Below are 72089 nucleotides of genomic sequence, written 5' to 3' on the forward strand. Positions count from 1 at the left end.
AGACGTCTTTCCAGAAGAGCTTCCAGGAATGCCTCCGCACCGGCCAGTTGAATTCGTCATCGATCTTGAGCCTGGCACGGAACCTGTTTGCAAACGCCCTTACAAGCTCGGACCTGAAGAGTTGAAGGAGCTGAAGAAGCAACTCGATATTCAAGAACGAATGGGTCTCATCCGACCTAGTTCTTCTCTGTGGGGTTGTGGAGTTCTTTTTGTGAAGAAGAAGGATGGAACGGACCGACTTTGTGTTGACTACCGTCCATTGAACAAGAAGACTATCACGAACAAGTACCCACTTCCCAACATCAATGAGCTGTTCGAACAACTCAAAGGTGATCAAGTACTCTCCATGCTTGATCTCCGTATGGGCTATCACCAGATTCGAATCCGTGAGCAAGATATTCCCAAGACGGCTTTCAGAACAAGCTATGGTTCATATGAATACACTGTCATGTCTTTTGGCCTCGTCAACGCTCCTTCGACTTTCTCTCGCATGATGAATTTCGTCTTCAACGCCTAGACAAATGACTTTGTTTTGGTCTATCTCAACGACATTCTGGTCTTTTCGATGAACAAGGAAGATCATGCCCAGCACTTGCGTTTGGTGCTCGATAAGCCCAGGGAACATCAGTTCTACGCCAAGTTCTCAAAGTGCGAGTTTTGGCTCGATGAGGTTCTCTATCTTGGGCATATCATCTCTGCCAAGGGCATTGCGGTGAATCCTGAGAAGGTGTCTGCAATTGTGAATTGGGAACCACCTGAGAACGTGAAGCAACTCCGTAGCTTCCTTGGTCTCGCAAGCTACTGTTGAAGGTTCGTTGAGAACTTTTCAAAGATCGCGAAGCCCCTTTCAAACCTTCTCCAGAAGCACGTCAAGTATGTTTGGTCTCAGGAATGTGACATCGCTTTCAACACTTTGAAAGAGAAATTGGTCACTGCTCCAGTTCTGACTCCTCCTGATGAATCCAAACTGTTCGAGGTCTTCTACGATGCCTCCCTTCAAGGTCTTGGTGCAGTGTTGATGCAAGAGAAGGAAGTTGTGGCTTATACGTCTCGCCAGTTGAAGCCCAACGAGAAGAACTACCCCACTCATGACCTCAAGTTCGTGGCAGTTGTGCATGCTCTTTTGACTAGGAAACATCTCTTATTGGGAAGAAAAGTGGACAACTTCACTGACCACAAGAGTCTCAAGTACATCTTCACTCAGCCTAATCTCAACCTCAGGCAGACTCGTTGGGTCGAAATGATTCAAGAGTATAATCCGAGTATCGAGTATACTCTAGGCAAGGCCAATGTGATTGCTGACGCTTTGAGCAGGAAGGCTTACTGCAACAGTCTGATTCTCAAGCCTTATCAACCCGAGCTTTGTGAAGCTTTCCGCAAACTCAATTTGCAAGTTGTTCCTCAAGGTTTCCTCGCCAAACTTCAAATCTCTCCTACTTTGGAAGATCAGATTCGCAAGGCTCAACTTCTTGATGTTATGGTGAAGAAGGTGAAGATTGGGATTGCCAAGAGTCAACCCAAGTACAAGTGCTACCGCCTCGATGACAAGGATACTCTCTTCTTCGAGGATTGTATTGTTGTGCCCAAGGGTGACCTTCGTAAAGTTTTCATGAATGAGTCTCACAATTCACTCCTCTCCATCCACCCTGGGAGTACGAAGATGTATCAGGACCTCAAGAAGGCTTATTGGTGGACTCGAATGAAGCGCGAGATTGCTCAGTTCGTGAATGAATGTGATGTCTGCAGAAGAGTGAAGGAAGAACACCAACGACCAGCTGGTCTCCTCCAACCTCTTGCCATTCCAGAATGGAAGTTTGACCACATTGAGATGGACTTCATGACTGGGTTTCCAAAGTCCAAGCGTGGCAATGATGCTATATTCATTGTCATCGACAAACTCATAAAGTGGCTCATTTTCTGCCTATCAAAGAGTCTGTCACTGCAGCTCAATTGGCGGAGCTTTATACCTCTCGGATTTTCTCTCTGCACGGCATTCCACAGGTGATCTCTTCAGACCGTGGCAGCATCTTTACCTCAAAGTTTTGGGATTCTTTTCAAAAGGCCATGGGCACCAACATCCGCTTCAGCAGAGCTTTCCATCCTCAAACTAGCGGTCAAGTCGAGCGTGTCAATCAGATTCTCGAAGATATGCTCGGGGCTTGTGTGATCTCCTTCGGTATGAAGTGGGAAGATTGTCTTCCATACGCCGAATTCTCCTGCAACAACAGTTTTCAAGCCAGTTCGGGCAAGGCCCCATTCGAAATTCTGTATGGTAGGAAGTGCCGTACTCCTCTTAACTGGTCAGAAACCAGTGAACGTCAACTTCTGGGAAATGACTTAATCGCAGAGGCAGAGGAGATGTGCAAAGTCATTCGTGATAACCTCAAAGCAGCACAATCGCGCCAGAAGAGCTACTATGGTAGTAAGCACCGTGATTTGGCTTTCGAGATCGGAGACCATGTTTACCTCCGCATCTCTCCAATGAAAGGTACTCGTTGCTTCGGTATCAAAGGGAAGCTTGCCCCTAGATACGTGGGTCCTTTCAAGATCGTCAGCAAGAGAGGGGATCTCGCCTATCAACTCGAGCTTCCTTCAAACTTTGCAAATGTGCACGACGTGTTCCATGTCTCTCAGCTCCGCAAGTGCTTCAAGACTCCTGACCGCACCGTCAACTTCAAAGACATTGATCTCCAAGAAGACCTTTCCTATCGTGAGCACCCCGTTGCTATTCTTGAAGAGACTGAACGCAAGACTCGCAATAAGTCAATCAAATTCCTCAAAGTCAAGTGGTCACACCATTCCGACCGTGAAGCCACCTGGGAACGCGAGGATCACCCCCGTTCTGAGTACCCGGCGTTTTTCCAGTCCTAGATCTCGGGACGAGATCCTTTCGTAGTGGTGGAGTGTAGTAACACCCCGGATGTAATTTACCTTATATGTACTCCAACTCTTGCCGTTTCCGGCACTAAGTTATTTTATTTCCTCGGGTTCGGGTTTCTGTCTCTGTGTGTTGTTGTCGTTGTCATGCATCTCATATCATGTCATCATGTGCATTGCATTTGCATACGTGTTCGTTTCATGCATCCAAGCATTTTCCCCGTTGTCCGTTTTGGATTCCGGCGCTCCTATCTCCTCCGGTGGTCCTTTCTACCTTCTTTTCATGTGTGGGGGTTAAACAATTCCGGATTGGACCGAGACTTGCCAAGCGGCCTTGGTTTACTACCGGTAGACCGCCTGTCAAGTTTCGTACCATTTGGAGTTTGTTTGATGCTCCAACGGTTAACCGAGGGACCGAGAAGGCCTCATGTGTGTTGCAGCCCAACACCCTTCCATTTGACCCAAAACCCACCTAAACCCTCTCCATCATCTAGAGAATTCGATCACGATCGCGTGGCCGAAAACCGCACCTCATTTGGACTCTCCTAGCTCCTTCTATGCCTATATATAGACCCCCCCCTCCGAAATTCCCGGATCCCCTCCTTCCTAAACCCTAAAAATCGCCCCGCCGCTGCCGGACATGTCCGCCGCCTAACCGGACACATCTCCGCCGCCGCCCGCAGCCAACCGGGGGCCTCCACGTGGCGCACCACCACCCGCAGCCATGCCGGCCCGCGCGGCCCGCTGCGAGCCCCCGTGGCCCGAAGGAGCATCGCCGCCCGCGCATGCCTCTTCTCCGCCCGAGCCGGCAAGCTCCTCGCCGCGCCGCCGTCTTCGCCTCGCCGCTCGCCGTGCCGACACCGCCCTGCCTCCTCGTCGGCGGTGCCCACCTCGCCGTCCGGTCCCTCGCCGGACAGCGCCGCCGCCCCTCCGCGCGCCTCCACTCCGGCAAGTTCTCCTCCGGCCGGCGCCCTCCTCGCCGCCCTCCTCGACGAATGCGGGCCGCCGCGTCCACTGTCCCCGGCGATCCTCGGGACCCGTTCCGGCCGGATCCAGATCTGGATTTGAAATCCGAAGGGTTGACTTTCCCCAAAACCCTAATTTATTTGCGTTTTTCATCATGCTATAACTCCGCATCCGTAACTCCGTTTTGCGCATGTAGCATATCAAAATGTTCGTCTCAGAGAGTAAATCATTTCATATCATTGCATAATTTTCATTTGAGCTCATCTTGATGCCTGAAATTCTGTTGGAAGAGAGCTATTTGAGATATTTGTCAAATCTGCTGCACCAAATAGCTATGTGTCATTTTTGCCATGATTAATGTGTGCATGATATGCTCCTGAGTTCTACATGTGTTTTGTTATATGCCATGCCATCTTTACAGAGGTGCTTAGCATGTATTTTTGTGATATGTGTGGTGACTAGCACAAGCTTGCAACGTAGCGCATTCGTTAATGCTGATTTCAGGGACTTAGAATTTCTCTAGTCCTTGATCTGATTTTATCAATATGCCATATGTTCATGTTGTTTCCTAGTGATCCATGCCTCTTTTGAGGATGATCATTAAGGATGATTTGTTAACATTGTGGTGCTCTATCCATCCATGTCTTTGTTTTCAATTATGGAGCACCCTAGCTTGAGTCAATCGAGCTCTACTTTTGCTATTTCGTGAATCCTGGCAGATTGTTTACTTGTTAGCGATTTTGCCGAGGATGTTGTTGTTGATCCATGCATGCTATGTTGTTGTTCTTGCCATGTCTAGCTTCTATGATATGTATTCTTGATGGCTGTATGCTTAGTTTGTCATGCCTTGCTTTGTAGTGAGTGCATCGAGCTCATAAACATGCCTACTCATTAACAGATTTGCATGCTCCAGTTTTTCACTAAGTCTGTAATCTGATTTTGTTTTTGCCATATTCACATGCTTGCAATTGTATTTTATGATCGCTTTTGACTCAAGGTCACTAAGGGACTTTTGTTAAGTGCTTTGAGTAGCTTCATGTCATGCCATACTTTTCCATGTTAAGTTCCTGTAGCATATAGTTTCATGCTCCAAAGTGTGCTACCTGATCTGAAATTCCAGACTTGTATTAATTTCACTAAGTCTGAAACCTGTTACCATTTTCATTTTGGCCATGCTTGTTTGAACCTGTTAATGGATGAATTGGCCGTAGCTTAGTGTTCATCTTTTGTCAAGCATTATGAGTGGATCCCTTACATGTATTTTTTTGCCATGTTTGAGTGCTGTAGCATAATTATCTTGATGCATTTAGATGGCCACTTGCTGTTTATCGCAGACCGGTGCCATATTTGTTTTGCTTGCCATTTCCAAACCGTGTGTCCGATTCCGGTGATATTTATATCGATTTCAACCAAAATCACCTCACCTTTCCAGTGGCATTCTTGGATTTCCAATTTGAGGCCAGGTTCAATCATTCCTTGTCAAATCTTGCATATGCATCACATATCGCATCCCGCATAGCATACCATGTTTGCATCATGTTGTTCGAGCATTGCACGTGGTTGATTGTGTTCCTTTGCTTGTTTGTCTTGTTTGGGTAGAGCCGGGAGACGAGTTCTCAAACGAGGAGCCCATTGAGTTTGCTTACGAGGATCAAGTCAACTCTGACAACTTTGCAGGCAAGATGATCATACCATCGAAATCACTTCTATCTTTGCTTGCTAGATGCTCGCTCTTTTGCTATGCCTATGCTATGATGCCTACCACTTGCTTATCATGCCTCCCAAATTGCCATGCCAAACCTCTAACCCACCATGTCCTAGCAAACCATTGATTGGCTATGTTACCGCTTTGCTCAACCCCTCTTATAGCGTTGCTAGTTGAAGGTGAAGATTGGAGATCGTTCCTTGTTGGCACATTGTTTATTGTTGGGATATCATTATATTATCTTGTTATCTTAATGCATCTATATACTAGTAAAGGGTGGAAGGCTCGGCCTTTTGCCTAGTGTTTTGTTCCACTCTTGCCGCCTTAGTTTCCGTCATATCGGTGTTATGTTCCCAGATTTTGCGTTCCTTACGCGGTTGGGTAATAATGGGAACCCCTTGACAGTTCGCCTCGAATAAAACTATTCCAGCAATGCCCAACTTTGGTTTTACCATTTGCCACCTAGCCTTTTTCCCTTGGGTCTCGCGAACTCAAGGGTCATCTTTATTTTAACCCCCAGGCCAGTGCTTCTCTAAGTGTTGGTCCAACCGAGCGATGTTCGGGGCTACCAGGGGCAACTCAGGGCTGGCCTACCCGACGTCTTGCTCATCCGGTGTGCCCTGAGAACGAGATATGTGCAGCTGCTATCGAGATTTGTCGGCACATCTGGGTGGTGTTGCTGGTTTAGTTTTACCCTTGTCGAGGATGTCTTGTAGAACCGGGATACCGAGTCTGATCGAAATGTCTCGGGAGAAGGTTTATCCTTCGTTGACCGTGAGAGCTTGTGATGGGCTAAGTTGGGACTCCCCTGCAGGGATTTGAACTTTCGAAAGCCGTGCCCGCGGTTATGGGCAGATGGGAATTTGTTAATATCCAGTTGTAGATAACATGAACCTTAACTTAATTAAAATGAATCAACCACGTGTGTTACCGTGATGGTTTCTTCTCGGCGGAGTCCGAGAAGTGAACACGGTGTTGGAGTAATGCTTGCCGTAGGTTGTTCTACAGTTCTTCGTTCGTGCTTCGCCTTCTCTTCTCGCTCTCTTTTGGGAACAGGTTAGCCACCATATATGCTAGTCGCTTGCTGCAGCTCCACATATTACCTTGCCTTACCCATAAGCTTAAATAGTCTTGATTGCGAGGGTGCGAGATTGCTAAGTCCCCGTGGCTCACAGATTACGTCAAAACCAGATGCAGGGCCCGATGACTTCATTCCAGATGATGCGCTTGAGCTCAAGTGGGAGTTCGATGAAGCCTCCCATCGTTACTATGTGTCTTTCCCAGATGATCAGTAGTGGTGCCCAGTTGGGGCGATCGGGACCATGTCGCTTGTTGGGGTTGATCTTTTATTTTGGTACCGTAGTCGGACCATGAGTGTATTGGATGATTGTAATGCTATTTATGTACTTGTGTGACGTGGCGAGTGTAAGCCAACTATGTACCTTTTCCCCTATTATCTATTTACATGGGTTGTTGTGAAGATTACCTTACTTGCGACATTGCTTTCAATGCGGTTATGCCTCTAAGTCGTGCTTCGACACGTAGGAGATATAGCCGCATCGAGGGCATTACACTCATCGTCGGTGCCGAGCTTGCCCTAGGTGATGGTGCGGGGGAGCGAGCTGCAAAGGGGGCCGGCTGCTTAGGTGCTGAGGAGCACATGTCGAGCGGTGATCCAGGGGCGTTGTCCTCGGGAGCTTGCGACGCCCCTCCTGAGGCGCCAGTCGTTGATGAGATGTGGCATGCGGCTCCCGAGGCTGAGGCTTCAGGAGCCTCGGGAGTTCGCAGCGAGAGAGAGCCGGGCTGTTCACCGCAGCCGGGCTCCCCTGAAGCCGTCCCTCTTGGTTATTCTTCGGCTCTGCCGCGCTCCGGCCGTCACGTCCAGGAGCTCCACAAAAGGAAGCGATCCCCAAGAGGAGCTCCACAAGAGGAAGGGATCCCCTAGCGGTGGTAGCATCTTCGGACCGTTGAAGCGACGGAAGTACATCGCCATTGACGAGTAAGTACCTCACCTTGGTGATCTTCTATGTGCCGCCTTACTTTCCTGATGATTGTCCCTTCAGGTCCCCTTCTGGTAAGGCCGCGAAATCTCCAGAGAAGTAGCTCCCTCTCGTCCCATTGCGCCCGCCAAGTTCCAGTGCTTCAGGCTCGGATGTTGTCCACGGCGTGGGGTCAGCCAGGGGAGTTGGTCCGTTATCAACGCGCCCCGAGCTTGCGGCTTCGTCGTCCTTCCTTCGCGGCCTTGCTCGGAGCGCAGCAAGCGTGCCAATGGCTCCTCCCCTGGTCACGGTTGGTAGCTGGCTAGCCTCGATCCTGAAGTCTTCTTCAAGCAGCTGGCCTTGTTTGGTTCGGGCCCCTCGCGAGGGTCAGCTAGCGCCTGGGGCCGTGCCAGCCCCCAGCCCCCAACCGGGAAGTGGCACGCCACTTGATGCTCCACCCGCAGCCCCCGAGGCGGAGGACGAGATGGGGCGAGCGTTCGAGCTCGAGCGCGGGCGCAGCATGGTCTGCCACGAGCTCTTCCAGGAGGCGATGGGTGTGATGAACCGCCTTGGTGAAGAAATTGCTGGCGTCGACTCGCGTCTTGAGGCTGAAGGTCTTCGGTTGGTGGAGGAGCGGCGCAAGCTGCGAGTGGCCATCAACCTTGGACGTTATCATCGCGACCTCGAGAACGCGAAGGCTGGGGCGTCCCTCAAGATTGCTAATAAGGCCCGCTCGCGAGCTTTGGAAGAAGCTCATGAGGCCGATCGCTACCGCGAGGCTGTGGAGGAGCGCGCGTGGGAGCTCCAGGCCTGGAGTGCGTCCCTTGAGCAGCAGGTCGAGGCACGCGAGGCGGCCCTTGCATCGATGAGGGGGTATCCTGCGGAGGAAGAGGAGGTTTGGCCATGCGAGGAGACGCTGGCCCTGGAAGCCGTGGAGCGCAGCCTCGAGCTCGAGCGACTGGAGATGAGGGAGAGTCAAGTCGCTCAAGCTGAGGATGCCGTCGGGGCTCGCGAGGCCAGAGTCGAGGAGGAGATCAACCGTCGGGTGGCCGCGGTTCACGCAGATCTAGAAGGCAGGTACGACTTGAAGCTGAAGCTCGCCGGTCAGGATGGTTCGGGCAGGGCCGCCGCCCTCAGGCCCAGGTTGGACGAGGCCGAGAGGCGTGCGGAGGCCACAGCCACCGCCTTGGTTACGGCGTAGGCAGACTTGGCCTCCACCCGCGCCCAGCTGCTTTCCCTCCGGAGACGTGTTGACGACGCCGAGGCCGTCGCTCGACAAAATAGGGAGGAAGTGCTTCAACGCCTAACGCTGGAGCGTGAGCACGCTCCTATGCTTCAAGATCTTCGGAACAGGGCCAACACCGCCCTGGGCTATATCTGCGACGAGAAAGCCCCGACCCCTCACTCAAGTGACTATGCCAGCCACCTGACCTTCTTTGCTGAGGTGGTGATGCGTCTGGAGGTTCAATCTGCCAGAGCTCGGCAGCTTGTGGAGGAGAGGGATTGTGGCCTGCTTCAGCGCGCCTTCTCCCGTGTATTCAGCCACCTTCTGAACGTCGACCCCAACTTCGACTTTGATTCCGCCATTGCCCCTGTACCCATGGCCGGCTGGGGCGACTTGGCGCGTTGGGTAGAGGATTATGTCGACGTGTTGGTAAGGGCCTTCACCTTGGAGAACGACGAGGTGATGGTCATCGCAGGCGAGGGCGACGTGGTTGACGACGGCGATGGGGGCGTCGCCAACGATGGCGATGATTCCGACAAAGATGATGGCTATGTGAGTGACGCGTCCATGGACAATGCAGCGAGCGATATCTCTGGCTGATCCCATATTCTCCTGTTGTCTTATTCTGCATGCAAAACTCGGGCGTGGCCCTTGGAAAACTTGTGAGAGCATGTTGAGAGGGGGATCCCCTCGTGTAAGCAAATCGCAGTTTTTTACTTTCCTATGTGATGTGAGTATGTGTCCTCGTGAGCTCGTGAAGCTGGGGGTGAGTTTCCCGACGTGAAATACCTTAGTCAGCGCCTGCTTAGGGCTGGGTCGTGAGGCGACGAGTTCCTGAGAATCCTGCAGAGCTTATCGCCCCGTTTGAAGGGGCCCCACAAGGGGGTGAGCACCAGGCGTAGTGCTAGCGCGTGCTTTGCGCGGTCCGACTCGCGAGGAGCTTTGCGAGGGAGAGGCGACGGACATGAGTCCCAAACCAAACAAGATCCAGAAGGCGAGAAACGACTCGAACGAGAAAAGGCACCCCCCGCGTGCATCGATAAAAATTCAGCTTCAACTTAAGTCCAGAATCAGAAAGCAAAGCGACAGAAAGAAAGATCCAAAGCAAAAGGCCGCGTCCGGCACCTAGTCTAGTCTTCGGGTCTTCAAGTCTTCTCACCAGTGTGGAGCTAAGTGCTGTCCACTAGGCGTGGGAGGGAGTCCCAGGGCCTGAGGCCGGCGCTCCTGAGACTCTGGGGCGTGTACAGCTCCAACTCATTATTACGTGAGAGTGTCACGGGCGGTGAGCTTCACAGGCACTAGGCCTTCTTCACAGGTATTGGCCTTGCTTCATATCGCCAGACGAGGGCCCCGCCTTGTGCCACCCTTGACCTCCTTTGAGCCGACCGGAGACCAGGACGACACAAAGGAGGGAAAGAGGACGCCAGCGGTTCCCTCGGCGACCACGGGTCCTCTGTCGGGGGAAAGGTTGTTGAAGCCACCCCGGTAGAGGGCCTACCTCCGGGTGTCCCTTGGTTTCGCGTGCCTTGGGGAGGGGCCTTGCTCCTGGCTTCCTCCCGGCGACCCCTAGCGTGTCTCCCTTGTTGGAACGGGTGCCGCAGCACCAGGGTCGCCCATCGACGCTGCAACCTGATTCATCTGCAGCCCATGGTTAGCATAAGCTTGTTCCTAAGAGGTTAGCGGTACCCTATAGTTGCCGTCGTCGGCGCGGTCGTTGTGGTTCTCCACTGGCTCTTGGAAAGCTTCGACTCCTAGCGCCCCTTCTCCCCAATCTTCTCCAATGAATGAGCCGATGTCGTCCTCTGGTACGTACCCTTGGTCCATCATGCGGGGCACGTCGGGGCCGTCACCCCAAACACCTCGTTGTGGTGCCCCACGCTCCATGTTGCCCCGCCCATGATAGCGTCCTGGGGATGATAATATGGCGTCCGGCCGGGACCATGGGGGGCGACGCCTGCGCCCGTGCTTGTCGAGGGCGGCATGGGGGGGGGGGTTGGAGCCCCCTACGCCGCCGGCCATGCTGATGTTGACGAAGCCCCCGAGCGTAGTTGATGGCGTGTAGGCGTGGTGGGGGTCGCCGCGCGACCTTGCCGTGGTCTGGGAAGGGAGTCGATAGTAGAAGGGTGGCGCTCCCGACGCCGCTATGTATAGCAGCTCAGCAACACGCTCAAGCAGCGTGTCCCGGCCGCTCTCCATCAGTCTGCATCGTAGCAGCTCCCTTGCCACTGTGAGTGCCGCCCGCATGTTCGCCTGCTCCCGCCATGAGTGCGGCGCTATTGCCACGGCGTGACTCGCTCCTCTCGCCGCGGCTCGTACTTGTCGCAGGGTGAGGGTGGATGATGCTTGGTCGCACTGTCCATGCCCGGTGGAGCTTGGTGGCACCCGGGCCGCTTGGGGTGCGGGGTCGAGACCTTCATGGGCAGGTGGCACCGTCCGGGACGGCCAAGCTGCCCAGCGGCCGGATCCGGCCCTTGGGTCGCCAGACATCATAGCCGGTGAACGTCGGAGAGCTGATTGGCAGAGAAGAAGCTCCGGTGGACCCCTACCTGGCGCACCAAATGTCGGATGTGGGGTTCCAGCTAACCCTTAAGGTTAGAACACAGGGGTGCGCGGAGTCTTTCCCTTCCTACCAATCTACACTCTAACTCGCTAAGATCTTGCAGACGAACCCATAGAACTCGCAACACATGAAGACATAGGCTTTATACTGGTTCGGGCCACCGTTGTGGTGTAATACCCTACTCTAGTGTGGTGGTGGTGGATTGCCTCTTGGGCTGATGATGAACAGTACAAGGGAAGGACTGCCTCCTGAGGTTGAGGTGTTCTTGTGCGTATGAACTTGTGTGTGTGTCTCTCTCTTGGTTCGATCCGTCCCTCTAAGCTCCGATCCTCGATCCACTTTTCTCTATGGTGGCTAGTCCTATTTATAGAGGCCCTGGTCCTCTTCCCAAATATCGAGCGGGAAGGGAGCCAACAATGGTGGGCTAATTTGAAGGGGGGCGGCTAGTACGAGCTATCCTGACAGAAGTAGTGTTCGCCTGCACAAAGCTCTGGTGGTGACACCGTCTTGGGCTCCACGATGACCTCCGTCTTGCAGTCCATGGTCTTGGTCTTGTTGCACTGAAATGGCAACCTTTGCCTGAGGCCTCGGTACCCCGCGACTCCGCTTTCCCCCTTTGCACCAAAGAGGAAACAAGGACGCTGCGCGCGCTGGCGCCTGCCTAGCATCGATCGTCATGGCTCACGTCACGAGACCCTCGCGAGGTTTGCCCCGCCTTGATATCTCCGCTCCTCATGATCCTGCCCGCCTAGGCCGCTCCAGAGGAGGTCTTGCACCGTCCGCCTCGGGAGGCTTGGCCCTTCGTGAGGGTCTTGGATGCTTCTTGATGAAGATGGTCTGTACGGCCTGCTGGCTCCGCCACGCCGCGGGCTGCAAGCAGGCAAGTCTGGGGACTCCCGTTCCTAGAATGCCGACAAAGGTGTCAAGCCGGTGACGATGGTGATCATGACGGTGCTTTGGAGATGGAGATCAAAGGCACAAGCTGATGATGGCCATATCATATCACTTATATTGATTGCATGTGATGTTTATCCTTTATGCATCTTATTTTTCTTAGTTTGGTGGTAGCATTATAAGATGATCTCTCACTAAATTTCAAGGTATAAGTGTTCTCCCAGAGTATGCACCGTTGCTACAGTTCGTCATGCCGAGACACCACGTGATGATCGGGTGTGATAAGCTCTACATTCACATAAAATGGGTGCAAGCCAGTTTTGCACACGCGGAATACTCGGGTTAAACTTGACGAGCCTAGCATATGCAGATATGGCCTTGGAACACTAAGACCGAAAGGTCGAGCGTGAATCATATAGTAGATATGATCAATATAGTGATGTTCACCATTGAAAACTACTCCATCTCATGTGATGGTCGGACATGGATTAGTTGATATGGATCACGTGATCACTTAGATGATTAGAGGGATGTCTATCTAAGTGGGAGTTCTTAAGTAATATGATTAACTAAACTTTAATTTATCATGAACTTAGTACCTGATAGTATTTTGCATGTCTATGTTGTTGTAGATAGATGGCCCGTGCTGTTGTTCCGTTGAATTTTAATGCGTTCCTAGAGAAATATAAGTTGAAAGATGATGGTAGAAATTACAGGGACTGGGTCCGCAACTTGAGGATTATCCTCATTGCTGCACAGAAGAATTACTTCCTGGAAGCACCGCTAGGTGATAAACCCGCTGCAGGAGCAACGCCAGATGTTATGAACGTCCGACAGAGCAAAGCTGATGACTACTCGATAGTTCAATGTGCCATGCTTTACGGCTTAGAAACGGGACTTCAATGACGTTTTGAACGTCATGGAGCATATGAGATGTTCCAGGAGTTGAAGTTGATATTTCAAGCAAATGCTCGGATTGAGAGATATGAAGTCTCCAATAAGTTCTATAGCTGCAAAATGGAGGAGAATAGTTCTGTCAGTGAACATATACTCAGAATGTCTAGGTACCACAACCACTTCACTCAGCTGGGAGTTAATCTTCCTGATGATAGTGTCATTGACAGAGTTCTCCAATCACTACCACCAAGCTATAAGAGCTTCGTGATGAACTATAATATGCAAGGGATGGATAAGACAATTCTTGAGCTCTTCGCAATGCTAAAGGCTACGGAGGTAGAAATCAAGAAGGAGCATCAAGTGTTGATGGTCAATAAGACCACCAGTTTTCAAGAAAAAGGGTAAAGGAAAGAAGGGGAACTTCAAGAAGAATGGCAAGCAAGTTGCTGCTCAAGTGAAGAAGCCCAAGTCTAGACCTAAGCCTGAGACTGAGTGCTTCTACTTCAAAGGGACTGGTCACTAGAAGCAGAACTGCCCCAAGTATTTGTTGGAGAAGAAGGATGGCAAAGTGAAAGGTATATTTGATATACATGTTATTGATGTGTACCTTACTAATGCTCGCAGTAGCGCCTGGGTATTTGATACTGGTTCTGTTGCTAATATTTGCAACTCGAAACAGGGGCTACAGATTAAGCGAAGATTGGCTAAGGACAAGGTGACGATGCACGTGGGAAATGCTTCCAAAGTAGATGTGATCCCCGTCGGCACGCTACCTCTACATCTACTTCGGGATTAGTATTAGACCTGAATAATTGTTATTTGGTGCGAGCGTTAAGCATGAACATTATATCTGGATCTTGTTTAATGCAAGACGGTTATTCATTTAAATCAGAGAATAATGGTTGTTCTATTTATATGAGTAATATCTTTTATGGTCATGCACCCTTGATGAGTGGTCTATTTTTTACTAAATCTCGATAATAGTGATACACATATTCATAGTATTGAAGCCACAAGATATAAGTTTAATAATGATAGTGCAAATTATTTGTGGCACTACCGTTTAGGTCATATTGGTGTAAAGCGCATGAAGAAACTCCATGTTGATGGACTTTTGGAATCACTTGATTATGAATCACTTGATGCTAGCGAACCATGAATCATTGGCAAGATGACTAAGACTCCGTTCTTCGGAACAATGAAACGAGCAACAGACTTATTATAAATAATACATACTGATGTATGCTGTCTGATGAGTGTTGATGCTTGTGGTGGGTATCGTTATTTTCTGACCTTCACGGATGATTTGAGCAGATATGCGTATATCTACTTGATGAAACATAAGTCTGAAACATTTGAAAATTTCAAAAAAATTCAGAGTGAAGTGGAAAATTATCGTAACAAGAAAATTTAAGTTTCTACGATCTAATCATGGAGAATATTTGAGTTACGAGTTTGGTCTTCATTTGAAACAATGCAGAATAGTTTCGCAACTCACGCCACCTGGAACACCATAGTGTAATGGTGTGTCTGAACGTCGTAACCACACTTGATTAGATATGGTGCGATCTATGATGTCTCTTACTGATTTACTGCTATCATTTTAGGGTTACGCTTTAGAGACGACTGCATTCACATTAAATAGGGCACCATCGAAATCCGTTAAGACGACACCTTATGAACTGTGGTTTGGCAAGAAACCCAAGTTGTCGTTTCTTAATGTTTGGGGCTGCGATGCTTATGTGAAAAAGCTTCAACCTGATAAGCTCGAACCCAAATTGGAGAAATCTGTCTTCGTAGGATACCCAAAGGAAACTGATGGGTACACCTTCTATCACAGATCCGAAGGCAAGATATTTGTTGCTAAGAATGGATCCTTTCTAGAGAAGGAGTTTCTCTCGAAAGAAGTGAGTGGGAGGAAAGTAGAACTTGACGAGGTAATTGTACCTACTCCCTTATTGGAAAGTAGTTCATCACAGAAATCGGTTCCAGTGATTCCTACACCAGTAAGTGAGGAAGCTAATGATGATGATCATGAAAATTCTGATCAAGTTACTACCGAACATCGTAGGTCAACTAGAGTAAGATCCGCACCAGAGTGGTATGGTAATCCTGTTCTGAAGTCATGCTACTTGACCATGATGAACCTACGAACTATGAGGAAGCGATAATGAGCCCAGATTCTGCAAAATGGCTTGAGGCCATGAAATCTGAGATGGGATCCATGTATGAGAACAAAGTGTGGACTTTGGTTGACTTGCCCGATGATCGGCAAGCCATAGAGAATAAATGGATCTTCAAGAATAAGACTGGTGTTGGCGATAATGTTACTGTCTACAAAGCTCGACTTGTTGCAAAAGGTTTTCGACAAGTTCAACGAGTTGACTACGATGAGACCTTCTCACCCGTAGCGATGCTTAAGTCCGTCCAAATCATGTTAGCAATTGCCGCATTTTATGATTATGAAATTTGGCAAATGGATGTCAAAACTGCATTCCTTAATGGACATCTTAAAGAAGAGTTGTATATGACGCAACCAGAAGGTTTTGCCGATCCAAAAGGGGCTAAAAAAGTGTGCAAGCTCTAGCGATCCATTCATGGACTGGTGCAAGTCTCTCAGAGTTCGAATATACTCTTTGGTAGTGTGATCAAAGCATATGGTTTTATAGAGTCTTTTGGAGAAGCCTATATTTACAAGAAAGTGAGTGGGATCTCTGTAGCATTTCTGATATTATATGTGGATGACATATTGCTTATCGGAAATGATACTGAACTTCTGATTAGCATAAAAGGATACTTGAATAAGAATTTTTCAATGAAAGACCTCGGTGAAGCTGCTTATATATTGGGCATCAAGTGAAGGAAATATGCCCTAGAGGCAATAATAAAGTTATTATTTATTTCCCTATATCATGATAAATGTTTAATATTCATGCTAGAATTGTATTAACTAGAAACTTGATACATGTGTGAATACATAGACAAATAGAGTGTCACTAGTATGCCTCTACTTGACTAGCTCGTTGAATCAAAGATGGTTAAGTTTCCTAGCCATAGACATGAGTTGTCATTTGATTAACGATATCACATCATTAGAGAATGATGTGATTGACTTGACCCATTCCGTTAGCTTAGCACTTGATCGTTTAGTATGTTGCTATTGCTTTCTTCATGACTTATACATGTTCCTATGGCTATGAGATTATGCAACTCCCGTTTATCGGAGGAACACTTTGTGAGCTACCAAACATCACAACGTAACTGGGTGATTATAAAGGTGCTCTACAGGTTTCTCCGAAGGTACTTGTTGAGTTGGCGTATTTCGAGATTAGGATTTGTCGCTCTGATTGTCGGAGAGGTATCTCTGGGCCCACTCGGTAATGCACATCACTATAAGCCTTGCAAGCATTGCAACTATGAGTTAGTTGCGGGATGATGTATTACGGAACGAGTAAAGAGACTTGCTGATAACGAGATTGAACTAGGTATTGAGATACCGACGATCCAACCTCGGGCAAGTAACATACCGATGACAAAGGGAACAACGTATGTTGTTATGCGGTTTGACCGATAAAGATCTTCGTAGAATATGTGGGAGCCAATATGAGCATCCAGGTTGTGCTATTGGTTATTGAACGGAGATGTGTCTCGGTCATGACTACGTAGTTCTCAAACCCGTAGGGTCCACACGCTTAAAGTTCGGTGACAATCGGTATTATGAGTTTATGTGATTTGATGTACCGAAGGTAGTTCGGACCCCCGGATGAGATCGGGGACATGACGAGGAGTCTCTAAATTGTTGAGACATCAAGATCGATATATTGGAATTCTATATCCGGACATCGGAAAGGTTCTGAGTGATTCAGGTATATTTCGCATTACCGGGGAGTTACGGGAATTCGTCTGGGGAGTCAATGGGCCTTAATGGGAAGGAGAGGCAGCAGCCAGGAGGTGGCGCGCACCCCTCCCAAGCCCAGTCCGAATTGGATAAGGGGTTTGTGCCACGGCCCCCCTCTCCCTTCCTTCTCCACTACCCCTCCTTTCCCCCTTCTCCTAGTTGGACTAGGAAAGGAGAAAACCTACTCCTACTAGGAGTAGGAATCCTACTCCCTTGGCGTGCCCCTCCTAGGGTCGGCCTCCTCCTCCCTCCCTCCTTTATATACGGGGGCAAGGGGGCACCCCAAGACACAACAATTGATCATTGATCTTTTAGCCGTGTACGGTGCCCCCCTCCACCATAATCCAACTCGGTCATATCGTAGCGGTGCTTAGGCGAAGCCCTGTGTCGGTAGCATCATCATCACTATCATCACACCGTCGTGCTGACGGAACTCTCCCTCGAAGCTCTGCTGGATCGGAGTTGGTGGGACGTCATCGAGCTAAATGTGTGCTGAACTTGGAGGTGCCGTGCGTTCGGTACTTGGATCGGTCGGATCGTGAAGACATACGACTACATCAACCGCGTTGTGCTAACTCTTCCGCTTTCGGTTTACGAGGGTACGTGGACACACTCTCCCCTCTCGTTGCTATGCATCACCATGATCTTGCATGTGCGTAGGAATTTTTTTGAAATTACTACGTTGCCCAACAGTTGCATCCGAGCCAGGTTTATGTGTAGATGTTATATGCACGAGTAGAACACAAGTGAGTTGTGGGCGATACAAGTCATATTGCTTACCAGTATGTCATACTTTGGTTCAGCGGTATTGTTGGATGAAGCGGCCCGGACTGACATTACACGTATGCTTACGTGAGACTGGTTCTATCGACGTGCTTTGCACACAGGTGGCTAGCGGGTGTCAGTTTCTCCAACTTTAGTTGAACCGAGTGTGCCTACGCCCGGTCCTTGAGAAGGTTAAAACAACACTAACTTGACAAACTATCGTTGTGGTTTTTTATGCATAGGTAAGAACAGTTCTTGCTCAGCTCATAGCAGCCACGTAAAACTTGCAACAACAAAGTAGAGGATGTCTAACTTGTTTTTGCAGGGCATGTTGTGATGTGATATGGTCAAGACATGATGCTATAAGTTATTGTATGAGATGATCATGTTTTGTAACAAAGTTATCGGCAACTGACAGAAGCCTTATGGTTGTCTCTTTATTGCATAAGATGCAAGCGCCAAATAATTGCTTTACTTTATCGCTATGCGATAGCAATAGTTGCAAGAGCAATAGTTGCAAGAGCAATAGTTGGCGAGATGAACATGTGACGACACATTGATATAGATCAAGATGATGGAGATCATGGTGTCATGCCGGTGACGATGGAGATCATGACGATGCTTTGGAGATGGAGATCATAAGGACAAGATGATGATGGCCATATCATGTCACATATTTTGATTTCATGTGATGTTTATCTTTTATGCATCTTATTTTGCTTAGTTCGATGGTAGCTTTATAAGATGATCCCTTACTAAAATTTCAAGGTATAAGTGTTCTCCCTGAGTATGCACCGTTGCCAAAGTTCGTCATGCCGAGACACCACGTGATGATCGGGTGTTATAAGCTCTACGTTCATCTACAACGGGTGTAAGCCATTTTTACACACGCAGAATACTCGGGTTAAACTTGACGAGCCTAGCATATGAAGATATGGCCTCGGAACACTGGAGACCGAAAGGTTGAGCGTGAATCATATAGTAGATATGATCAACATAGTGATGTTCACCATTGAAAACTACTCCATCTCACATGATGATCAGACATGGTTTAGTTGATTTGGATCACGTGATCATTTAGATGACTAGAGGGATGTCTATCTAAGTGGTAGTTCTTAAGTAATATGATTAATTGAACTTTAATTTATCATGAACTTAGTCTTGATAGTATTTGCATAACTATGTTGTAGATCAATATCTCGCAATGTTGCTCCCCGTGTATTTTGATATGTTCCTAGAGAAAAACTATGTTGAAAAATGTTAGTAGCAATGATGCAGACTAGCTCCGTAATCTGAGGTTTATCCTCATTGCTGCACAGAATAATTATGACCTTGATGCACCGCTAGGTGACATACAGATTGCAGGAGCAAAAGCAGACGTTATGAACGTTTGGCAAGCTCGATATGATGACTACTTGATAGTTTAGTGCACCATGCTTTACGGCTTAGAATCAAGGATTCAAAGACGTTTTGAACGCCACAGAGCATATGAGATGTTCCAAGAGTTGAAATTAGTATTTCAGACTCATGCCCATATCGAAAGGTATGAGACCTTTGACAAGAACTTTGCCTACAAGATGGAGGAGAATAGCTCAGCTAGTGAGCATGTGCTCAGAATGTCTAAGTACTACAATCACCTGAATCAAGTGGGAGTTAAAAACTTCCAGATAAGATAGTGATTGGTAGAGTTCTCTAGTCACTATCACCAAGTTACTGGAACTTCGTGACAAACTATAATATGCAACGGATAATGGAAACGGTTCCCAAGCTCTTCGTGATGCTGAAATCGACGGAGGAAGAAATCAAGAAAAGCATCAAGTGTTGATGGTTGACAAGACCACTAGTTTCAAGAAAATGGCAAAGGGAAGAAGGGGAACTGTCGTGGGTTTGTAACGGCAGATGTCCTTGTGAAAGGACTTAGTCGTGGAGCCCGCTACCGGTTAGCTTAAAGGGGTTAAACCGGACAAGGGGACACGTGAAGTTTTATACTAGTTTGGCCCCTTAAAGGAAGGTAAAAGCCTATGTCTAGTTGTGATTGGTATTGCTAGGGTTTCGAAGGCCAGGGAGCGAATCCTCTTTTTCTGGCTCTCGAGTTGTTATCTGTCCCTAAACCACTGCCGGGTCGTCCCTTTATATACATAGGCTGACGCCCGCCGGGCTACAGAGTCCCGAAGCTGGATCATAAACGTGTCCGGTTCGGTTTCTATCCTTCCTATCTTACAATACAAGTTACATGACTAGGTCGGTCTACATTTGCAGGCTTTAACACGCCTTTGGGCCTTGGGCTTCCATGAAGCGCCATCATCCTTGCATCTTCATGGGCTTCTAATCTTCAAGGAGTCAACCCGGCTACATAAGGCCGGTTTACCTCGAGTAGTAATATCCCCAACATTAGGCCCCAGATTGCTTTGAACTTGTTCATGTCAATCTTCTACACTTAGAAAAATTCCTCCCTCATATCTTCACCTTGATCTTGTAAACCGCCGTGACGTCATACATAAAGATTATGATAAACCACCCTGACGTCATCCGTCCGTTGATGTTGAAGATTACCTTCTTTTAATGTGTATTCAGTCACCGAGGCGACACCCTTATTAACTTATCCATTTTTGGGCTCCTCGGTTCTCGCACTTGCCGTTTCATCGCTTCATCTTATAAATAGGGGCAGAGGACCCCTTTATTTTCTTTCCGCTCTCCTTTCCTCCCTTCTTCTTTCTCGTGACGTGTTCGCACCTGAGCGCCGCCGTCATCGCCAAGCTTCGCCTCTGCTTCACCATCGGCTGCTGCATCAACCTGTTCGCACCAAAGTTCCGCAACACACCTCTGCTGCTTCCGCGGCCGCAGTAAGTCCTTCCCCCTTCCTTTCTAGATCCATTAGGATTTCCCTGTTCTTCGCAGTTCTTGAAGCTCATCGGAGCTTTTGATGCTGTTCTTCCTTGGCCTGTAGATGAATGCTTCGCATTTATCATATCCCTTGCCGTGGCTAATCTTCTGTTACCACCATAGATCCTTATGCGCAAAAGCTGATGTAGTCCTTCATAAGCTGTTTCGGGTATTTACCCTTTTTAGGTCGAAATATTTTGCTTTTCTGTCTTACCTTAGATCCGAAATTTTCATATGTCTCTGTGAAATCTGTTTCTCCTGACGCCAACATAGGCAGTTTAACCTTGTATAAGCAATCTATACCATTAGCCCTCTGCTAAACCAGATGAGCCTTTTACCTTCATAGCTATACTCCGGTTTAATAGTGTCTGAGTATTCCTGTCCTGGTATTACCTTTCACTCCTTATTACATTGGTTTCCGGTTTATGCCATTTCGCATATCAGTATGTTTCTTACTCCATTATATCTTGCATATCATCATGAGTGATTTATAAACCGGCCTTTCATTTTCAGCTTGTTCGTTTCACAATGGCCAAACAATTCACTGCTTGCAACTGGGCTCGTTCCCGGGTCACCGAAGATTAGTTGAACGATATGGTAAGCATCGGCTCCTTGCCTAAAAAGACTGAAATTAAAGGGCGAGTTCCAGGAACAGAAAATCCTCCGACCTCAAGGCAGGGTGAGGTGGTGGCCTTTGTCGACCACATAGGCCGTGGCTTCAAACCGCCAGGATCGAAGTTTTACCGGGATGTTCTTGCCAATTTCCAACTCCATCCCCAAGATATTGGGCCAAATTCAGTATCCGACCTATGCAACTTCCAGGTCTTCTGTGAAGCATACTTACAGGAAGAACCAACTGCAGAATTGTTTCAGGATTTCTTTCACTTAAACCGGCGCACAGAGTTTGTAAATGGCCCGAACACAGAACTTGGTGGTGTCTCGATTCAAAAGCGGAAAGAAGTTGAGTTTCCTCATGCCAAACATCACAGCCACCCAAAGGAATGGAACCAAACTTGGTTTTATTGCAGAGACACTTCACCTGAAAATGAAAATCCCCTTCCAGTCTTTCGCGAACACCGGTTTTCCAACACCCATCCGATGCCGCAATGCCTAAGCTCCTCAGAAAGGGCAAAATATGCCCCTCAGCTCGCCAAACTCCGAGCCTTTATGGCCAATGGTTTGACAGGTGTGGATTTCGTGCGCTGCTGGATATCTTGGAGTATCTTGCCTCTAAGCCGGCGTTCCGGTTTAATGTGTGAGTATACCAGTGAGGTTGACGACCCTCAACGCCATTGCAACCTTCAACTATCTGAGGAGGAAGTCACTCAAGGTGTAAAGAAGATTCTGAATGAATCGGAACTAGCCTGTAGCCAAACCGGTTTGAGTCCCTTCTATGCCAAGAACAAACCGCCTGCTATAAGCATTATACTTCCTTTTCACTTCTAATATTTTTAGCTTTGAGCAACCTGTAATCCTTCTTCTGTGTATGTATGTATAGGGTGATGACCCCTTCTGGAAACAGAAAACAGTAGAAAAAGCGGTAAAACCAACTGGGGACAAAGCGGTCAAACCATCTCGCCCCAAAACTAAAGCCCTCAAACGGACGTCAAAGTGGAAAACGGCTGACCGGATCAACATGGATCTTGATGATGACACTGAGGATCCAGAAGTTGAGGTAGAACTTGACTCACTTGGCTCTCTTTTCATGCATCTCATTAACAATGATATTCCTTAGGAGGATGTAGAAGGCAGTCAAGCTGATGATGTAGAGGTAATTACCCTTTCCTCCGGTTCAGACTCTATGCCAACACAAAAAATCTGCCAAGCAGTCCGGAAAGTAAGCTTTTCTCATCCTCTTGCTCACTTGGATCCAACATTTATTTTGAAGACTCAACAGCATGAAGCCTGCCGGACAACCCGGCACAGTGGCCAACAGGTCACTTTAGCCGGTTTACCTGATACTCCGGTTCGGCAGCGCCAATCTGAGGTCTCCCCTACTTTTGACCATTCTTACCCCAAGGCAGGTTATTTCAGACAACCTCTTAATCTATCCGATTCAAATAATCAGGTGACACCTCCCTCATCATTTGGCGAGTCGACAACAACTCAACTCCCTCCTCTGAAAACTGTGGCCGGGTACGTTGTAAAACCTTTTTCTTCAATGCATCACAGAACTTGAATAAGATGTTAATCCTTTATATTTTGTTTTCAGGGCCAAAGCCAGACCCATCAAGAAAGATCGGGTCACCAATCCGCCCGAAGACCCGGCCACTTTTGATGAAGAACCCAGAGGTGAACCGGAACAAACTTATGAACCGGAGGGCCCTCATCCTGAAGCCACTTCTGATGAACCGCCCCTTCAGGACCAAAACACCGGTGTACCAGCAGACGCTGAACCTGCCGCACCTGATACTGGAGTGGCAGAGCCAAACTGGGCTAGTCCGGTGAGAAATACTGAACCATTGTCACCAGCCAAACACACTGAAGGCCAAGGGGATGATGTTATTATTACTGGAATGGGCCACATCTCTCCTGGCCATCCCGTCATTTTGTCTCAACACAGTGCCAAAGAAGAGCAAGCTGCTAGGGAAAAAGGCAAATGGAGCAGCGATTTATCAAGCTATGCTCATCTTAACGCTGATGAGCTTCACTCTGGCTTCTTGAACCATCTGCACTCAAACCGGGATTATGAAGCCGGTTTGGTGAACTTGATGAAAGAGCGATATGAGGTAAATTCCTCTCCCTTTGTTTATTGATTTATGGCTGAAATAGTATCCCAAGTAGCCCCCAAGGGTCGTTTTATGATGTTAATCATAAACCGGGTCTTTGTAACATTTTAAGTTTCTCATCATTGATCCTTGCAATGGCAGGTCTCTAATAAGAGATAAGACTCATCTTGAAATAATTAGATAACTTTCTGCAGCATAGCCCCCAAAGGCCGGTTTAACTTGGCAAGTTAATTTGGGTTTTAATCCACACATCCGTTTTAGAACAGACGCACATTAGCCCCCAAGTGTCAAGGACAATGCTTGCATTGTTCTGGAGACTTGTATAAAATGTAGTACATTAGAGCAAATAGGCATTAGCCCCCAAGTATGAAGTGCATAACTTGTTATACGCTTTGTACTTAGCACACATATATGTTGTTTGTTTAATATACCTTCAACGTTGTAGGCTGAACTGAGAAGCAAAGATGCCCGAAATTCTGACTTGTAAGAGAATGTGAAGTCACAACAAGCCGAGGCTGCAAAAGCCAGAGAGGAGCTGACCCAGGCCCTGGCCGTAATGGAAAAGCTAAAAGAATCTTTCAACAAAGATCGCGCTGACTGGGAAACCGAGAAATCCGGTTTAACCAAAAGAGCTGTAGACGCCGAGGCAGCCCTGAAGCCAGTGGTAGATGAACTAGCCGGTTTGAAACGCCAAATCAATGCTATGAACTCTTCTATATTTGGTAAGTGCCTGCTTATGTGTGTTGCGCAAGTCGATGAACCTTATCACTGACCAAAATGTTGATAAAACCTTTGGCAGGCACTCAGATCGCTCATCTTGGTACGGATATGCGGATGAAGCTCAAAGCGACATACACATTGGTTGAACAGCTGTACTCTGGGTCTCAGCGGGCTATTTGCACGGCAGCTTATAACAAACCGGCCCCAACTTTGATTAAAGAAACTCTTGAGAAGTTGGCCATGTTACCAGCCCGTATTGCCGAGTTGAAGAAAGCAGCTGCCAAAGCCGGAGCTTTAACTGCACTTATTCGAGCCAAAGCCTGGATTCCAGACCTTGTAGCGGAGGATATTATTAAAGGATACCCAGGTGTAAAGGAAGACGGTTCAAACTTCGACAATGATGACCTCCGGCGGCTGACCAAACAGATGCAGCCAGTAGCCAGCTTGTTGGCCGATGATACAGATTTGTCCCATTTTCAACCGTTTTACGATGCAGAGGGGAAAAGACAGCCGACCGACATCCATGAAGTTGAAGAACTTGTGCCTCCGATTCGTAAGCACACTTATGCTCCTGATATTAACCCCTCCAATCTTATCCATGAAGAAGCAGTGTTTCAAGCTTTAACTGGGATCGATTGGTCAACGGTTGATTTCTAGCGTCTGGGGAGGGATGAAGAAGTGCCTACACCAACTGACCCTCAACCATCAAACCGTCCAGATGAAGAGTCCTGATCCAGTCGCCGGTTTACATGGCTGCTGTGAAAAACAATGATACCATTGGAGCCGCTTTGAAATCTTCTTGTAATAGGATAGCTAAAACTCCGTTATCTGCCATGCCATCGAGCATGTTTCATAATACTTCGTGACAATCTTGTGCCACTTTTTGGGATATATTTATGCATAACCCATGATGAATTGTGTTCCTGGGTACAACAACTTAAAAGTGTCTAGCGGTTTACTGCTAGACGGGTCATAATGTCCAGGAAGTATACAATACATAGATGAAATAATCAAAGTGTTTGTACAAAAAGCAATATACATAAATACCTCATTGGTTGACCAACAGTGTATACGGCAAAGGTGTTAATACAAATCCGGAACGTTGATAACCCCATCTTTGAAATACCGGTCTATATATTAAACCGGACCGGGATAACTACCGGTTTTTTTATAACACTGGTGATTTAGTCAAACCAGACCAGGTCAATAAACACCGGTTTATAGTTGACGATGTGCCGACAACTTGTAGTTGAAAAGCAAGCCGGGTCAAGGACGCCGGTTTATCAAAAAATACTTATGAACTTCAACAAATAAAACTCAAAAAGGAAAATATGCAAGGCTTTTTACGAGCTGCCAGGCTCCAAATCGAGGCTTTTCATGGGCTGCCAGGCCTCTGAGTTAAACCATTTAACAAAGGCTTTTAAGACGGGCCTCCAATTAACCAATCATCATTTTAACTTTGACAAGTTCAAGGTCTATAAAAGATTGACATGTCAAACGTTCGATGGGTCATACCAGGATTACCTGGACAAGAGTGGCTTACTTGATGAAGGCAGATTAACCCGGGTTTTTAGGTGAATACACCAGGCTTCCAAGTCGTGGCTTGATAGCCAATTACAAGGGTCCTTTCAAACTCTTTGCTGCTTTGCAAAAAAGAGCCCCCAAGCAACTTTGTGAGTTGTGCTCTGTGTGTGCCCATGTTTGAGTCTGTGCTTTATGCAACACTCTCTTTGGCTCCACATATTTTTATTTTGTGGCTTAAATGCCTACCAAGAGGTGTAGCTATGGTGTGATAACAACCAAGCCCCCTAGTGATATCCCTTTGGGTTTCAAAACCAATCAAGAGGTGTAGCTGTAGGTCAAATATGACCAGGCCCCCTAGTGATATTCTGCATACCTGTGTAGCTGCTAACACCAGATTAATAAAAAAATTTGCTTTGTCAGTAAACCCTTATAAGCACACACAAGATGTAAAAAGAACAGATACCCCGCTTATAACGGAGGCTCCAGTTTATTATATGTTATATACACTGTCATAAATATGTACAGATGAAGAGCCTATGGCTTCAAGTATAGTAAGGCTGAAGGAGAGCTATGTTCCATGGCCACTTGGTCTCCTCCTCCGATTGACGTGAGTCTTTATGCTCTCGAACATCAATGAGGTAGTAAGACCCGTTGTGCAGATTTTTGCTGACCACAAAGGGTCCTTCCCAAGGTGGGGATAACTTGTGCATATCCATGTGATCCTGGATGAGCCAGAGCACCAAATCGCCTTCTTGAAAGGTTCTGGTTTTAACCCGTTGGCTGTGATAACGTCGGATATATTGTTGATAAATCGCCGATCATGCTGCTGCAAGATCACGCTCTTCATCCAACAGGTCCAGAGAATCCTGACGTGCCTTCTCATTATCAGCTTCAATATAAGCCGTCACGCGGGGCGAGTCGTGACGGATGTCACTAGGAAGAACAGCCTCCGCTCCATAGACCATGAAGAAAGGTGTGTAACTCGTAGACCTATTGGGTGTGGAGTTGATGCTCCATAACATAGAAGGTAGCTCCTCAACCCAACAACCCGGTGTCCGCTTTAAGGGAACCATAAGCCTGGGTTTGATGCCCCGTAGAATTTCTTGATTTTCCCTCTCTGCTTGACCATTAGACTGGGGGTGAGCCACTGACGCTAGATCGAGCCGGATGTGCTCACATTGACAAAATTCTTCCATCTCCCCCTTTGACAGGTTAGTACCATTATCTCTTATAATGCTGTGTGGAAAACCAAACCGGAATATCACCTTTTTGATGAATTGAACCGCCGTGGCTGCATCACACTTGCTGACTGGCTCTGCTTCCACCTATTTGGTGAATTTATCAACTGCTACTAACAGGTGGGTCTTTTTGTCTTTAGATCGCTTGAAGGGTCCAACCATATCAAGCCCCCAAGTTGCAAACGGCCATGTAATTGGAATCATCCGCAACTCTTGAGTCGGAACGTGCGCACGGCGGGCGAATTTTTGACACCCGTCACATCTCTTGACTAAATCTTCCGCATCAGCATGCGCCGTCAACTAGTAAAAACCGTGGCGAAAAGCTTTAGCAACCAAAGACTTTGAACCAGCGTGGTGACCGCAGTCCCCTTCATGGATTTCTCGCAAAATCTCACAACCTTCTTGAGGAGAAACGCAACGCTGAATTGCTCCTGAAACGCTGTAGCGATGTAACTCCCCGTTGAGTATGGTCATGGACTTGGAACACCGGATTATCTGTCGGGCCAATGTTTCATCGTCTGGTACCTCGCCCCGGTTCATGTAAGCCAAATATGGGATTGTCCAATCCGGTATGGCATGCAGAGCTGCCACCAACTGAGCCTCCGGATCAGGAATAGCCAAATCTTCTTCGGTTGGCACCTTGACTGACGGATTATGCAATACATCAAGAAAGACATTGGGCGGGACTGGTTTACGCTGGGAACCAAGACGACTTAAAGCGTCCGCCGCTTCATTCTTCCGCCGGTCTATATGGTCCACCTAATAACCCTTAAAGTGACCAGCCACTGTGTCCACCTCTCGCCGATATGCAGCCATGAGTGGGTCTTTAGAATCCCAAGTGCCAGACACCTGCTGAGCCACTAGATCTGAATCACCAAAGCACTTAACCTGGCTCAAATTCATCTCCTTAGCCATCCGAAGACCGTGGAGCAAAGCCTCATATTCAGCTGCATTGTTAGTACAAGGGAACAATAAACGGAGGACATAACAAAACTTGTCACCTCGTGGGGAAGTTAGTATGATTCCAGCCCTCGAGCCCTCCAACTGTCTGGACCCATCAAAATGAATAGTCCAATATGTATTATCTGGTTTCTCTTCAGGTGCCTATAACTCCGTCCAATCAATGATGAAGTCCACGAGTGCCTGGGATTTGATCGCTGTGCGGGGTATATATTTGAGCCCATGAGGTCCAAGCTCAATAGCCCACTTGGCAATCCGGCCAGTTGCTTCTTTGTTTTGAATGATATCGCCCAGAGGGGCTGAACTGACCACTTGATGGGATGACCCTAAAAATAATGTTTAATCTTCCGGCATGCCATAAACACTCCATACACCAACTTCTGCCAATGCGGATACCTCTGCTTTGACTCAATGAGCACCTCACTGATATAATAAACCGACCGTTGAACCGGATATTCTTTGCCAAGATCCTTGCGCTCTACCACAATAGCTACGCTAACAGCCTGGGCATTAGCAGCCACATATAGCAATAACAGCTCTTTATCAATTGGTGTTGCAAGTACGGGCGGTTCAGCTAACTGCCTCTTTAGATCCTCGAACGCCTTATCAGCTGCCTCGCTCCAGACAAAGTTATCTGTTTTCTTGAGCATCTGATATAAAGGGATTGCCTTCTCCCCAAGGCGACCGATAAACCGGCTCAAGGCTGTAATCCGGCCGGCTAGACGTTGAATGTCATTGATACACGCCGGTTTAGCCAAAGATGTAATTGCTGAAACCTTTTCCGGATTAGCCTCAATGCCTCTGCTTTGACACCAGAAAACCCAAGAGCTTGCCTGCCGGGACACCAAATACACACTTCTCCGGATTGAGCATCATCTTGTAAACCCGGAGGTTGTCAAAGGTTACTCTCAGATCATCTATCAATGTTTCCTCCTTTCTAGATTTTATCACAATGTCATCCACATATGCATGAACATTGCGCCCAATTTGTTTATGTAGGCAATTCTGAACACATCGCTGATAGGTTGCCTGGGCACTCTTGAGCCCAAAGGGCATGGAGACATAGCAGAAGGCTCCAAAGGGAGTTATGAAAGCTATCTTCTCCTAGTCCTTAACCGCCATTTTGATCTGATGATAACCAGAGTAAGCATCTAGAAACCGCAAATGGTCACAACCTACCGTAGCATCAATTATCTGATCAATGCAAGGGAGAGCAAAGGGGTCTACAGGGCAAGCCTTGTTTAAATCTGTGTAATCCACACACATACGCCAAGTGCCGTTTTTCATAAGAACCAGCATCGGATTAGCCAACCACTCTGGATGAAAGACCTCTACAATAAACCCTGCGGCCAACGGACGGACTACCTCTTCACCAATAGCCTTACATCTTTCTTCATTGAAGTGGCAGAGGAACTGCCGGACCGGTTTAAACTTAGGATCAATGTTGAGTGTGTGCTCAGCGAGTTCCCTCGGTACACCTGGCATGTCAGAAGATTTCCATGCAAAGATGTCCCGATTCTCACGGATGAACTCGATGAGCGCGCTTTCCTATTTGGGATCCAGGTTAGCGCTGATGCTGAACTGTTTGGATGCATCGCTAGGAACAAAGTCAACCATCTTAGTATCTGTGGCCGATTTGAACTTCAATGCCGGATCACGTTCCGTAGTCGGCTTTTTCAAAGAGGTCATATCTGCCGGATCAACTTGCTCCTTATATAATTTCAATTCTTCCATGGCACAAACTGACTCGGCATAAGCCGCATCACCTTCCTCACACTCCAAAGCAATCTTTCTGCTTCCATGTACTATGATAGTCCCCTTATGACCTGGCATTTTGAGCTGTAGATAAACATAACATGGCCTCGCCATGATTTTAGCATAAGTCGGCCGCCCAAACAAGGCGTGGTACGGACTTTTGATCTTTACCACATCAAATGTCAATGTTTCTGACCTTGAATCATAGTCATCTCCAAAACCTACCTCTAAGGCTATCTTGCCAACAGGATATGCAGACTTACCAGGCACCACACCATGAAAGACCGTATTTAACGGTTTAAGATTCCTATCTGTCAACCCCATATGGCGGAATGTATCATAATATAAAATATTGATACTACTTCCCCCATCCATGAGCACTTTAGTAAACTTTATCCCCCAACTTGAGGGGCTACCACCAGGGCCAAGTGACCTGGATTATCAACCTGGGGTGGGTGATCCTCTCTACTCCACAAAATAGGTTGCTCAGACCAGCGTAAATACTGAGGTACTGCCGGTTCAACAGAGTTTACTGCCCTCTTGTGAAGCTTCTGATCACGCTTACACAAACTAGTAGTGAAGACATGATATTGCCCACTATTTAGCTGCTTGGGATTGCTCTGATAACCCGACTGCTGCTGCTGCTGCTGATTCCCCTGATGGTTGTAACCTCCCTGGTTGCCTTGGTGCCCTTGATTGATGTGTCCGGTTTGGTTGCCTTGAAACCCTAAACTGGAACCACCGCCTCCGTAACCCGGCCCATGGAAACCTCCTCCTGAACCGCCGGGCGGGCCGTTATCATACTGGAACATATTGGAATTCTTGAAATCCCGCATGATATAACAGTCCTTCCAAAGATGTGATGCCGGCTTCTCCTTTGATCCATGCTTTGGACAGGGCTGATTTAACAGGCGCTCCAAATTGGGGCCTGAACCTTCGCCCCTCTGGGGCTGCTTGCCCTTATGGCGCTGGCCATTCTCCTGTGCATTGGTGTTAGCAACAAAGTCCAAGCTGCTATCGGCCTTGCGCTTACCGCCATTTCCATGGCCTGCCGGATTATGCTACTGACCCTTGGCGTTGTCGTTCTTCTTACCTTTCCCCGGTTTGTCCTCCTCTGAATCCGGGTCCTTGGTATTATCTGAATCGGCGTATTTAACCAAAGGGGCCATCAGCATTGACATATCATTGCAGTGACGTTTGAGCCTTGAGCCTTCCCAATTTCTGTTTTAGCGGTAAGAAACGGCAATTGCCCTCTAATGTTAACACTGTGGTGTCTGCATTGATACGATCTGATGAATGCAAAATCGCTGAGACCCGTTTGACCCAATGGATCATGGACTCCCCTTCCTCTTGGACACAAGCGGCCAGATCCACAATTGACAATGGCTGCTTACAAGTATCTTTGAAGTTCTGGATAAACCGGTGCTTCAACTCAGCCCATGATCCGACAGAGTTAGCCGGTAAGCTCTTCAACCAAGTGTGAGCTGTTCCTTCCAACATCATGGTAAAATATTTAGCACACACTGCCTCATCCACATCTAACATCTCCATTGCCATCTCATAGCTTTCCACCCACACCTCTTGTTGCAAATCGGCAGTGTAATTTGGTACCTTGCGAGGTCCCTTGAAGTCCTTGGGCAGTCTTACATTACGCAAAGTGGGGGTGAAACACGACACCCCTAAGGAACTGAACACCGCACCTGGCTCTACTGAAGCGGTAGGGTGAACTGGAGTATGTTGTCGTGCTCCGTGTCGAGCTGCTAACTCGGCCTCTCGACGTGCGCGTCCATGGTCCACAACATCCTGTGCATTAGCGCCTCCCCCTGCCGGGTTGTTTCCTCATGGTGAATTTCGGCGACGTGCACTGCTGGACACGGCCGGTTCGTCCTCAACGTGTCCGCTATAGCTCCGGCTTGGATGGGGAGTGGAATGAATCCTCTCACGATTGTGTGAATATGCCTGCTGTTGATTTAGCGTTGTTCAAAGGAGTTCCCTAGCCCGACGTGCTTCAACTGCAACTGATGACTCGCCATCGGTTGGGAGGGCTGCCAGGCGTGAAGCGGCGGCCATAATATTGTCCAACGGGTTGGAATAATGCCCGGGAGGTGTTGGTACATACTGTGGTACAACATTGTTCTGGCGAGGTGGGTCCATCGTGCGCGGTTGAACCGGCGCTCCTGTCCCTGGTGCCTCCGTCCGGTTTAGTATGGGTTGGTTACCAGCTCCTGCTCCCGGCGTGTTGAAGAGATTCTACGGCTCATAAACCGATGGGAGACACGATCGGTACCTTCTTCTCATGACTTCCTCTGAAGCATTCTGATCCAGCATAATCCGGTATGCATGTGCTTCCAATTCAGCCCGTTCTGTAGCCATCCTAGCGTTCTCTGTCGCCAGGTCCGCCTTAGCTTGACCTATCTGATCTTTCACCTTTGCAATCTCCGCATTGTGCTGATCCCTGGCCGCTGCATCCACCTCCGCAGCCATCAACATTGCCAAAGCGTCAAACAAACAGGACATGACTTGGGCTGGAGGCGACGCCGAGCTTCCTGCCCCTGTTGGTGTGGCCGTTGTTGAACCGGAGAGTATTGCTGCGGCGGCAGATGAATGAGGCGCTGATTGTGTGCCGGCCATGAAGATGGCGGCCCCGGTTTGGCAGATTAGGGGAATCTGGAATACTGTCGCCCTCGGATCCTCCATCAACCCGGCCGTCCTGCAACTGGTAAAGCGATTTGGTCTCTCCCGAAGACTCATCATCAGAACAGACCACGGTCTCTCCATCAGACACCAGCCCGCCCTTGTTTCTCGCTCCATGGATGGCACCTACGAAAACATGCTTTGCCACTGGCTGAACCAGCGAAAAACTTGCACGGCGAGTCGTTTCGATGATGTCGGTGCAAATGTCCGACTCAGGGGCCGGTTCGCCGATCTTGCCGATGAAGACGTGAATCCCACCAAAGGGGACCCAGCACCCATATTCGATTGAATCGGCCTCGGGTCCCCATCCTACATTGTCGAAGTAGAGCTTGCCGCGACGACTCTTTGTCATCGGCCCACAGTGTATCCCTTAAGTCCATCAAAGCTGCCCTTCAAGAACTCAAAACCATCGTGCGATAGCCCCACAGTGGGCGCCAACTGTCGTGGGTTTTTCACGACAGATGTCCTTGTGAAAGAACTTAGTCGTGGAGCCATTGCTACGGGTTAGCTTAAAGGGGTTAAACCGGACAAGGGGACACATGGAGTTTTATACTAGTTTGGCCCCTTCAAGGAGGTAAAAGCCTACGTCTAGTTGTGATTGGTATTGCTAGGGTTTCGAAGTCCAGGGAGCGAATCCACTTTGTCTGGCTCTCGAGTTGTTATCTGTCCCTAAACCGCTGTCGGGTCGTCCCTTTATATACATAGGCTGACGCCAGCCGGGCTATAGAGTCCCGAAGCCGGATCATAAATGTGTCCGGTTCAGTTTCTATCCTTCCTATCTTACAATACAAGTTACATGACTAAGTCGGTTTACATTTACAGGCTTTAACCCGCCTTTGGGCCTTGGGCCTCCGTGAAGCACCATCATCCTTGCATCTTCATGGGCTTCTAATCTTCAAGGAGTCAACCCGGCTACATAAGGCCGGTTTACCTCCAGTAGTAATATCACCAATAGGAACTTCAAGAAGAACGACAAGCAAGTTGCTGCTCAAGTGAAGAAACCAAGTCTGGACCTAAGCCTGAGACTGAGTGCTTCTACTGCATAGGGACTGGTCACTGGAAGCATAACTGCCCCAAGTATTTGGCGTATAAGAAGGATGGCAAGATGAACAAAGGTATATTAGATATACATGTTATTGATGTGTACTTTACTAGTGTTTATAGAAACCCCTCGGTATTTGATACTAGTTCAGTTGCTAAGAGTAGAAACTTGAAATGGGAGTTGCAGAATAAACATAGACTAGTTAAGGGTGAAGTGACGATGTGTGTTGGAAGTGGTTCCAAGAATGATATGATCATCATCGCACACTCCCTATACTTTCGGGATTAGTGTTGAACATAAATAAATGTTATTTGGTGTTTGCGCTGAGCAAGAATATTGTAACATCCCAAATTTTCAATTTGGAATGTTATACATTAGATCAACCTTGCAAATCATATTTTATTGCATTTTTGGCTAGATCCTAGAAATTCTACGCAACTCAAGGACCTACGGAGAGAGTTGGGGATTTCATTATTTTCATATTCGAGTTTTCTTGAATTTTGGAAAGGGGATCGTTTGATTTTAATTATTTTCTCTTCGATTATTTCTTTTATAAAAATAAAAGAGAGAGGGTAAAATGACTTCCTCAAAATAGAGAAATATCGAAGATTTAATATTAAAATCAAATAAGATTTTTATTCGGAGTTTTATCGCTATTTTATTTGAATTAGGAAAAATATGTGTTTTTCAAAATTGCATTTTAGGCCCAAATAAATGTTCACCTTGTCCGACTTATTTTTAGAGGACGGGAAAATTTATTTCAGAATTTTTGGAGTCCGTTTAGTATTTCTTTTCTTTCTTTTTCTGCACGTTGGAATTATTTAAAAAAAAGAAAAAAAATGAACCGACTCTGGGCCGTAACCGGCCAAGACTCCTCGGCCCGGGCTTTAAAGCCCGAGACCCCGAGCCCCGAGCCAGCCCAGCCGCCGCCACCCGCGCCCTAACCCTAATCCCGCCGCACCGTCGCCGCCACACGCCGCAGCCGCAGCCGCGCCGCCGCCCCGCACTGCCACCGCTGCCCGCCGCTGTCGCCGCCCCGCGCCGCCGACGCCGCCGCATCGAAGCCGCCCACCGCCGCGCCGGACCTCGCCGGACCCGAGGTAGCCGCCTCGGTTTTCGTGAGAAAACCGTTTTTTTGAAACCCTAGATCCTTTTATTATTAGACCCGGTTCGGTTTAGTTATTTAGCGAACGCCCGTTTTTTACGTTCGTTTTAACGAACGGTTTTCACCGTTTAGCCGCAGACAGCGAACGTTCGTTCATCAGCCTGTTCGTCAGTTTTTCTTTATCAGATTTTCCGTGATTATTTTCGATCGAGATTTCTGATCCGATTTTCATTTTAGTTTAACTTTTCGCTCGTTTATCGGAATCAGGCGATTCAAGCGCCTAGAGTTTCATCTCGAAACCCTCTTTCCATTTAACCAAATTGAACAAGATTTTGATACAGTAAAATTTGACTTTAGTCTAGATTAGTAATCGGATCTTGTTTCTTTCGCAGTTTGAGTTTCGTTGCTCCGTTTGATTTGATTCTTTTTGCAAACCAGAGTTCTTAAGTTGAACTTTCTGGTTAGATCTCTTATTTGAGTTTTACCCTTGCCCTTGTTTGATTGCTTATTGTATGCTTGTTTGATTGCGATAGAACACCCAGAGTGCGAAGCGTGCTACTACGAGTCTCTAGGTTTTGCGGATCATTAGCAAGGCAAGTAACACCTTGATCATATCTCTTTATCACCCAGTTTTTATGCCTTAGTTTCAACCCTCACACATTGCATGGTTAGAACTTGATAACATGTGGGATTGGGAAGTAGTTGATGAGGTAGAACCTATTTCCCTGTTATTATCAAACCCTGGGAGTTACTTCTGCGTATTGCTTATATTGCTATGGTATGCTCGTAGACGTGGATTGGGTTTGAGTGAAACCATGACAGATGTGAGATTGTTAATTAATGGTTCAACTTAAGGTGGCAACTTTAATACACATCTGGGTAGATTGCTTGTCGGGCACCTGGAGAATCCAGTGTTGTCCTAGGATATCCCCGAGTACCCGTGTGATAATCCTAAGGTCCGCCACACAGACTCAAAGGGAACTGAGATATTTCATGCTAGAAACTTCCGTGTGCAGCCACAAGCTATTATGGGCTCTAGCATAGTTGAGTAAGTTGCGTGAAGCTCTTGAAGAGGTAGACTAGCAGGTAGTGGGTTGTAGGTGGTATAGTCTATCCACAGTAGAGAGTTAATGCTTCTCAATGACTGTGTCTCGGTCATCCGTTTCTCAAACACCTTGTAGTGCGAGAAATCCAACGGAGGAGATCGAGCCTTGTGGGGAAAAGTGCACAAACCTCCGCAGAGTGTATAAATTAATCATGGTTAGCCGTGTCCCCGGTTATGGACATCTTGAGTATCTAGTACTTGGATTATCATATGTATCTCATCACTCTAAATTAATATTGTTGGGTTGATAATTACTTTTAATTGGGATTGAGTTGCAGGAACCTTCTCAATGATGTTTCAACTACCATGATGGTTAAATAAAATCTATTCCTTTGTTGTAGGAAAAAATTGGCTTTTCGTAAAACTTTAACCGTAGAGCTTTCCACCAGCCAAATATGCTTATAGTGATAGCATTATTCTGTTCTTGCTCTACCGTGTTATTTTGCCAACATATTCCATGTGCTGACCCATTTCGGGCTACAACGTATTATGTTGCAGACTTTTCAGATGAGGAGTAAGGTTTGTTAGGTCATTGCCGTGCAGCTTAGTTATGTCGTTGGAGTTGATGGACTCACTTTATCTTCCAAGCCTTCCGTTGTTATCGTATGAGATGGCCTTAAGCCATATTTATTGTAATAAATTCTCTTTTGAGACATTCGTTGTAATAAGTGTGTGATTGCTACTCTGTTATAAATCCTTCGAGTATTGTGTGTGTCAGCATTACCGATCCAGGGATGACACTGAAGCACAGAGACTTGACAATTTAAGGTCGGGTCGCTACAAGATGGTATCAGAGCACACGCTGAGTGTAGGACACGACCATTAAGCTAAAGCCCTAGATCACCACACTCTTCTCATTTCTGACTCCTCTCCATTTTCTACTCTTTAGGATGGCGGACGCAAGGAACAAGTTTGCACAACCGGATGAAGAAGCATCTTTTGGACGACACTTGAAGGAAGACACTAAGTACGTGAACATTCGAATACCAAGTGTAACATCCCAAATTTTCAATTTTTAATGTTATACATAGATTATTCTTGCATATTATATTTTAATGCATTTCGCCTCGCGATCCTCGAAATCCTAAGCAACTCAAGGACCCTCGGAGAGAGTTGGGGATTTCCCCGGTTTTCAAATTTGATTTTTATCAAATTTTGAAACGAGGATTTTGGTTTTAATTATTTTTCTCTCCAAAAATATTTCATATTAAAATATATGAGAGGAGATAATATGACTTCTCCCAAATAAATGAAATATTGGAGGAAAAAATATTAAAATCAATATTTGTTTTATTTTGGATTTTTATTTGCAAATTTCTTTGCATTAGAAAAATTGCACGTTTTCAAAATTGCATTTTAGGGCCAAGAAAATGTTCATCTCGTTTTAAGTATTTTATTTAGACGGAGAAAATTTGTTTTGGCATTTTTAGAATTTTATTTTATTTTCTAGGATTTTTTTATAGTTTCAGCGGAATTATTTTAAAAAAATGCCAGCGCTAACTGGGCCGAAGCCCAGCCGCCGGCCCGTCTCCCCTCGACGCTGTCTCCCTCAGGAGACCGACGCCGCTACCCCCCGAGTCGGACCGGAGTCTGGTTAGGACTCCCCCGCCGCCGCCCTTTGCCCCTCCCCCAAGGCACCCCCTTTGTCGGATTTCGGGTTCCGGCAGACCCTTGAGGTTCGAACACTAGGGTGCGCGTGGAGATTTCGCCTCCTACCTATCTGCACCCCTCCGCCTCGCTAAGATCTAAGCTACGGAAAGAACAACAAAAGAGACACAGGGTTTATACTGGTTCGGGCCACCGTTATGGTGTAATACCCTACTCCAGTGTGTGGTGTGGTGGATTGCCTCTTGGGCTGATGATGATGAACAATACAAGGAAGAATAGCCTCGCGAGGGTCTGTTCTTGGCTGGGGCGATGAACTACTGGGAGGAGTTCAGTCACCCTTCTCTCTCTCTCTCTCTCTCTCTCTCTCTCTCTCTCTCTCTCTCTCTCTTCCCAGTTGTTGATCTCGATCTCCCTAAACCTCTCTACTCTCTCTGAACCTCTCTCTTTCCTACCCTGTGGGTGGCTGGTCCTATTTATAGAGGCCCTGGTCCTCTTCCCAAATATCGAGCAGGAAGGGAGCCAACAATGGCGAGCTAATTTGAAGGGGGGCAGCTAGTACCAGCTATCCTGACAAAAGTAGTCTTCGCCTGCACAAAGCTCTGGTGGTGACGCCGTCTTGGGCTCCACGATGACCTCCGTCTTGCAATCCTCCTGGCCTTGGTCTTGTTGCACTGAAATGGCAACCTTTGCCTGGTGCCTCAGTACTCCACGGCTGCGCTTGCCCCCCTTGCACCAAAGGGGAAAGGAGGACACTGCGCGGGCTGGCACCCGCCTGGCGCCCTTGGTCGTCATGGCTTGCGTCACGGGCACCTCATGAGGTACCCCGCCTTGATCTCTCCGCCTCCTCGCGAGCCAGCCTGATGAGGCCGTGCCTGAGGAAGGTCCGCGTCGTCCGCCCCGTGAGGCTTGGCCCCTCACGAAAGTCTTGGGTCTGTGTTGGTGAAGATGGGCCGTGTTGGGCCCCCCTTTGAGCCACGCCATGATGGGTCTTGAGGCAGGCAGGCAAGTCTGGGGACCCCCGTTCCCAGAACACCGACAGTAGCCCCCGGGCCCAAGGCGTGCCCGGGCTTGGCCGTGCAGGGAGGCGAAAGGGCAAGATCGAAGCGCCACGGGCCCTAACAGCCTGCGGTCTTGGGCGCCGCGTGGCGGTTGATTGGACATGGGCGTATCCACTTCCCCATGGCGCCTCGGCAACTGCACGGATTGGACAAGTCCCTGCATGCAAAGCGGGTCATAATTACCTGCGATCGTGGGGGCCGTCGGTTGCCCTCGCCAGCTATAAGTACAGATCGGCGTGCGCCCTTCCAGTTCATCCCCCCTTGCTTCTCCTTCTTCATGGCCCCGTCGAGGAGGTTCTCGGCCGCAGAGAAGGGAAAGGCTCGCCAGGTTGAGCCTGCCTCTCCCCCGCCCAAGCGCGGCTGAGGGCGCCCTCGCAAACATCCTGTGGCCACCACGGCAGCTCCCCGCGGCCGTGGAGACGATTTCTAGCACGACGACGGGCGGATTGCTGCGGCTAGGGGGCGCGCTCCGGTCACGCGTCCCCCTAGGCCGCGCTTTTCGCACTGGAGAGGTGCTGCCGGAGTTCGTCATGTGGTCGGTGGAGCCGACTAGCACCCGGCTTCCACTTCCTCGCTTCCTCCTCGGCGAGCTCCCGGCCGGCGCCCCGGGCGGCCTCTGGCTTCAGGCCGACGGCTGTTGCAGCCGGGCCTCATGGGCTTCACTGGAGGTCTCCGCAGCCGGGAGCCTGGCCCTGGCCCGCGGTTGGCAGATGTTTGCCCACGCGCGTGGCCTGAGCCGTCGGTGCACCCTGCACTTCAAGTTTGACGGCGATGCCACCCTCTACGTGAGGGTGTTTGGGGAAGATGGTCGCCGCGCAGGGTGCTGCCCTGAGGACGACGACCGCAGCCGGGAAGCCAGCTCTGGCGATGATGGAGAGGACAACGCTCGCTTGACTGGCGGAGCTCAGGGTTCCCTAAGCTTCTCCGGTTCTTCTTCAGGCGGCAACTCTTCTAGCGGTGGCCGCGGTCAGCCTCCACGCCGTCGTATCTGCTTGGGAGGTGGCAGCGTGTCCGCCCGCCGTCGCGTCCCGGTGAAGCGCGAGAGGGAGTCTGCCTGAGCCCCGGAGGCAGCTCGAGTCTTCCCTGCAGGCCGGTGCGAGGCGAGCTGCGCCTGATTTGTTCTTTCTTTTCCTTTTTCCTGCATAAAAAGACAGTAGTGTGGAGCCCCGCGGGGGCATGTTTGGGTTATTGCTGTTAATCATCGTTTTGCTTCCGTTATAGTGCCTTCCGGCTACGTGCCCGCGTGTGGATAGTTCCCAGCCCCAGCCATGGGGGGGCAACCGACCTAGGCCCTATGTTCGTGTTGCGGTGCCCGTGGGGCACGGACTAGAGGGGTGCTCCTGTAATGGGCCCAGGTCGCGAACCCTTTGAACGACTAGGACAGGAACACTCGCGAGGGCGCTCGGCTGCCCCCCCCCCTCGCGAGGCCTTGCATAAGAGAAACCGAGGCAGGAGAGTGAAAAGTCGAAGAACCACAAGCCAAAGACGGCAACAACTTCAATAAAACTTCGAATGAGAAGGAACAAGCCAACTGCAGAAAGCAAATGAAAAGCCGCGTCCAGCACCTAATCTAGTCTTCGACGTCTTCTCACCAGCGCGGAGCTAAGTGCTGCCACTTGGCGTGGGAGGGAGCCCCAGGGCCTGAGGCCGGCGCTCCTGAGACTCCGGAGCATGTACAGCCCCAACTCATTATTACGTGAGAGTGTCACGGGCGGCGAGCTTCACAGGCGTTGGCCTTCTTCATAGGCTCCGGGCCTTTTCCAAAACGCGACAGCTTCACAGGCATTCGCCTTCTTAACAGGCTCTGGGCCTTTTCCCAAACGCGACAGCTTCACAGGCATTCGCCTTCTTCACAGGCTCTGGGCCTTTCCAAAACGCGACAGCTTCACAGGCATTCGCCTTCTTCACAGGCTCTGGGCCTTTTCCAAAACGCGACAGCTTCACAAGCATTCACCTTCTTCATAAGCTCTGGGCCTTTTCCAAAACGCGACAGCTTCATAGGCATTCGCCTTCTTCATAGGCTCTGGGCCTTTTCCAAAACGCGACAGCTTCACAGGCATTCGCCTTCTTCACAGGCTCTGGGCCTTTTTAGGGGTAGAACCTCCGGAGGTGTTGGATGTTCCATGCATTCTGAACCGGCACCCCCTCCTGAGTCTCCAAGCGCGCGGAGCCGGGCCTGGAAACATGAACAACTTTGAACGGGCCCTCCCACATGGGAGAGAGCTTGTGCAGCCCCTCCCTGGAGAGGACCCGCCTGAGCACAAGGTCTCCTACCTCGAGAGTTCTGGGGTGGATGTTGCGGCAGTGATATTGCCGCAGTGCTTGTTGGTACCTCGCCGCTCGCAGCGCGGCTTCTCGGCGACATTCCTCCCCCAGCACGAGGTCCATCCCCCGCATGGCGTCCTGCTGTGCATCGTTGAACGCCAGGACCCGCGCGGAGCGACGTCTGACCTCATGAGGGAGGACCGCTTCGGCTCCGTAGACCAGGAAGAACGGGGTCTCTCCAGTCGGCTTGGTCGCGGTTGTGCGGATGGACCACAACACGGACTGAAGCTCGTCGTACCAACCTCTGTCGTAGGCCTCCAGCTTCTTCTTGAACGTCCTGGTCTTGAGGCCCCTCAGGACCTCTGTGTTGGTCGCTCAGCCTGGCCGTTGCTTCGGGGGTGCGCCACCGAAGCGTAGCATATCTGCGTTCCAAGGTTAGCACAGTATGTTTTGAAGAGGTTACTGGTGAACTGCGAACCGTTGTCCGTGATGATGCGGTTCGGCACCCCGAACTGGCTCATGATGCCCTTGATGAACTTAACTGCGGAACTCGCGGGAATGGTGCGGACAGCCTCTACTTCAGCCCACTTGGTGAACTTGTCCACGACGACGTAGAGGTAGCGGTAGCCCCCTGGCGCCCAAGGAAACGGACCCAAGATGTCCAGCCCCCAGACTGCGAACGGCCACGAAAGGGGTATAGTCTGCAGGCCTCCTGCTGGCTGATGGATCTGCTTGGCGTGGAACTGGCAGGCCTCACAAGCTTTCACTAGTTTGACGGCGTCATTGAGTGCGGTGGGCCAATAAAACCCACTGCGGAACGCCTTGCCGACGAGGGTCCGTGATGATGAATGATGTCCACAGTCTCCGCCATGTATATGTTCCAGCAGTTCCTTCCCTTGCTCCCTGGAGATGCAGCGCAGGGATACATCGTTTGGTTGCTTCCAGTAGAGCTCTCCATCCTTGATGCAGTATGCCGTGGCCTGGCGTGCCACTCGCTCCGCTTCCTCCTCCTTCTCCGGCAGGGTCCCTTGTGTTAAGTAACTCCGGAGCTTCGTGATCCAGCATCCCTCCTGAGGTTCCATCGTCAGAAGCAGGTGTGCTCCTGAGGCCGGGCCACAGGCCGGAGCTCCTGTGGCAGGTGGCTGGGGGAGCTCCTCCCGAGGCTGAGCCGTGTTTGACAATGACGGCAGGGCTGAGGGCTTGAAGAGCCGCACCTCGAAAACGCCAGGCTCCTGAGGTAACCACCTGGACGCCCGTTTGGCAATGTCGTCGGCCTCCTGATTGGTGCCACGGGGCACATGCTGCAACTCCAACCCCCAGAACTGCTTCTCCATCCTGCGGACCTCCGCAAGGTAGGCTTCCATGTGCTCATCTTTCGGCTCGTACACCTTGTTGGAGAAATTGACAAGGAGCTGTGAATCACCCTTGATGGTGAGGCATTTCACCCCCAGGGCAGCTGCGGCCTTCAAGCCCGCTATTAAACCTTCATACTCCGCTATGTTGTTGGAGACCTTTTCACCTTGCTGGAAACAGAGCTGCACAGCATAGTAGAGCTTGTCCTGAGTGGGCGATATAAGCACCACCCCAGCCCCAGCGCCATGCCTGGAGAACGCCCCATCGAAGTACATGACCCAGCCTTCTGGCGCCTCGCTTCCCGGGGAGAGGGACCGATCCTCGTCGGCCTTGAGGCCTGGTGCCTCCGTCCATTCTGCCACAAAATCCGCCAATGCTGCTCCCTTGATGACTCTGGTCGTGCTGAATTCGAGCTGAAATGCTTGCAGTTCTATGCTCCACTCAGCGACCCTTCCAGCTGAGTTAGGGCTCCTGAGCACTCTTTCCAGGGGGTATGACGAGACGACATTGATGGGGTGACCCTGAAAATAGTGCCGCAGCTTGCGCGAGGCCACCAGTAGCGCGAGGAGGAGTTTCTGAGGCATGGGGTACCGTGCCCTCACATCCCGCAACACCGTGCTGACGAAGTACACTGGGTTCTCAACGAGGTTGGGTGCGTCAGTGATGGCGGCTCCCTTCGGAGACCATGGTGCCTCTTGAGGCGATGAGGCCTCCTGAGGCTGGCCATCTAGGAGAGGGGCCTCTTCCGCCTCCGGTGCACTCCTCTGCAGCGGCTGATTCTCCTCAGCCGCGGTGGCGGTTTCTGTGGGCCTTCCTTCTTCCTGTTTTGCCTTGTCCCGGGCTGCTGCTGCGGTTTTGATTCGACGCTCCTCTCTAACCGCCACCAGGGCTGCGCTGGCGGAGTAGGGAGTGGCGGCGAGGTAAAGCACCAGGGGCTCTTGAGGGCGCGGAGCCACCATGACCGGTGGGCTGGTCAGGTATCTATTGAGATCCTGGAACGCCTTGTCGGCCTCTTCAGTCCACTCAAAGGGCCCCTTTTTCTTCATTAGCCGGAAGATGGGCAGCGCTCGTTCCCCCAACTTGGAGATGAAGCGCCCTAGCGCGGTCATGCGCCCAGTGAGCTTCTGCATTTCTCTGAGGGTCTTTGGCGGGCTCATGTCTTCCACCGCCTTGACCTTTTCCGGGTTAACCTCGATGCCTCGGTGGGACACGAGGAAACCCAAGAGCTTGCCTGAGGGGACTCCGAACACACACTTCTCTGGGTTGAGCCGTAGGTTCACTGCGTTGAGGCTCGCGAAGGTTTCCTCCAGGTCTTGTATCAGGGTCCTGGCATCCCGAGACTTTACCACAATGTCATCGATGTAAGCTTCAACATTCTTCCCGAGCTGCGGGCCCAAGGTGATGTGCATCAGCCGCTGAAAGGTCGCCCCTGCGTTACGCAGCCCGAATGGCATGCATGTGTAGCAGTACACACCACACGGGGTTAGGAAGGCTGTCTTTTCAACGTCTTCTACCGCCATCTTGATCTGGTGATACCCAGAGAAGGCATCCAAGAAGCATAGCAGGTCGCATTCCGCGGTGGAATCGATGATCTAGTAGATGCGGGGGAGCGGGAACGGATCTTGCGGGCATGCTTTGTTGAGATTGGTGAAGTCGACACACATGCACTCCTTCCCTCCCTTCTTTGGCACAATGACAGGGTTGGCCAACCAATCCGGGTATCGGACCTCGCGAATGACCCCAGCGGCTTCTAATTTGCGGGTCTCTTGGACGATGAAGGCCTGCTTTCCTGTGGACTGCCGCCTGGCCTTCTGCTTCACAGGGTGCACGTTGGGGCACATGTTGAGGTGATGCTCAATTACACTCCTAGGGATCCCTGCCAACTGGTTAGTCTCCCAAGCGAATACCTTCTTGTTTGCGCGCAAGTACCCGACCAGGGCCTCCTCCTGCTCGGGGTCGAGGTTGGCGCCTATGGTGAAAGTGGCGTTGGTGGACTCGTCCTCCTCGACGGGTATCTGCTTGGTTTTTGCCTTGTCTTGGGTGAACAACTGTTTCTTCTTGGCGGGTGCAGCCCCCTTGGGCTCGGGGGTCTCCAAGTTGGCGGGCTGTGCCGACGCCGCCGTCTTGAAGGCGAGCTTGAGCACCCGCAGCACGTCTCCGGTGTCCCCGTGCACGGTGAGGACACCGCTGCTCCCGGGCATCTTCATGAGGTTGTACGCTGGGTGCGTCGCGGCCATGAACTGGGCCAGCGCTGGGTAGCCGAGGATGGCGTTGTAGGGGAGGCCGATGGGGGCGATGTTGAAGTCGACCAGCTCCGTGCGGAAGTTGTTGTAGGTGCCAAAGGTTACTGGGAGCCGGATCTGTCCCAAGGAGCTGGATGATCCGCCCCCGACGCCTGAGAAGGGCCGGTTGGGTTGCAGCCGTTCCAGGGGTATGCAGAGGAGGTTGAAGGCCTCGACCGAGAGCACGCTGAGGCCCGCACCACCATCGATGAGAGTTCTGGTGACGGCCACCTGGCAGATGGTGGGGGTGCACAGCATGGGGAGCGCACCCGAGCAGGCCGAGTTGGAGGTATGGTCCTCCGAGCTGAAGGCCAGGCCGACCTTGGGCGCCGCCCGGTCCGAGAGAGCCCCCTGCCGCGTGGAAGCGGCGCTGACCCGGCGGATGAAGGGCTTGACGTGGTGACTTGTAGGCGGCGCCTGCGAGCCGCCCAGGAGGGCCGCAACGACCGGGGGTGTTGGTGCAGCGCGATCGGCGGGGAAGAGGTTGTGGTGCTCTTCCCAAGAGGCAACGGAGGCTGCCGGCAGGTGGAGCAGCCATGTGCGCGGAGCACCGGTGAGGGCCATGGGGAGCCAGTTGGCCATGACCCTATCATCACCTCCAGCTTCGAGGAGGGCCTCCTCGCTCGCCAGCAAGAAGGCCAGCGGATCTGTCGCGCCGCCGTAGCACGGCGGCGTCGTTGGCTTGAACTTGTCCTGCCACTGTACCCGTTGCAGGGCTGGGGCCAGGGCTCGGAGCCCCCTGGCCCCCGTGCTGGCGCCGGCGGCTGGAGCGGGCGATGTGCTACTCATTGCAAGGCAGGCCGTGGTGGTGGCGGAAGGGAAAACTCCGGTGCACCCCTACCTGGCGCGCCAAATGTCGGATTTCGGGTTCCGGCAGACCCTTGAGGTTCGAACACTGGGGGCGCACAGAGATTTCGCCTCCTACCTACCTGCACCCCTCCGCTTCGCTGAGATCTAAGCTATGGAAAGAAAAACACAAGAGACACAGGGTTTATACTGGTTCGGGCCACCGTTTTGGTGTAATACCCTACTCCAGTGTGTGGTGTGGTGGATTGCCTCTTGGGCTGATGATGATGAACAATACAAGGAAGAACAGCCTCACGAGGGTCTGTTCTTGGCTGGGGCGATGAAATGCTGGGAGGAGTTCAGTCACCCTTCTCTCCCTCTCTCTCTTCCCGGTTGTTGATCTCGATCTCCCTAAACCTCTCTACTCTCTCTGAACCTCTCTCTTTCCTACCCTGTGGGTGGCTAGTCCTATTTATAGAGGCCCTGGTCCTCTTCAGAAATATCGAGCGGGAAGGGAGCCAACAATGGCAGGCTAATTTGAAGGGGGACAGCTAGTACCAGCTATCCTGACAAAAGTAGTCTTCGCCTGCACAAAGCTCTGGTGTTGACGCCGTCTTGGGCTCCATGATGACCTCCGTCTTGCAGTCCTCCTGGCCTTGGTCTTGTTGCACCGAAATGGAAACCTTTGCCTAGTGCCTCGGTACTCCGCGGCTGCGCTTGCCCCCCTTGCACCAAAGGGGAAAGGAGGACACTACGCGGGCTGGCACCCGCCTGGCGCCCTTGGTCGTCATGGCTTGCGTCACGGGCACCTCGTGAGGTACCCCGCCTTGATCTCTCCGCCTCCTCGCGAGCCAGCCTGATGAGGTCGTGCCTGAGGAAGCTCCACGTCGTCCGACCTGCGAGGCTTGGCCCCTCGCGAGAGTCTTGGGTCTGTGTTGGTGAAGATGGGTCGTGCTGGGCCCCCCTTTGAGCCACGCCGCAGGCCGCAGGCAGGCAAGTCTGGGGACCCCCGTTCTCAGAACGGCGACACCCTCCCCTTAAATACCGCCCCCAGCCACCACCACCGACCATCGCCACCGCCTCGCCCCAAGCCACCACCGCCGCCTGCCGCTGCCGTGCCGCCTCGCCCGCTGCCGTGCCTTGCCTCGCCATCGCCGCCGTACCTCGCCGGACTAACGAGGTAGACCGCCGGTTTTTTAAAAGAAAACCAATCCGTTTTTTAAAGAAAACCCTAACTCATTTTTTCGGTTCGCCAGTTTTTTCCCGGTTTTTCTTTTTAGCGGGCGTTCGTCCATACTTTCGTTTTACCGAACGGTTTTCGCTTGTTAGTTATAGATAACGAACGCTCGTTCGTTAGCCTGTTCGTCAGTTTTCTTTTATCAGATTATTCCGCGATTATTTTTTATCGCGATTTCTGATCAGATTTTTGTTCTAGTTTATCTTTTCGCTCGTTAGTCGGAATCAGGCGATTCAAGCGCCTAGATCTTCGTCTCGAGACTCTCTTTCCACTTAACCAACTTGCACAAGTTTTTGCTACTGTAAAATTTGACCTAAGTCCAGATTAGTAACCGGATCTTGTTTCTTTCGTCGTTTGAGTTTCGCTGCTCTGTTTGATTTGATTCTTTTTGCAAATCAGAGTTCTTAAGTTGAAATTTCTGGTTAGATCCTCTTATTTGAGATTACCCGTGTTTCCTAGCTTGATTTCTTATGTAAGTTATTGTTTGTTTGCGATAGAATTCCCGGAGTGCGAACCGTGTTATTTGGAGTCTCTAGGTTACGCGGATCGCCAGCAAGGCAAGTAACACTTTGATCATACCCCTTTATCACCCAATTTTTATGCATTAGTACCAATCCTCAAATATTGCATCGTTAGGATGTCATTAACATCTGGGTTGGGAAGTAGTTGATGAGGTAGAACCTATTACCCTTTTACATTCAAACCCTTGGGAGTTACTTCTACGCGCTGCTTATATTGCTATGCTATGCTATGCTCGTATACGTGGTTTTGGGTGAGTGAAATCCATGACAGATGTGAGATTGTGAAGTAATGGTTTAACTTAAGGTGGCAACTTAAATACACATCTGGGTGGATTGAGGCACCTAGAGTACCCAATGTTGCCTATATTTTTGGAAATCCCAGAGTACCCGTGTGATCTTCCTATGGACCGCCACCTAGGCTCAAAGGAAACTGAGATTATTCATGCTAGAAACTTCCGTGTGCAGCCACAAGCTATTATGGGCTCTAGAATAGTTGAGTAAGTTACGTGAAGCTCTTGAAGAGGTGGATCAGCAGGTAGTGGGATTGTAGGTTTGGTATGGTCTGCCCGGAGTAGAGAGTTAATGTTTCTAAAAGACTGTGTCTCGATCAGCCGTTTCTCCAACACCCTGTAGTGCGAGAAATCCAACAGAGGAGATCGAGTCTTGTGGGTAAAAGTGCGCAAACATCTGCAGAGTGTATAAACTAATCATGGTTAGCCGTGTCCCCGATTATGGACAATCTTGAGTATCTAGTACTTGGAGTATCTTAAGTATCCCATCACTCTAAATTAATATTGTTGGGTTGATAATTACCTTAATTAGGATTGAGTTGGAGGAACCTTCTCAATGATGTTTCAACTGCCATGATAGTTAAATTAAAATATATTCATTTGTTGTAGGGAAAATTGGCTTTTTGCAAAAACTATAACTATAGAGCTTTCCACCAGCCAAATATGCATGTAGTGATAGCATTATTCTGTTCTTGCTATACTGTGTTACTTTGCTAGCATATTCCATGTGCTAACCCGTTTTCGGGCTGCAACGTATTATGTTGCAGACTTTTCAGATGAGGAGTAAGGTTCGTTAGGTTGTTGCCGTGCAGCTCAGCTATGCCGTTGGAGTTGATGGACTCACTTTATATTCCACGCCTTCCCCTGTTATCATATTAGATGGCCTTAAGCCATATTTATTGTAATAAGTTCTCTTTTGAGACCTTCGATGTAATAAATGTGTGATTGCTACTCTGTTATAAATCCTCAAGTACTGTGTGTGTCAGCATTACCGATCCAGGGATGACACTGAAGCACAGAGACTTGACCGTTTGAGGTCGGGTCGCCACAAGATGGTATTAGAGCACACGCTGAGTGTAGGACACGACCACTAAGCTAAAAGCCATAGATCACTATTCTCTTCTCATTTCTGACTCTTCTCCATTTTCTACTCTTTAGGATGGCGGACGCAAGGAACAAGTTTGCACAACCGGATGAAGAAGCACCTTTTGGACGACACTTGAAGGAAGTCACTAGGTACCTGAACATAGGAATACCAAGCTTCACCGGGACCTATAACACCACTTTACTAGAAGAGGAGTGATGGATGATTCAAGTTCAAGTTCCAGGAAGGACCTTCACGCCAGTCACTAAACCCATAGAGTTTTCCTTCGATGCACCAACCTGGAGTTTAGGAAAGAGTATGGCAGCTCGCATCACCATGGGACACATTGGAGAAGTTTATCAGAAGGAGCTTAAAGACACTATCTACCAGATCTGTGGGCGATGAGGCGAGCAATGGGAGATTATCAGCACCAGGAAGGATAGATCAATTGCAGCTTTCATCCAGGAACTAAACCAACACATTTGACGCCAGGAGAACCAGATGTGTGCAGGCATGATAGATCTGAAGTTAATGACTAGGATTGCGGAACTGGAGGAACAACTCAAAGCTACACGTGAAGATTATGAGGAGGAAATCGTCATACTAGTGGAGAAGAATGATGACCTAGTTAAGAAGATCGGAATATTCATGGGAGACCCTACACCAGTAGAAGAAGACGAAGAACCCAAGGAGATTCGCCCGGAAGACTACATCATCATCGACGACACCGACTCTGGCCTGAGCGATGATGATTTTGAAGACGAAGCTGGAGCAGATATCATGGAGTCTGCAACCGAGGAATATTTCTAGTAGACCACCACATTAGTAGTAGTATTCCACCATGTAAATAGAGTAGTCCGAGCACTTTTGCGATAGTTTGACCGATTGTATGACTTGATTGATTGATTGAGTGAAATGTCTGTGTTTGTATCATGTGCATATAGGTAGTGCTTTCTCATTAGGCCTCATTCTATTCTAGTCTCTCCCCTCTAAACCCATCAGATGCCTCCGAGATGTGACCCCGGATTTGCTTTCCCACCGGAGCTCACTCAGTTGATCCATTAGCAGAATACCCTGATGTAGTTGTTAGTTCCGAACCAAGGCAACAACAACAACAACAACAACAACAATCCACCACCACCACCACCACCAGTTGACAACTAAGCCTGTTTTCTGAGGTTGCAGCCGCCAGTGTTTTCCAGTAGCACCAAGCCTATAGTAGCAGATGATTGGCTCCGCAGGATTGGAAGGGAGTTAACCACTGCAGGATGTACTGCTGCTGAGAAGGTGCATTTTGCCGCACATCAGTTGGATGGACCAGCATCATCATGGTAGGAGAATTACACTGTCACCTACCCCATAGCCATGGTGACATGGGACCAATTTCAGCAAGCCTTCCGTACAACCCATGTCTCAACTGGAGCCATGAATTTGAAGAAGCATGAGTTTCACAACTTACGCCAGGGGAACCGTACTGTGGCTCAGTATGCGGATGAGTTTAGCAAGTTATCTTGCTAAGCCCCTGATGATGTGGCCACAGATGCCGCAAAGCAGGAGAAATTTATGGAAGGGCTGAATGATGAGATGAGTATGCAGTTGATGGTGGCAACATTCACCAACTACCAGGAGTTGGTAGATAAGGCTCTTATGATTGAAGGGAAGCAGCAGGAGATTGAGAACCGTAAGAGGAAGTATGGACAAGGGAGGTATAACTCAGGAGCTCGGCAGAAGCCTCGCCTAACCCCGAACTTGGGAGGACTCGTTCATAACCATGGTGGCCACACCCATAATGGAGGGAGTAACCATAATCATACTGGCCCTAGGAATGGGAATGGAGCAAGCAACAATCAGAACCGCCCAAATCCAGCCACACCCACCAAGAGGGACCTAAGCCACGTTACTTGTTTAAAGTGCGGGAAGACTGGACACTATGCCATGGAGTGCCCTGAAGGGAAGAATGGAAACAGAAATGGGAGCGCTGGGAAGAAGCCCAATCCATTAAACAAAGGACAAGTGAACCACGTTAACATGTAAGAGGTTGAAGAGCAGCCAGACACGGTTATAGGTAAGTTTTTGGTTAAGTCATTTACCGCTCTTGTTCTTTTTGATACTGGTGCATCGCATTCATACATATCAAGGGACTTTATGGATAAGTTTAAACTACCGACCCAAACCCTTAGGACCCCTCTGTTAGTAAGCTCGCCTGGAGCAGAGTATATGGATAGTCGATGGTGTGACCAGATATCCTTAACCATTGGCAACCATGGATTTCCGTCCAACCTAATTATCTTGGAGTCACCAGGATTGGATGTGATATTAGGAATGGACTAGATGTCAAAGTATGGAGGAAACATTGACTGTGTTAGTAAGTCAATTTGTCTCACCACCCCGAAGGGAAAAAGGATCAAGTATATATCTAGGCATGCGCCAAGAAGTAGCCAAGTAAATACCCTCACGGGAGTTGTTCAAGAGGAAGTGCCTGTAGTAAAGGATTATCTGGATGTTTTCCCAGAGGAGTTACCAGGCATGCCACCAGATCGAGATATCGAGTTTTTGATAGAGCTATTGCCAGGCACAGGGCCAATATCCAAGAGACCCTATAGGATGCCCGCGAATGATCTGGGGGAGATTAAGAGACAACTCAAGGAGTTATTGGAAAAAGGTTACATTCGACGGAGTTCACCACCATGGGGAGCCCCAGTGCTTTTGGTTGAGAAGAAGGATAAATCCCTAAGGATGGTTGTTGATTATCGAGCCTTGAATGAAGTGACGATTAAGAACAAGTACCCATTACCGATGATCAATGATCTGTTTGACCAGCTGCAAGGAGCTAAGGTGTTTTCGAAGATTGATCTGCGATCGGCATACTATCAGTTGAAGATACGAGAGAAAGATATACCAAAGATAGCATTCACCACACGGTACGGGTTATACGAATATACGGTCATGTCATTTGGACTGACTAACGCCCCTGCCTACTTCATGAGCATGATGAACAAGGTGTTCATGGAATATTTGGATAAGTTTGTTGTGGTGTTCATTGATGATATAATGATATATTCGAAGAATGAAAAGGAACACAAGGAGCATTTGCGTTTAGTTCTCGAGAAACTCAGGGAACATCAGTTATATGCCAAGTTCAGCAAATGCGAGTTTTGGTTGAAGGAAGTCGGATTCCTTGGACATGATATATCGGGAGAAGGTATATCAGTAGATCCCACCAAGGTTCAGTCAGTCACTGAATGGTTGGCGCCCACTTCAGTTAGTGAGATCCGCAGTTTTCTTGGACTCGCAGGATACTACCGTAGATTCATTGAGAATTTTTCATAGACTGCAAAGCCCATGACAGAATTATTGAAGAAGGATATCAAGTTCAAATGGACGGAAGATTGTGAGGCAAGTTTCTAGGAGCTGAAGAAACGTTTGACTACAGCCCCAGTGCTGACACTGCTAGATATACATAAAGATTTTCAAGTGTATTGCGACGCCTCTCTCTTAGGACTTGGAAGTGTGCTTATGCAGGATGGAAGAGTTGTTTCGTATGCCTCGTGACAACTAAAACCACACGAGTTAAATTATGCCACACATGATTTGGAACTAGCGGCCATAGTGAATGCGTTGAAGACTTGGAGACATTACCTTATTGGAAACCATTGTGATGTGTACACGGATCATAAGAGTTTGAAGTACATTTTCACCCAGAAGGAACTGAACCTTAGGCAGAGAAGATGGTTGGAGCTTATAAAGGATTATGACATGAAGCTTCATTATCATCCGGGCAAGGCCAATGTCGTAGCCGACGCTTTGAGCCGGAAGAGCTATGATAGTACCCTAATAAGCACGAGATTGCCGAAAGAGTTAGCAGAGGATGTCAGGGAACTTCGATTGGAGATTGTTCCTAGAGGTTTTGTTGCAACAATGGAGGTGCAGTCTACATTGTTGGGAAATATTCAAGAAGCTCAGAAGGATGACAAAGAGATTGCCAAGATAAAGACGAAAATGAGCAAAGGAAAAGCCAAAGGTTTTCGTGAGGATGAGCACGACACCATGTGGTTTGAGGACCGTGTTTATGTGCCCAATAACACAGAGATCAGGAAGTTAATACTTCAGGCGGCACATGACTCACCATACTTGATACACCCCATAAACACCAAGATGTATTTGGATTTAAAAGAACGTTTCTGGTGGACAGGGATGAAGAAGGATATCGGCGAGTATGTGGCCGTATGTGATGTATGTCAGAGAGTGAAGGCAGAGCATCAAAAGCCAGCAGGATTGTTACATCCTATGCCGATACCCGAATGGAAGTGGGATAAACTTGGCATGGATTTTATCACCGGATTTCCCAGGACCAAATCAGGATATGATTCTATATGGGTAGTAGTTGACCGTTTGACTAAAGGGGCACACTTTATTCCAGTGAAAACAACTTATACCAGTGCAAAGTTGGCCAAGATATATATGACTAGGATCGTATGTCTGCATGGAGTTCCGAGGACCACCGTATCAGCTAGAGGAACACAGTTTACTTCAAAGTTTTGGCATCAGCTACACCAAACTTTGGGAACGAGATTGGAGTTCAGCACAGCATTTCACCCGCAAACGGATGGACAGACCGAGAGAGTCAATCAGATTCTGGAGGACATGTTGAGAGCCTGTGCGCTAGATTATGGATCTAGTTGGGATGACAATTTTCCTTACGTAGAGTTCTCATACAACAATAGTTACCAAGCTAGTTTGAAGATGGCACCGTTCGAAGCCCTGTATGGCCGAAGGTGCAGAACACCGTTGATGTGGGATGAAGTCGAAGACCGACAATTGTTTGGACCAGACTTGATCAAAGAGTCTGAGGAGAAGGTTAAACTGATCCGGGATAGACTGAAGATAGCTCAGTCCAGACAGAAGAGTTATGCTGATTCGAAACGCAAGGAGGTAACCTATGAAATTGGAGGTAGAGCATATCTGTGAGTATCACCTTTGCGAGGAGTGAAACTTTTTGGAGTTAAGGGAAAGTTAGCCCCGAGATTTGTAGCACCATATCGTGTTTTGGAACGGATGGGAGAAGTTGCCTACAAGTTGGAGTTACCTGAAGGATTGTCAGGAGTTCACGATGTGTTTCACGTTTCCCAGTTGAAGAAGTGCCATGCTGAGATGGGCGATATACCGCTAAGAGATACCGTACCTTTGGAGGTCATTCAGTTGGACAATGACTTGACTTACGAGGAGAAGCCAGTCAAGATTTTGGAGTTTGCTAGTCAAGTCACCCGCAGCAAGGTCATCAAGTTTTGGAAAGTTTAGTGGAGCCACCATACCGAGGACGAAGCCACGTGGGGACGAGAGGATGATCTTCGCAAAGACCACCCACACCTATTTTATAGCCAACCCAAATCCTGAGGGCGAGATTCATCTTAAGGGGGGTAGGTTTGTAACATCCCAAATTTCAACTTGGAATGTTATACATAGATCATTCTTGCATATCATATTTTATTGCATTTCGTCTCGCGATCCTCGAAATCCTAAGAAACTCAAGGACCCTCAGAGAGAGTTGGGGATTTCCCCGGTTTTCAAATTTGATTTTTATCAAATTTTGAAACGAGGATTTTGGTTTTAATTATTTTTCTCTCCGAAAATATTTCACATTAAAATATATGAGAGGAGATAATATGACTTCTCCCAAATAAATGAAATATTGGAGTAAAAAAATATTAAAATCAATATTTGTTTTATTTTGGATTTTTATTTGCAAATTTGTTTGCATTAGAAAAATTGCACGTTTTCAAAATTGCATTTTAGGGCCAAGAAAATGTTTATCTCGTTCTAAATATTTTATTTAGACGGAGAAAATTTGTTTTGGCATTTTAGAATTTTATTTTATTTTCTAGGATTTCTTTTAGTTTCGGTGGAATTATTTTAAAAAACGCCAGGGCTAACTGGGCCGAAGCCCAGCCGCCGGCCCATCTTCCCCGCGACGCCGTCTCCCTCGGGAGACCGACGCCGCCACGCCCCGAGCCGGACCGGAGTCTGGTTAGGACTCCGCCGCCGCCCTTTGCCCCTCCCCCAAGGCACACCCCTCCCCTCAAATACTGCCTCACCCACTCCCGCGCCTCGCCTAGCCGTCGCTGTTGTACCTCGCCGGACCGACAAGGTAGACCGTCGGTTATTTTAAAAGAAAACCGATCCGGTTTTTTTAAGAAAACCCTAACTCGTTTTTTTTGGTTCGCCGGTTTTTTCCCGGTTTTTCTTTTTAGCGGACGTTCGTCTATACGTTCGTTTTAACGAACGGTTTTCGCTCCTTAGCTACAGATAAAGAATGCTCGTTCGTTATCCTGTTCGTCAGTTTTCTTTTATCGGATTATTCCGCAATTATTTATGATCGTGATTTCTGATCCGATTTTCATTCTAGTTTATCTTTTCACTCGTTAGTCGGAATCAGGCGATTCAAGCGCCTAGATCTTCGTCTCGAGATCCTCTTTCCGCTTAACCAACTTGCACAAGTTTTTTCTACTGTAAAATTTGACCTAGGACCAGATTAGTAACTGGATCTTGTTTCTTTCGTCGTTTGAGTTTCGTTGCTCCGTTTGATTTGATTCTTTTTGCAAACCGGAGTTCTTAAGTTGAACTTTCTGGTTAGATCTTATTATTTGGGATTTACCTGTGTTTCCTAGCTTGATTGCTTATGTAAGTTATTGTTTGTTTGTGATAGAATTCCCGGAGTACGAAGTGTGTTATTTGGAGTCTCTAGGTTACGCGGATCGTAAGCATGGCAAGTAACACTTTAATCATACCCCTTTATCACCCAGTTTTTATGCATTAGTACCAATCCTCAAATATTGCATGGTTAGGATGTCATTAACATGTGGGTTGGGAAGTAGTTGATGAGGTAGAACCTATTACCCTGTTACATTAAAACCCTTGGGAGTTACTTCTACGTGATGCTTATATTGCTATGCTATGCTATGCTCGTATACGTGGTTTTGGGTGAGTGAAATCCATGACAGATGTGAGATTGTGAATTAATGGTTTAACTTAAGGTGGCAACTTAAATACACATCTGGGTGGATTGAGGCACCTAGAGTACCCAATGTTGCCTATATTTTTGGAAATCCCAGAGTACCCGTGTGATCTTCCTATGGACCGCCACCTAGGCTCAAAGGAAACTGAGATTATTCATGCTAGAAACTTCCGTGTGCAGCCACAAGCTATTATGGGTTCTAGAATAGTTGAGTAAGTTACGTGAAGCTCTTGAAGAGGTGGATCAGCAGGTAGTGGGATTGTAGGTTTGGTATGGTCTGCCCGGAGTAGAGAGTTAATGTTTCTGAAAGGCTGTGTCTCGGTCATCCGTTTCTCAAACACCTTGTAGTGCGAGAAAACCAACGGAGGAGATCGAGTCTTGTGGGGAAAAGTGCGCAAACCTCTGCAGAGTGTATAAACTAATCATGGTTAGCCGTGTCCCCACTTATGGACAATCTTGAGTATCTAGTACTTGGAGTATCTTAAGTATCTCATCGCTCTAAATTAATATTGTTGGGTTGATAATTACCTTAATTGGGATTGAGTTGGAGGAACCTTCTCAATGATGTTTCAACTACCATGATAGTTAAATTAAAATATATTCCTTTGTTGTAGGGAAAAATTGGATTTTCGCAAAAACTATAACTATAGAGCTTTCCACCAGACAAATATGCATGTAGTGATAGCATTATTCTGTTCTTGCTCTACTGTGTTACATTGCCAGCATATTCCATGTGCTGACCCGTTTTCGGGTTGCAACATATTATGTTGCAGACTTTTCATACGAGGAGTAATGTTCGTTAGGTCGTTGCCGTGCAGCTCAGCTATGCCGTTGGAGTTGATGGACTCACTTTATGTTCCAAGCCTTCTGCTGTTATCGTATTAGATGGCCTTAAGCCATATTTATTGTAATAAGTTCTCTTTGGAGACCTTCGATGTAATAAGTGTGTGATTGCTACTCTGTTATAAATCCTCGAGTACTGTGTGTGTCAGCATTACCGATCCAGGGATGACACTGAAGCACGGAGACTTGACCGTTTGAGGTCGGGTCACTACACCAAGCTTCACCGGGACTTACAACGCCACTTTACCAGGAGAGGAGCGATGGATGATTCAAGTTCAAGTTCCAGGAAGGACATTCACGCCAGTCACCAAACCCATAGAGTTTTCCTTTAATGCACCAACCTGGAGTCTAGGAAAGAGTATGGCAGCTCACATCACCATGGGACGCATTGGAGATGTTTACCATAAGGAGCTTAAGGATACTATCTATCAGTTTTGTGGGTGCCGAGATGAGCAATAGGAGATGATCAACACTAGGAAGGATAGATCAATCGCAGCTTTCATCCAGAAGTTAAACCAGCACATTCGTCGCCAGAAGAACCAGATGTGTGCAGGCATGATAGATCTGAAGAAGGCAATGACAAGGATCACAGAACTGGAGGAAGAACTCAAGGCTACTCGCGAAGATTATGAGGAGGAAACCGTCGTACTAGTGGAGGAGAATGACGATCTGGAAAGGAAGCTAGGAGTATTCATGGGAGACCCCGCACCAGGAGGAGAAGACGAAGAACCCAAGGAGATTCGTTCTGAGGACTACATCATCATCGATGACACCGACTCGGACCCCGGCGATAGCGATGATGACTATGAAGACGAAGCTGGAGCAAACATTATGGAGTCTTCGACCAATCAATATTTCTAGTAGACCACCACATCAGTAGTAGTATTCCACCATGTATATAGTATAGTCCGAGCACTTTTGTAACGATAGTTAGATCAATTGTATGCCCTTGCTTGATTGATTGAGTGATATGATTGTGTTTGTCTCATGTGCATATGGGTAGTTTTTTTCTCACTAGACCTCATTCTATTCTATTCTCTTCCCTCTAAACCCTCAGATGCCTCCGAGACGTGACCCCGGATTTACTTTCCCACCGGAGCTCACTCAGTTGATCCAGCAGCAGAATACCTTGATGCAGTTGTTAGTTCAGAACCAAGGCAACAACAACAACCCACCACCACCACCAGTTGACAACTTAGCCCGCTTTCTAAGGTTGCAGCCACCGGTATTTTCCAGCAACACCGAGCTAATAGTGGCAGATGATTGGCTTCGCAGGATTGGAAGGGAGCTAACCATTGCAGGATGTACAGATGCTGAGAAGGTGCATTTTGCCACACATCAGTTGGATGCACCAGCAGCCTCATGGTGGGAGAATTACATAGTCACCTATCCGATAGCCACTGTTACATGGGATCAGTTTCAGCAAGCATTCCGCACCGCCCATGTCTCAATGGGAGCTAAGAGCATGAAGAAGCATGAGTTTCGCAAATTGCGCCAAGGGAACCGTACTGTGGGGCAGTACGTGGATGAATTTAGTAAGCTGTCTCATTATGCCCCTGAGGATGTGGCCATAGATGCCGCGAAGTAGGAGAAGTTTTTGGAAGGGCTGAACAATGAGATGAGCATGCATTTGATGGTGGCAACATTTAACAACTACCAGGAGTTGGTAGATAAGGCTCTTATGATAGAAGGGAAGCAGCAGCAAATTGAGAGCCGCAAAAGGAAGTAAGGACAAGGAAGGTACAACTCAGGAGCTCAGCAGAAGCCTCGTCTAACCCCGAACTCGGGAGGACTTGTTCATAACCATGGAGGTCATAACCATAACGGAGGAAGTTCGCATAACCACAATGCTTCCAAGAATGGGTCTGGGAACGGAACCAGCAACAATCAGACCCGCTCCAATCCAGCCACACCCGCCAAGAGAGACCTAAGCCACGTTACTTTTTTCAAGTGCGGGAAGACTGGAAACTATGCCACAGAGTGCCCTGAAGCGAGGAATGGAAACGGTAATGGGAGCGCTGGGAAGAAGTCTAATCCATTCAACAAAGGACAAGTGAACCACGTTAGCGTGGAGGAGGTTGAAGGGCAGCCAGACGCAGTTATCGGTAAGTTTTTGGTTAACTCTTTCATAGCCCTTGTTCTTTTTGATACTGGTGCGTCACATTCATACATATCAAGGGGATTCGTGGATAAGTTTAAACTACCAACCCAAACCCTTAGGACCCCTCTGTTAGTAAGTTCACCTGGAGCAGAGTATATGGCCAGCCGATGGTGCGACCAAATATCCGTAACCATTGGTAGCCATGTTTTTCCGTCCGACCTAATAATCTTGGAGTCACAAGGATTGGATGTGATATTAGGCATGGACTGGATGTCAAAGTATGGAGGGAGCATTGACTGTGCTAGTAAATCAATTTGTATCACCACTCTGGACGGAAAAAGGATCAAGTATGTATCTAGGCATGCACCTAGGGGGAGCCAAGTAAATACCCTCATGGGAGTTGTTCAGGAGGAAGTGCCTGTAGTGAAGGATTACCCAGATGTTTTTCCAGAGGAGTTACCAGGCATGCCACCGGATCGAGACATCGAGTTTTTTGATAGAGCTATTGCTAGGTACCGGGCCAATATCAAAGAGACCCTACCAAATGCCCGCAGATGATCTAGAGGAGATTAAGAAGTAGATCAAGGAGTTATTGGAGAAAGGTTACATCCGACGGAGTTCATCACCATGGGAGCCCCAGTGCTTTTGGTTGAGAAGAAGGATAAATCTCTAAGGATGGTTGTTCATTATCGTGCACTGAATGAGGTGAAGATCAAGAAGAAACACCCACTACCGATGATCAATGATTTGTTTGACCAGTTGCAAGGAGCTAAGGTGTTTTCAAAGATCGATCTACGATCAGGATATCACCAGCTGAAGATCCGGGAAAAGGATATACCTAAAACCGCATTTACCACAAGGTATGGGTTATATGAGTATATGGTCATGTCATTTGGACTGACTAAGGCCCTTGCCTTTTTCATGAGCATGATGAACAAGGTGTTCATGGAATATTTGGATAAGTTTGTTGTGGTGTTCATTGATGATACAATGGTATACTCGAAGAATGAAGAGGAGCACAAAGAGCATTTACGTTTAGTTCTCGAGAAACTCAGGGAACATTAGTTGTATGCCAAGTTTAGCCGATGTGAGTTTTGGTTGAAAGAATTTGGATTCCATGGACATGTTATATCAGGAGAAGGTATAACAGTAGACCCCACCAAGTTTCAGTCAGTCCGTTGGCACCCACTTTAGTTAGCGAGATCCGCAGTTTTCTTGGACTCGCAGGATACTACCGGAGATTTATTGAGAATTTTTCCAAGATTGCAAAGCCAATGACAGAGCTATTGAAGAAGGATATTGCCGAGTATGTAGCCGTGTCTGATGTATGTCAGAGAGTGAAGGCAGAACATCAAAAGCCAGCCGGATTGTTACAACCTATGCCGATACCCAAATGGAAGTGGGATTAGATTGGCATGGATTTCATCACCGGATTGCCCAGGACCAAATCAGGATATGATTTTATATGGGTAGTAGTTGATCGTTTGACCAAAGTAGCTCACTTTATCCCAGTGAAAACCACCTATACAAGCGCCAAGTTGGCAAAGATATACATGACCAGGATCGTATGTTTGCATGGAGTTCCAAGAACAATTGTATCAGATAGAGGAACCCAGTTTACCTCAAAGTTTTGGAATTAGTTGCATGAAACTTTGGAAACCAGACTGGAGTTCAGTACAGCTTTTCACCCGCAAACAGATGGACAGACCGAGAGAGTCAACCAGATTCTGGAGGATATGCTGAGAGCCTGTGCACTAGGTTATGGATCTAGTTGGGAGGACAACTTGCCCTACGCAGAGTTCTCATGCAAATACAGTTACCAGGCCAGTTTGACGATGGCACATTTCGAAGCTTTATACGGAAGGCGGTGCAGGACACCATTGTTGTGGGTGAAGTTGGAGACCGTCAGTTATTTGGACCAGATTTGATTAAGGAATCAGAATAGAAGGTTAAATTGATTAGAGATAGACTGAAGGTAGCTCAGTGCCGACAGAAGAGTTATGCGGATTCAAAACGCAAGGAGGTAGCCTATGAAATCGGGGACAGGGTGTATCTTTGGGTATCACCACTTCGAGGAGTTAAGCGCTTTGGAGTTAAGGGAAAGTTAGCGCCTCGCTTTGTGGGACCATACAGAGTTTTGGAATGTATGGGAGAAGTTGCTTATAAGTTGGAATTACCCGAAGGACTGTCAGGAGTTCACGATGTGTTCCACATTTCTCATTTGAAGATGTGCCACACGGAGATGGCCGACGTTCCTTTGAGAGATTCAGTACAGTTGGAAGCAATTCAGTTGGATAATGATTTGACCAATGAGGAGAAGCCAGTCAGGATTCTCGAGTTTGCGAGCCGAGTTACCCGCAACAATGTTATTAAGTTTTGCAAAGTTCAGTGGAGCCACCATACCGAGGACGAAGCCACCTGGGAACAAGAGGATGATCTTCGCAAAGACCACCCACACCTATTTTCTAGCCAAACCCGAATCTCGAGGGCGAGATTCATCTTAAGGGGGGTAGGTTTGTAACATCCCAAATTTTCAATTTGGAATGTTATACATAAGATCATCATTGCATATCATATTTTATTGCACTTTTGGCTAGATCCTAGAAATTCTACGCAACTCAAGGACCTACAGAGAGTTGGGGATTTCATTATTTTCATATTCGAGTTTTCTCGAATTTTGGAAAGGGGATCGTTTGATTTTAATTATTTTCTCTTCGATTATTTCTTTTATAAAAATGAAAGACAGAGGATAAAATGACTTCCTCAAAATAGAGAAATATCGAAGATTTAATATTAAAATCAAATAAGATTTTTATTCAGAGTTTTATCGCTATTTTATTTGAATTAGGAAAAATATGCGTTTTCCAAAATTGCATTTTAGGCCCAAATAAATGTTCACCTTGTCCGGCTTATTTTTAGAGGACGGGGAAATTTTATTTCAGAATTTTTGGAGTCTGTTTAGTATTTCTTTTCTTTCTTTTTCTGCACGTCAGAAATATTTTTTTAAAAAAGAAAAAAAGTGAACCGACTCCGGGCCATAACCGGTCAGGACTCCTCGGGCCGGCCTTTAAAGCCCGAGACCCCGAGCCCCAAGCCAACCCAGCCGCCGCCACCCGCGCCCTAACCCTAATCCCGCCGCCACGTGCCGCCGCCCCACGCCGCCGCCGCCGCTGCCACCGCACTGGAGCCGCCCGCCGCCACGCCGGTCCTCGCCGGACCCGAGGTAGCTGCCTCGGTTTTCGTGAGAAAACCGTTTTAGTTTTTTTTCGAAACCCTAGATCTGTTTTTTATTAGATCCGGTTCGGTTTATTTTCGGTTTAGTTATTTAGCGAACGCCCGTTTTTACGTTCGTTTTAATGAACGGTTTTCACCGTTTAGCCACAGACAGCGAACGTTCATTCATTAGCCTGTTCGTCAGTTTTTCTTTTATCCGATTTTCCGTGATTATTTTCGATCGCGATTTCTGATCTGATTTTCGTTTTAGTTAACTTTTCGCTCGTTTATCAGAATCAGGCGATTCAAGCGCCTAGGGTTTCGTCTCGAAACCCTCTTTCCGTTTAACCAACTTGAACAAGATTTTGATATAGTAAAATTTGACTTTAGTCCAGATTAGTAATCGGATCTTGTTTCTTTCGCAGTTTGAGTTTCGTTGCTCTGTTTGATTTGATTCTTTTTGCAAACCGGAGTTCTTAAGTTGAACTTTCTGGTTAGATCTCTTATTTGAGGTTTAGCCGTGCCCTTGTTTGATTGCTTATTGTATGCTTGTTTGATTGTGAAGCATGCTACTATGAGTCTCTAGGTTTTGCGGATCATCAGCAAGGCAAGTAACACTTTGATCATATCTCTTTATCACCTAGTTTTTATGCATTAGTTTCAACCCTCACACATTGCATGGTTAGGACTTGATAACATGTAGGATTGGGAAGTAGTTGATGAGGTAGAACCTATTGCCCTATTATTATCAAACGCTGGGAGTTACTTCTGCGTATTGCTTATATTGCTATGCTATGCTCGTAGACGTGGATTGGGTTTGAGTGAAACCATGACAGATGTGAGATTGTTAATTAATGGTTCAACTTAAGGTGGCAACCTTAATACACATCTGGGTGGATTGCTTGTCGGGCACTTGGAGAATCCAGTGTTGTCCTAGGATATCCCGGAGTACCCGTGTGATAATCCTAAGGTTCGCCACCCAGGCTCAAAGGGAACTGAGAAATTTCATGCTAGAAAATTCCGTGTGAAGCCACAAGCTATTATGGGCTCTAGCATAGTTGAGTAAGTTGCGTGAAGCTCTTGAAGAGGTAGACTAGCAGGTATTGGGTTGTAGGTGGTATAGTCTATCCGGAGTAGAGAGTTAATGCTTCTGAAAGACTGTGTCTCGATCATCCGTTTCTCAAACACCATGTAGTGCGTGAAATCCAACGGAGGAGACCGAGTCTTGTGGGGAAAAGTGGCAAACCTCTGCAGAGTGTATAAACTAATCATGGTTAGCAGTGTCCCCAGTTATGGACATCTTGAGTATCTAGTACTTAGATTATCATATGTATCTCATCACTCTAAATTAATATTGTTGGGTTGATAATTACTTATAATTGGGATTGAGTTGGAGGAACCTTCTCAATGATGTTTCAACTACCATGATAGTTAAATAAAATCTATTCCTTTGTTGTAGGAAAAAATTGGCTTTTCGCAAAACTTTAACCGTAGAGCTTTCCACCAGCCAAATATGCATATAGTGATAGCATTATTCTGTTCTTGCTCTACCGCATTATTTTGCCTGAATATTCCATGTGCTGACCCGTTTCGGGCTGCAACGTATTATGTTGCAGACTTTTCAGACGAGGAGTAAGGTTCGTTAGGTCGTTGCCGTGCAGCTCAGCTATGCCGTTGGAGTTGATGGACTCACTTTATCTTCCAAGCCTTCCACTATTATCGTATTAGATGGCCTTAAGCCATATTTATTGTAATAAGTTCTCTTTTGAGACATTCGATGTAATAAGTGTGTGATTGCTACTCTGTTATAAATCCTTCGAGTACTGTGTGTGTCAGCATTACCGATCCATGGATGACACTGAAGCACAGAGACTTGACCGTTTGAGGTCGGGTCGCTACAAATATGATTTGATCATGTTTATTGCAATACGTTTATTCATTTAAGTTAGAGAATAATTGTTATTCTATTTACATGAATAAAACCTTCTATGGTTATATACCCAAAGAAAATGGTTTGTTGGATCTCGATCGTAGTGATACACATATTCATAATATTAAAGCCAAAAGATGCAAAGTTAATAATGATAGTGCAACTTATTTGTGGCACTGCCGTTTAGGTCATATTGGTGTAAACCGCATGAAGAAAATCCATGCTGATGGGCTTTTGGAATCACTTGATTATGAATCAGTTGATGCTTCCGAACCATGCCTCATGGGGAAGATGACTAAGACTCCATTCTCCGGAACAATGGAGCGAGCAACAGACTTGTTGAAAATAATACATACTGATGTATGCAGTCCGATGAGTGTTGAGGCTCGCGGCAGGTATCGTTATTTTTTGACCTTCACAGATGATTTGAGTAAGATATGGGTATATCTTCTTGATGAAACATAAATCTGAAACATTTGAAAAGTTCAAATAATTTCAGAGTGAAGTGGAAAATCATCATGACAAGAAAATAAAGTTTCTACGATCTGATTGTGGAGGAGAATATTTGAGTTACGAGTTTGGTCTTGAATTTAAAAATGTGGAATAGTTTCACAAACTCATTCCACCTAGAACACCACAGCATAATGGTGTGTCCGAACGTCATAACCATAATTTATTGGATATAGTACAATCTATGATGTCTCTTACCGATTTACCACTATCATTTTGGGGTTATGCATTAGAGGCAGCTGCATTCACGTTAAATAGGGCACCATCTAAATCCGTTGAGACGACACCATATGAACTGTGGTTTGGCAAGAAACCAAAGTTGTCATTTCTTAAAGTTTGGGGTTGCGATGCTTATGTGAAAAAGTTTCATCCTGATAAGCTCAAACCCAAATCATAGAAATGTGTCTTCATAGAATACCCAAAGTATACATTTGGGTACACCTTCTATCACAGACCCGAAGGCAAGACATTCGTTGCTAAGAATGTATCCTTTCTAGAGAAGGAGTTTCTCTCAAAAGAAGTGAGTGGGAGGAAAGTAGAACTTGATGAGGTGACTGTACCTGCTCCCTTATTGGAAAGTAGTTCATCATAGAAATCTGTTCCTGTGACTCCTACACCAATTAGTGAGGAAGCTAATGATGATGATCATGTAACTCCATATCAAGTTACTACCGAACCTCATAGTTCAACCAGAGTGAGGTCCACACCATAGTGGTACAGTAATCCTGTTCCGGATGTCATGTTACTTGACCATGATGAACCTACGAACTATGAGGAAGCGATGATGAGCCCAGATTCGACAAAATGGCTTGAGGCCATGAAATCTGAGATGGGATCCATGTATGAGAACAAAGTATGGACTTTGATTGACTTGCCCGATGATCGGTGAGTCATTAAGAATAAATGGATCTTCAAGAGGAAGATGGACACTGATAATAGTATTACTATCTACAAAACTCGAATTTTCACAAAATGTTTTCGACAAGTTCAAGGTGTTGACTACGATGAGATTTTCTCACTCGTATCGATGCTTAAAAGTATGTCCGAATCATGTTAGCAGTTGCCACATTTTATGAAATCTGGCAAATGGATGTCAAAACTATATTCCTTGATGGATTTCTTAAAAGAAGAGTTGTATACGATGCAACCAGAAGGTTTTGTCGATCCTAAAGGTGCTAACAAAGTGAACAAGCTCTAGCGATCCATCTATGGACTGGTGCAAGCATCTCGGAGTTAGAATATATGCTTTGATAAAATGATTAAAGCATATGGTTTTATATAGACTTGCGGTGAAGCCTGTATTTACAAGAAAGTGAGTGGGAGCACTACAACATTTCTGATAAGTATATGTGAATGACATATTGTTGATCGGAAATAATGTAGAATTTTCTGGAAAGCATAAAGGAGTATTTGAAATGAGTTTTTTCGAATAAAGACCTCGGTGAAGATGCTTACATATTGAGCATCAAGATCTATAGAGATAGATCAAGACGCTTGATAAGTTTTTTTCAATGAGTACATACCTTGACAAGATTTTGAAGTAGTTCAAAATGAAATAGTCAAAGAAAGAGTTCTTGCCTGTGTTACAAGGTGTGAAAGTGAGTAAGACTCAAAGCCCGACCACGACAGAAGATAGAAAGAGAATGAAAGTCATTCCCTATGCCTCAGCCATAGGTTCTATAAAATATGCCATGCTGTGTACCAGATCTATTATATACCCTACACCGAGTTAAGCAAGGGAGTACAATAGTGATCTTGGAGTAGATCACTAGACATCGATCAAAATTATCCTTAGTGGACTAAGGATATGTTTCTCGATTATGGAGGTGACAAAAGGTTCGTCGTAAAGGGTTACATCAATGCAAGTTTTGACACTGATCCAGATGACTCGAATTCTCAATCTGGATATATATTGAAAGTGGGAGAAATTAGCTAAAGTAGCTCCATGCAGAGCATTGTAGACATAGAAGTTTGCAAGATACATACGGATCTGAATTTGACAGACCCGTTGACTAAACTTCTCTCACAAGCAAATCATGATCACACCTTAGTACTCTTTGGGTGTTAATCACATAGCGATGTGAACTAGATTATTGACTCTAGTAAACCCTTTGGGTGTTGGTCACATGACGATGTGAACTATGGGTGTTCATCACATGGCGATGTGAACTAGATTATTGACTCTAGTGCAAGTGGGAGACTGAAGGATATATGCCCTAGAGGCAATAATAAAGTTATTATTTATTTCCTTATATCATGATAAATGTTTATTATTCATGCTAGAATTGTATTAACCGGAAACTTGATACATGTGTGAATACATAGACAAATAGAGTGTCACTAGTATGCCTCTACTTGACTAGCTCGTTGAATCAAAGATGGTTAAGTTTCCTAGCCATAGACATCAGTTGTCATTTGATTAACGGGGTCACATCATTAGAGAATGATGTGATTGACTTGACCCATTCCGTTAGCTTAGCACTTGATCGTTTAGTATGTTGCTATTACTTTCTTCATGACTTATACATATTCCTATGACTGTGAGATTATGTAACTCCCGTTTACCGGAGGAACACTTTGTGTGCTACCAAACGTCACAACGTAACTAGGGGATTATAAAGGTGCTCTACATGTGTCTCCGAAGGTACTTGTTGAGTGGGCGTATTTCGAGATTAGGATTTGTCACTCCGATTGTCGGAGAGGTATCTCTGGGCCCACTCGGTAATGCACATCACTATAAGCCTTGCAAGCATTGTAAATAATGAGTTAGTTGCGGGATGATGTATTATGGAACGGGTAAAGAGACTTTCCGGTAACGAGATTGAACTAGGTATTGAGATACCGACGATCGAATCTCGGGCAAGTAACATACCGATGACAAAGGGAACAATGCATGTTGTTATGCGGTTTGACCGATAAAGATCTTCATAGAATATGTGGGAGCCAATATGAGCATCCAGGTTCCGCTATTGGTTATTGACCGGAGATGTGTCTCGGTCATGTCTACATAGTTCTCGAACCCGTAGGGTCCGCACGCTTAAAGTTTGGTGACGATCGGTATTATGAGTTTATGTGATTTGATGTACCGAAGGTAGTTCGGAGTCCCGGATGAGATCATGGACATGACGAGGAGTCTCGAAATGGTCGATACGTAAAGATAGATATATTGGAAGGCTATATTCGGACATCGGAAAGGTTCCGAGTGATTCGGGTATTTTTCGGAGTACCGAGGAGTTACCGGAATTCGTCCGGGGAGTCAATGGGCCTTAATGGACCTTAGTGGGAAGGAGAGGTAGCAGCCAGGAGGTGGCGCACGCCCCTCCCTAGCCCAGTCCGAATTGGACAAGGGTTTGGGGCGCGACCCCCCTCTCCCTTCCTTCTCCACTCCCCCTCCTTTCCCCCTTCTCCTAGTTGGACTAGGAAAGGAGAAAACCTACTCCTACTAGGAGTAGGAATCCTACTCCCTTGGCACGCCCCTCCTAGGGCTGGCCTCCTCCTCCCTCCCTCCTTTATATACGGTGGCAAGAGGGCACCCCAAGACACAACAATTGATCATTGATCTTTTAGCCGTGTGCGGTGCCCCCCTCCACCATAATCCACCTCTGTCATATGGTAGCGGTGGTTAGGAGAAGCCCTGCATCGGTCGCATCACAATCACCGTCATGACGCCGTCGTGCTGACGGAACTCTCCCTTGAAGCTCTGCTGGATTTGAGTTCGTGGGACATCGTTGAGCTGAACGTGTGCTGAACTCGGAGGTGCCATGCGTTCGGTACTTGGATCGATCGGATCGTGAAGACGTACGACTACATCAACCGCGTTGTGCTAACACTTCCTCTTTCGGTCTACGAGGTTACGTGGACACACTCTCCCCTCTCGTTGCTATGCATCACCATGATCTTGCGTGTGCGTAGGAATTTTTTTTAAATTACTATGTTGCCCAACATCAAGATCTATAGAGATAGATCAAGACGCTTAATTGGACTTTCATAAAGCACATACGTTGATAAAGTTTTGAAGAAGTTCAAAATGGATCAAGCAAAGAAAGGGTTCTTGCCTGTGTTACAAGGTGTGAAGTTGAGTCAGACTCAATGCCCGACCACTGCAGAAGATAGAGAGAAAATGAAAGTCATTCCCTATGCTTCAGCCATAGGTTCTATCATGTATGCAATGTTGTGTACTAGACCTGATCTGTGTCTTGCTATTAGTTTAGCAGGGAGGTACCAAAGTAATCCAGGAGTGGATCACTAGACAGCGGTCAAGAACATCCTAAAATACCTGAAAAGGACTAAGGATATGTTTCTCGTTTATGGAGGTGACAAAGAGCTCGTCGTAAACTGTTATGTCGATGCATGCTTTGACACTGATCCGGATGACTCTAAGTCACAAACCGGATACATATTTTTATTTAATGGTGGAGCTGTCAGTTGGTGCAGTTCCAAGCAGAGCGTCGTGGCGGGATCTATGTGTGAAGCGGAGTACATAGCTGCTTCGGAAGTAGCAAATGAAGGAGTCTGGATGAAGGAGTTAATATCCGATCTAGGTGTCATACCTAGTGCATCGGGTCCAATGAAAATCTATTGTGACAACACTGGTGCAATTGCCTTAGCAAAGGAATCCAGATTTCACAAGAGAACCAAGCACATCAAAAGATGCTTCAATTCCATCCATGATCAAGTCAACGAGGGATACATAAAGATTTGCAAGATACATATGATCTGAATGTTGCAGACCCGTTGACTAAGCCTCTCTCACGAGCAAAACATGATCATCACCAAGACTCCATGGGTGTTAGAATCATTACAATGTAATCTAGATTATTGACTCTAGTACAAGTGGGAGACTGAAGGAAATATGCCCTAGAGGCAATAATAAACTTGTGATTTATATTTCCTTATATCATGATAAATGTTTATTATTCATGCTAGAATTGTATTAACCGGAAACTTAGTACATGTGTGAATACATAGACAAAATGAGTGTCACTAGTATGCCTCTACTTGACTAGATCGTTAATCAAAGATGGTTAAGTTTCCTAGCCATGGACAATAGTTGTCATTTGATGAACGGAATCACACCATTACAGAATGATGTGATTGAGTTGACCCATCCGTTACCTTAGCACTTTGATGGTTTAGTTTACTGCTATTGCTTTCTCCATAACTTGTACATGTTCCTATGACTATGAGATTATGCAACTCCCGAATACCGGAGGAACACTTAGTGTGCTATCAAACGTCACAACGTAACTGGGTGATTACAAAGATGCTCTACAGGTGTATCCAATGGTGTTTGTTGAGTTGGCATAGATCGAGATTAGGATTTGTCACTCCGTGTATCGGAGAGATATCTCTGGGCCCTCTCGGTAATGCACATCACTATAAGCCTTGCAAGCAATGTGACTAATGAGTTAGCCCCGGGATGATGCATTACGGAATGAGTAAAGAGACTTGCTGGTAACGATACTGAACTAGGTATTGAGATACCGAGGATCGAATCTCGGGCAAGTAACATACCGATGACAAAGGGAACAACATATGTTGTTATGCGGGTTTGACCGATAAAGATATTCGTAGAATATGTAGGAACCAATATGAGCATCCAGGTTCCGCTATTGGTTATTGACCAGAAGTTAGTCTCGGTCATGTCTACATATTTCTCGAACTCGTAGGGTCCGCACGCTTAACGTTTGGTGACGATCGGCATTATGAGTTTATGTCTTTTGACGTACCGAAGGTATTTCGGAGTCCCAGATATGATAACGGACATGACGAGTAGTCTCAAAATGGTCAAGACATAAAGATTGATATATTGGATGGATATGTTCGAACACCGGAAGGGTTTCGGAGAAGTTTCGGATAAAACCAGAGTGCCGAAGGGTTATCGGAAACCCCGGGGAAATATGCCCTAGAGGCAATAATAAAGTTGTTATTTATATTTACTTATATCATGATAAATGTTTATTATTCATGCTAGAATTGTATTAACCAGAAACTTAGTACATGTGTGAATACATAGACAAACAGAGTGTCACTAGTATGCGTCTACTTGACTAACTCGTTAATGAAAGATGGTTAAGTTTCCTAACCATAGACATGAGTTTTCATTTGATGAACGGGATCACATCATTAGAGAATGATGTGATTGACTTGACCCATCCATTAGCTTAGGACTATGATCGTTTAGTTTATTGCTATTGCTTTCTTCATAACTTATACATGTTCCTATGACTATGAGATTATACAACTCCCGAATACCGGAGGAACACTTAGTGTGCTATCAAATGTCACACATAACTGGGTGACTATAAAGATGCTCTACAGGTGGCTCCGATGGTGTTTGTTGAGTTGGCATAGATCGAGATTAGGGTTTGTCACTCCGTGTATCGGAGAGGTATCTCTGGGCCCTATCGGTAATGCACATCATTATAAGCCTTACAAGCAATGTGACTAATGAGTTAGTTGTGGGACGATGCATTACGGAACGAGTAAAGAGACTTGCCGGTAACGAGATTGAACTAGGTATTGAGATGCCAATGATCGAATCTCGGGCAAGTAACATACCGATGACAAAGGGAACACCGTATGTTGTTATGCGGTTTGACCGATAAAGATCTTCGTAGAATATGTAGGAGCCAATATGAGCATCTAGGTTCCGCTATTGGTTATTGACCGGAGATGAGTCTCGGTCATGTCTACATAGTTCTCGAACCCATAGGGTCCGCACGCTTAACGTTCGATGACAATCAGTATTATGAGTTTATGTGTTTTGATGTACCGAAGGTTGTTCGGAGTCCCGTATGTGATCACGGACATGATGAGGAGTCTCGATATGGTCTATACATAAAGATTGATATATTGGATGACTATATTCAGATACCGAATGAGTTTCGGGGTCACCAGATATATATCAGAGTGCCGGAAGGGTTATCGGAACCACCGGGGGAACTAATGGGCCAACATGGGCCTTGTGAGAGAGAGAGGAGAGGGCATAGGGCTGGCCGCGCCCCCCTTGAGGAGTCCGAATTGGACTAGGAGGGGGCGGCACCCCTCCCTTTCCTTCTCCCTCTCTCCCTCTCCTTCCTTCCCCCTCTCTTCCCTTGTTGGAAACCTACTAGGAATAGGATTCCTATTCCAAGTAGGAATCCCACTTGGGGCACGCCCCATGAGGGCCGGCCGACCTCTCCCTTGCTCCCTTATATACGAGGGCAGGGGGGCACCCTAGGACACACAAGTTGACAGTTGTCTTAGCCATGTGCGGTGCCCCCCTCCACAGATTTCCACCTCGGTCATATCGTTGTAGTGCTTAGGCGAAGCCCTGCATCGGTAACTTCATCATCAACGTCATCACACTATCGTGCTGACGAAACTCTCCCTCGGCCTCAACTGGATCAAGAGTACGAGGGACGTCACCGAGTTGAACGTGTGCAGATCGCGGAGGTGCCGTGCATTCGGTACTTGGTCGGTTGGATCGGGAAGACGTCCGACTACATCAACGTCGTTTCATAACGCTTCTGCTTTCGGTCTACGAGGGTATGTAGACATACTCTCCCCCTCTCGTTGCTATGCATCACCTAGATGGATCTTGCGTGTGCGTAGGAATTTTTTTGAAATACTACGCTCACCAAAAGTGGCATCAGAGCTAGGTCTATGCGTAGATGTTATATGCACGAGTAGAACACAAAGGAGTTGTGGGCGTGGGTATATACATATTGCTTGCCGTCACTAGTTGATTCTTAATTCAGCGGTATTGTTGGATGAAGCGGCTCAGACCAACATTACACATACGATTATGCGAGACTGGTTCTACTGACGTGCTTCGCACACAGGTGGCTAGTGGGTGTTTGTTTCTCCAACTTTAGTTGAATTGGATTCAATGAACAAGGTTCTTTCTGAAGATCAAAAAGCAATCACTATACCGCGTTGTGGTTTTGATGCGTAGGTAAGAACGGTTCTTGCTAAACCTGTAGCAGCCACATAAAACTTGCAACAACAAAGTAGAGGACGTCTAACTTGTTTTTGCAGGGCATGTTGTGATGTGATATGGTCAAGACATGATTATATAAATTGTTGTATGAGATGATCATGTTTTGTAACACAGTTATCAGCAACTGGAGGGAGCCATATGGTTGTCGCTTTATTGTATGAAATGCAATGGCCATGTAATTGCTTTACTTTATCACTAAGCGGTAGCGATAGTCGTGGAAGCAATAGTTGGCGAGACGACAACGATGCTATGATGGAGGTCAAGGTGTCAAGCCAGTGACGATGGTGATCATGACGGTGCTTTGGAGATGGAGATCAAAGGCACAAGATGATGATGGCCATATCATATCACTTATTTGATTCCATGTGATGTTTATCCTTTATGCATCTTATTTTGCTTAGTTCGGTGATAGCATTATAAGATGATCTCTCACTAAATTTCATGGTACAAGTGTTCTCCCTGAGTATGCACTGTTGCTATAGTTCGTCGTG

The sequence above is a fragment of the Triticum dicoccoides genome, chromosome 5A (assembly GCF_002162155.2).
Source record: "Triticum dicoccoides isolate Atlit2015 ecotype Zavitan chromosome 5A, WEW_v2.0, whole genome shotgun sequence".
In the NCBI taxonomy this organism is placed as follows: Eukaryota; Viridiplantae; Streptophyta; class Magnoliopsida; order Poales; family Poaceae; genus Triticum; species Triticum dicoccoides.